Below are 72,089 nucleotides of genomic sequence, written 5' to 3'. Positions count from 1 at the left end.
CTTTGGGCAATAATCCACCTGTAAAACAATAGCAAAAACTTTCCGTTACGTGAGATAACTCCAGTCTACACTGAACCTCATGATCTCAAGCAGCACCCTATAAACTAAAAATTAAATCTTGACTGTCCCCAGAAATAGCTGTTTTGACTGCAAGGCAGCTAAGGCTGTATGGCTCTCAAATGGTGGAAATACCGCATTCCCACACCAAGGCTGTACCATTATCAGACAACTCTGCTGGCATAGACTTCGATTCTTGGTAAAGCAAATACCAGTTGTGAAAAACAACAGTTGGTAGTGACTCTTCAGTCTAAGACTACGGAGTTATCTTGGTACACATCTGTGCACCCATCGCTGTATGAAGTGGTGGGAATCATCAAGATCTGTATGTGATCCAGCTAAAAACACACCTTTTGAACTCATGAAGTGTTACATGTCATGCTGTCTACAACAACATGTTGCAGGAATCTTCTAGGATCAGGTAAACTGGGCATTTCTACATAAAACTACGGAGTCATGCTCACATTGGTCTTACTCTATTACTCCATTCCCATTGGTATTTGTCCAGACATCTGGAGTCACCAACCTTGGAGATACTCAGGATGTGGATTAGCAGAGTCCTGCTACCCTGATCCGATTTTGAAGTTGGTCAAGAATAGTGCCACTTAATTATTCTATGATTAACTGATTCTATCAAAGTAGGTGGAAAAACTCCATGAAGTGCCAATCCGTAACTGCATTGTGCAACATTAAATTTACCTTTTCTGTTTAGAATTCTAATTTTAGGGATCCTAATTTTAAAATACTCTAGGGCATTTGATAAATGAGGGCAAAAAATTAAACTCTGAACCTATCAGTTCCTTCAAGAAAATCAGAGACAATAATTAATTATGCTGTAATTCCATAACTATACCCATAATCTTCCAAACGTAACAAATGAAAGTCTTACCTAACAGTTATGTCAAGGTTGTTATGTTTCACAATTCCAGTGCCATTCTGGTGATATCTGAAGTTTGATTTGATGCAGCTTCTAATACCTCCCTTTCATTACAAATATCTCCTTTGTACAATACATTATGCATGGACTAGCATCAGAAAAGAACAACAACAAAAAAAATACTGGTTTCCTTTTAAAAAAACATTATTTTCAATGTTGTGAAACAATTAATATATTTGAAACAGTTGGGACTGGCAATACGATAGCACAGTAAATATATATATATATTCCACAGATGCTATTCATCAAACTACCACACATTTTTCTTGCAGAGATCATGTATTTACCAAGCTTAAAGTTTGAGCGTGCAACACCCCCTTTGAAGACAGAATCACTAATTTTTCTATCTTAAAATCATTGCAATTGAGGACTGGTACCTCAAATTATTCTTTTGTAAATTCTCACATGGAAATAAGATAGAGGTCAAGTGATCCAGAAACAATATACTAAAGAGGAATTACTTCCAATTCCTCTTCTATAGCCAGTGCCACATGCTCAAACCTATTATGAATTTCAATATGAAATGCAGGTTAGTACTGCAAAAACTAGTAGGTCCTCAGTACACAAGCAAGCGTTCACTGGCAGTTTGTTCATAGCCAAGTGCACAATGTGCAAGATCCATATAACAATATCATATATACATTAAATCTCTATTCCCTGTGCATATGACACAACATTGCACCACATACATACTGCAGATGTTTCACTGGAATTCCACGTTTGGTCCCCACAGCTCTCAGACATCCATAAATCCAACCAATTACTGTTTAAATATAAAAGGTAAATCCTCAGCTACAATACAAACCAACTAAAACAGTTGGTTTGCCTACAGAAGACACTGAAGTTCAATAAGCTACGTAACTAGGGAAAAAAAAATAACCTACAGTTTTAAAAAAAAAGAAACAAGATAATGTTTCTACAGTGCCTAGAAATCAGGTGGAAGTGACTGTTCCTTTGCCCTAATTGGCCAATTGAGGTCCCTGAGCATGAAGGGAGAGGATTCCTTCCACTTGTGAAAGGAGTTGGCTTAGCTTTCATGGGAGAAAATGTCAGCAAGCAAAAGCCCAATTTGTAAGAAAGCAATGAACACCTTCTAGAAGCCAAGCCCCCTTAATTCACAGCGACATTCAAATGCAACCATTTCATTCTACACCTGTAGACTCTGTCATGCCACAAACATACGGCAGTGCAGTAGGTCTATCTGAGATGAATCAGGTTTTTTTCAGCCTTAATTTGGAAAACTGGCTTACTTCTGAAGAAAAGATTTCAAGGAGGCATAAATTACAGAGAAAATATAAAACGATTTCATACTGTTATAAAGTGTCACAGAAACTTAATAACTAAGAGTATAGTATTACATGTTTTCCCCAAAAAAGTATCTGTATTTTTGAAAAATGATAAGCAAAGTAACACAAATGCAGACTTGGAGGGGATAGGAAACACAGAAGGTTCTAATTTCAGACCATAGGTACTACCACCTGTCACTCAACTTTGCATGGACTAATGAGAACCAGAATGAACTCTGAAATGCTAAGGCCCAGACTTGCTGCTCTGGTAGTATACCTCTTTGGTTTTGCCACCAATCTTGTGTTTATTATGTACTTCCCCAGCGACGAACTAGTCTTAGTTATGATTATGTTTGTCCAACTATAAATACAGTAGATAGAATAATCTAGCAATAGAAGGACTAGACAACTTAAGGAAATTTTGAATTTAGAAATCATGGAAAATTAGTCAAAAAGAAAGAAAATGCATTGCCATTCAGAAGTGTCTGTGATTACAGACATTTATATTATTTCAGTAATTTTCAGAGTTGCCAACATGAGTTGAATGCCCAGATTTGGTGAATCTCAATGTGATTTACTTGTCTAGATAACAGCCTAAAAAAGGACAGAGATTCTAAATAAAGACATCCCTGTAATTAACCATAATCTTCATCCAAACAATTTTACAAACTGCACTTCATGACACGTTTACTACAAAAACAAAGTTATATTTTCACAGCACCCAGGACAAGAAAACGGCCATATTGTGTTAAACTCTGAATAAATGAAGGAAAAAGATGAACCTTGATCAGACGACTTAACATAAGCATTTACACCTTGTATATCTAACACCAACAGCAGTGACAACTTTTGACTGTTCTGCTTGAAATTTGACATTAGTTTATCCACACAGAGGGAGAGCCCATTCTGCAGCAGCATTACATCAGAATGGTTTCACTAAGGTAAATATCTGAAATACAGTTTTTGCCCTTGCTGAACATCTAGCTCTAAACAGTTTCTTCTCTGCACGAAAAGAAAGGATATATGACTTTTTTTGTTGTTCTTAAATGCTCACACTATAATCAAAACTGATTGAAATGAAGTAAAAATCTGTATACAACTGGGAAGGGCAGAGGAAACGGCAGTGCAGAAACTGTTTCACCCAGTGGCAGCTTGCCGCTGAAACGATAGTAGGCAGTTATATAAAACAGACACTACATAAAACTTCATTGCCAGTTTTCTAGCTCTAAAGGGTTGGTGCTTGACTTTGTCAATGTTTGTGGACATTGTACTGCCCATAAAGCTACTGGATTAGAAAATATATCTGGAGAAAATACATCTCCTAGTGTAAATGCATGCTGTAGTTTGAAATCATTCATATTCATTTTGATGTGCCTCCATAAAGAAGTATGATACTTCAGCTGCACATGTTGGCAAGCCTGAGAATTTTAAAAAGGCTTTACTAAGAGAAGTGGCGTGTTCAAACAGTGGAAAACATTCCAGAGTTTGCTAGGGGCCCAAATGCTACTTAACAGGGAAAAAATGCCTAAAAACAGAACCATATTCTCATGCTGTTCAGTGGGTTTCCCAGTGGGTGAGACATGATAAAATAAGCTTTAAACTCTGCTTCTGGCTTAAACTGTCTGAATGTGATAAAGCATATCCACTGAATGGGAAAATATTTCATTAAGAAATCTAAAAAGATGCCAGTGTCACTATAAAATTACATTTTAACAAGGAAACATAGTAGAATTTTATCCGTGAAACTCAGTAGCATTGTAAGACCAATCCATTTCCGGCTGAAGAACACAGACCTCCCCAGAACTGAATGGGAGCAGAATTAAGCAAATCCTGTACTAGCAGAGATAATTTTTTCTACCATTTAATGACTTACATATGGAGAAAACTGAAATCAGTATCTGTTTCCAGGATGTCTACGGGAAATAATTATCACAGTCACTTTGGATTTTTATAAACTTTAGTATGACGACATATAGCAGACAAAACATAGAAAAAGTCTAATACAATTACTAAAAGAGAAAAAAAGAAAGAAAGAAACGAAGTATCATGTACCCTTTTACCTTAAGCCTTGAAAATGTTGCTGTTTGGGATTTTCTTCTGTAATGTTTTGGTGATATGATCACTGATATCTCTCTGAAAGGCCAGGGAAGACACAAAGATAGGGCCAAGGTGAGAGAACTGTTATTTACCAGTTTTTAAGTGGATTAGCAGAATCAGAAATTTAACAGTTTGTTTTGTCCTTACTGCTTATACCAAAACTACTATAGTATTTCTCTTCTCAGAAATGAGCTCTCAGTATCATATCAGTTGTGTGAAGTCAGGATCGAACAATATGAGTAATATTTAAAGGACTTGCTTTTAGTATGTAAGAACCCATGATGTTACTGACAGCAAGTGATAGCTTTTTGATAGTAAATACTTCTAAAGATAGACGCCTACATTCATAGCAATCCCTCCTTCGATCCCATGTCAATTTGATGGATCTCCATAAATTACACGACATATTGAAATAAAAAGTTAAGAAGACATTTCAAAGATGGCCAGCCTAAACAGACTAGATAGCAAATAGAGATCAAGGTAACAAAAGCGTCTATTAAAACTGACAGATAATTGACAACATTATTATCAGCTTTAAAACCAGTATTTGTATCATACAGCAGTGAGAACTTTCTTCCCATAAGTTTATTAAAGCAGAAGCCAACAGAGAGGAAGATTCCCTGACTGGCCAAGTCAAACCAAGAGTTTGTGCTTGATGTTTTGTGAGTTCTGGTCCTGTTGCCTCAGCTACACTTCTTTCCATAGATGAGCTTGTTGTTGGCTTGATTATAGCATTAAACAAACCTGATATACAGTATAACATAAAACATACTATACTGTTTTTCATGTATAGTCTAAGATTGGGTAGTGCCTGAAGCTTTCATCGAGTTTAACTGTGTATTTCAGAAATAGCTTTTAGTAAGTAGAGAACTCAGGTAGCACATGAGAAGATAAACTGTGTTTCATTTTGTTTCAACAATTTTGCTCTAGCATACAGTTCCCCAGTGCCCAATAGTACTGAAGCAACTGACTTCACAAGCAGATCTTCTCTATAAAGCTCAGCACTTCCTTGGCTTAAGTCTTTTTGTATAACCTTGACAGAGATTGACTTCCTCAGAGAAAATTGCCACTCCCTTCTTGTCTCAGAGAATGAAATATAAATTGGCTTTAACTTGATCCTATAATCAATACATAATGTTTCAAACATAGGAGATAGATGATGCTTTGGAAGGTGAACCATCAATGTACAATACTCTGGACACCCACATGCAGATAACACAAACTTTTTCTTTTACTGCCAAGTGTTATTCAAAGAAGTATTTTATGTTTAGAGCTTTGTACCTTACAGGTTGTGCTGCAAAGCCAACTCTACAGATCAATATCACAAATTCCAGCAAAAAAAACTTTGTATGGAAGAATAACATCTTCTAAAGACCTCTTTATTAAATAAGGTAAGAAAAATGTATGTATGAAGTACAATTAAAAAAAAAAAAAATTAAAAAATGGTGTTGCTGAAAAAGCTACATTAACCTGAAGACTGTATGGGCTGTAAAACTATTTTATAAGCCCTAACAGAAATCCCATGTTGTCTATTAAAACATTTATCAGCAACCCTACAAATTTATTTCTTCTACAGCATAAAGCAAAATTGAAAGGAATAAACGCAGAGGAGTTAGATTAATAGTGCACAGATACAGAGTAAACTTTAAAAACTGTGAAAAGGAAGATAATACATTTTAAATTACACAGCACAAGAGGAATTTACCCAAAAAGCAACAGTGAAAAAAGTGTTGCAAAAGAAATGATAATACTTAATAAACCAAGTTTTCACTTTCCAGATGTTTTTACAGATAAGTCTGCTTTTTACTGCATGTGCTCTACGTTTTCTAGATTGATTCTAAAATTAGGATAAGTTTGACTCACTGCTTCTTTCTTATAGAATGGGGGAAAAAATCTATTCTGATTTGATATATATATATGTAGATATATGTATATATATATTTTAAACGCATCAAGCAACTTTCCTCCTAAGGTTGAGCATTTTGTGAAGATGTTGTATGTTAATTATATGATGTAAAGCTACACAAAGAATTTTATTTTAAAGAGTGAATGCATTTGAAGCAGAGCATGAGGGTAGACACTGCATTCAACTGAACATACTAGTTGGCAATTAGACCACATACAAAATGTTGAAACTCTCCAAGGAAGGAGAACTGATGTTTGCAGATACAGTGTCATCTGGGAAATAAACTGTCTGGTTGGCTTAGACTGTTGTTGTGTAGGATATTTCACAGAACACACTACCATTGATTAAGGTGTCTTTTTAGCCTAAATACAAGAACAACTAAACTAAGGAATTTGTACATTTCTTTACTGCATAGTGATAATAAAAGGCAACCCTATCATACAGTTTCAGGTACAAAGGAAAATCTGAATTAATTTAAACATCGCTGTAAAACAACATCCAAACAACAACAACAACAACAAAAAAGTTTTGCTCCTGTAAGATTACAATATGTTCTTAAAATAGAAAAAGGGACATGAATCACTTCAGTTAAACAATTCCATACAAAGTAACCATACTACTAAGAGTCGGGCATAGACCTAAGGAGGGGTGTGGAGCCACGTACCACCTGTATTATACATCATCTATAAATCTTAGGAATGCATGGCATCAAATTTCTCAACACTGGAAGAAGGTTACCCTTTCTGAATGTTTTGTGGAGAAGCATGCTAAAAGATCCTAGTCAAGCATCATTTCTTATTAATGTCTTCTTTACTTCCAATTCATAGGAGACCAAGATCCCCACTGATCAAGTAATGAAGAGACCAATAATGACCTGTCTCACATGGACACCCTGCTGAGAGCTTGCAGAAAACTCTGTTACATGCAGCTGCCTTGGGACAACACACCCAGTTGAACACACCCAATTTGTACAGCACCTGAGTGAACAACACCACAGATGATTGTGTTTCAAGATGTGCTAGAGCTACTGGCTATGGTCAGAGGTTTTTTTGAACTTAAAATTGACCACAGATCTCTTTCTGGACATTTTTAACTGCAATGGTTCCTGTCTCACTGGGGTATGCAACTCAACTGATGAGAAGTGCTGAGCTCTACAAGTTAAAAGTCTATGAAAAAAATCACACCAGTAAAAATAGTTTACAACTGTCTAAAATATTTCTGAAATAGTTTGCTACAAAACATATTTCCATTACACAACATCCTGTAGCAGTGGGAAAAATAAAAGTTTTACAGGACCTTATTTAAAATAATTAACTAGTCATTCAAACTCATACTAATATACTTTTTATGCCATACCTCAGTCCCCTGTGTTCATATACAACACACTATAAAAGTCAAAGCCTTTTTCTTTTTACAACAGACCATGTCTGTGAAGAAAAGGGAAAACACTCACGTGAAGTGAGCTCTAAAACTTTGACAAGAGTAAATTCACTTTATTCAAATTAATACAAGTATTCTACAGAGTGGAAACCATACCCACTTCTCTAGACACCAGGCGTTTCGTAGTTACATGGAGAGTACTAAAATCTAATGACTCTTCTAAAAATTACATGTGTGGAAAATGGGCCAGATGCTATTGACCTTAAAGCACTTTGGACCAAACCCTAAGAAGATGGGAAAGCCTTAACGAAGACAGAAGACTTAGATGAAAATTATTAACTAAATTGGCATTTTAAAGGGGTAAGAACAACGAAAAAAAACACAGGAGTTTCTAGCAGTTTAGAAGACATCCTTATAGAATGAGAGCTACAGATAAAGAATAAGGTGCAGAGAAACACAAAGCTATTTCTAGTAGGAGGAAACATAATTTGGTAATTTATACTAGTCCTGATTAGAATTTTGGCATGACTTTTATCCTGAACTAAAAGGAGAAGGAATGTGAAGTATGAATTATCCATATGATCTGAATCAAAATTTCATGTTGAATTCCTGAGTGGTTGCTGGCTTGTCCTACTTATTTCAGAGTAATTTCAATGTGCTCTCATAAATTCATTTGATTTTAAAAATCTAAATTGTTTTTTACATATTCTATTTGCAATATCACACAAGCTATGTCTCACTGGCTCATCTCTTACAGTAAAGCGCAATAATTTGTTTTGTACAAAAAGATCAAAATCAAGCACACAGAAGGCTAAATTGCTGTTACCTGCAACAGCCTGTGTTTCAAACACGTCCCATTTAAAGGTAAATAAAGGCCCATTTAGCAACTCTGGCATTTGGTTAGCTATACAATTTACCTTGCTGCAGGTCATAGCTTTCCAGTTATCACAAAATGATAGCTTGCATGGACTGTTTACTTCTTAATACAGTATATTACACTGAACAAAGACAAAACTACTTCATCCTCAAAATGTCTAGCAACTGCAAAACATATCAATAACACATGGCACAACACTACTTTCAAGGCAGAACAGCCCCATGGATGTGCACCATACTTTTGCTGCTGCAGAGGCTGACAAAGCATCCAGTTGTCAAAAAATCATTGTGCTCAGATTTGTAACTGAACTAGATTAAATATAGCAATGTGGGGAAAGTCTGAATAGAACAGCTATTGACTCAAGCAGTGATCAGAAATTGTATAGTCTTGAATTTATTTCTTGCTTTTGCCACTGGTTGGTTTTGAAATTTTGAAGAAATCATTTTTGTATCCTCCATGCTGGGAGGAGTGTCTCTTCCAATGCTTGTCCAGTACCTGACAGAAGGACCGAGGGTAACAATTAATAATTTAGCCTTTGAGTAGCATGAGTTGGATCACAGTAGAGCAAACTCACGGGATGCAGACAGCTCCAAAGAGCTGTATTCCTTCCTCAGATACTATACGATTTCGTGAGAAATTTTTGTACGCAGCAGGTCAGCCATTAAGGTCATCAGCAGTAGCACCTGGTGGGGCACAGCTAGTTCTCCCTGATCCCACTGAGGGACAAAGGAAGTATGAGCCCTTGGTAACTGGGGCAAAGCACAAATGCACTTGCTACCAACTCGGCCCATTCTTCAGCTGTCAGGTGCTTTGTTTGGCTCCTGGTGGACGTGCTAACACACAGCTCGCTGCTGTCTAACAGCATAACATCATATGAAGAGTACTATAAATATGCAGTTTGTGCCTGCATCTCAGGGAGCTGAAGAAGTACTGAAGTTCTTAACTTCTCCAGTACATAGGCGATCAAGGTCCTCCAAGTGTCTCCCCACAACACACGTTTAGCTTTCACAGCACTTTTGGTGCACCGAATTAAACGAGATGCTTTTCTTTGAGAGCATCCCAGCATATGGCTGACTAGCACAAAGTCATTCACTGTGCACCATATACCTTTTCCCTTCAGAAATCTTCAAACCATATGTTCATGTGGTGACAATGGATCAAGGGGCAAAGTAATCAGAATAAGCCCTTGAATCACATATAATAAAGATACACAGTGTCAGCAATAACTGCTTCAATGTACATATCATATTGCAATCAAATACCTAATGTAAACAAAGCCACAATTTAACTAATTTCAAAATGTTCTACATGGCAAAATCTGTGTCTTTGTGTCAATTTAAAAATTAATAACCAGGGTGATAAATTTAAAAGTAATTGATAAGAGCACACATTTTTTCAAATTACTCTGATTATTTAAAAAGAGTACCAGAAAACAAAAGATGTTCAGAGATGAGTGTAAAATTCCCATTTGAGTTAAATGACGAGATCACGTTTTGATGGAACATATTTAAGATGGTGACATTTTTTACTCAGTAGAACCAGCTTCAGACTGAAGTAACAATGTTAACTTTTAGGTTTAAATCAAGTTATGGGTGAAAATCATCCCTCACGTGCCTTTCTGTTCTGAATATTTTTTCAATAGTTAATCTTTATTCCACAAAGGTAGTTTTTGTCTTTTATGCTCTGTCATGCTCTGCACTTTTCTTTGCAAAATTCTTCTTTCTGCTCAGAGACACAGTTTTCTTTACAACTTCCAAATAGTTGTCATTTGCCTTGCTGGGACATTCTAATTTTCTGCCTCTTCCTCAGACATGTAGGGTGTGAATCCGATTTAATTTTCACTGACTTCTATGACTGTAAACTACCTCCAATGAACTCAATCATCGTTTATACATTGTTACAAAAGGAAATCTGCACAACTGAATTGTCTCTGATTCAGCTGCCATTAACTCTTTGTGATTGCCTCCAACATGTTGGCTGGTTTCTCAGGACTGCACTCAGATGGACATCCTTCTACTGTCAATAGAAAAAAGCATTACCGAGTAGCTGCTGAATAACTGAAAGCCCAAGGAATGTTACTGACAGAAAAGCTTACAAATTGAATGGCTATGAAAAATGAAAGAATAATAGAAGCCTGTTGATGCAGATTAGAGGAAAACTCCTATAAGTAAATTTTATGGAAGATGAAAAATATTTCTAAAGTGATCATTTGAAACTTATGGGAAATTCCTCCTCCTTCAGAAAAAGGGGTCCGTTTCCTATCACACCCCTTTCTGATAATTTAGACTCAGACATCATGTTATTTCAGGTAGCCACATATATAAATATGGAAAGTAATTTTTATTTCATAAATCAGGACCTTTTAGAAGCAGTCTTACCCATGGGTCTGTATTATGAATAAGGAATATATAAGCTTGCATATTGCTCTTTTTTCATATGTATCCATTGAATCCCTGAGCAGTAAATTTCCAAGGGAATTTATCTATAACCTAAGATGTACCTTGGACAAGCAGTGAACAATCTGGAGGCATAAAAACTAGTCTGCATAAAGCAATCATTGAACAGCAAACACAGTCTCCAAAAGAGCAGCATTTTCACAGGCTAATCACAGTCAAGACAAAGGGCTGATTTTTAATCGGGAGAAAGAAAATTTGGCACCACAGCTTGTTCAAGCAGCTGTGGAATTAAGGGCCTGTGTGGAGATTCAGTTTTAACTATTTTACCAATAAATATAATACCTTCTGTACTGATGCAAGAGTTCCTGGGTGAACATCCCAGGTCCTTCCTTCTGCAGTGTCCCATGCTTGCAGTATAATGAAAGAAAGTACAAAATGAAAACCATTTCGCAGATGGACAGAATTGGCATATTATAAGAAAATGTGAATTACCTTCTTGTGCAGTTACGATCATATCAGCACTATTTCCAGTTTGTTTTCACAAAGTCATTGATAGTAATTCCACTGAAGATGCACAACTAGGGTACACTTCCAATAACTTTTCCCTGAATGAAGTTTGCACACATTTATGAAAATGTTATTTATACATTCTGTATATCATAGTCCATAATAAAACAGAAAGTAAATGATTAAATAACTTAACATTGCCAGAACCCACTATTTACTTTATAAATTTTCTAGTGTGTATGATAATGCAAGTCAACAGATGGCTGCTTTTCAATTGGACAAGATTACAGAAATGTTTCGTTCAAGAATAAAAATATTGCCATAGAACCACTATGCTTAGTGGCAAGAATGAGACAGAATGACTGGCTGTGTACTTTTTCTTAGGCATTTCCATGAATATGGAATTTTGAGGGGTATTAGGAAGTGATCACACAGTTTCATTCAAAGAAGAGTGAGGCCCCTACACTGCAGAGATTATCCCATTGCTCAGGGCATTTCTGGCGAACATAGATCCTACGGTGATGAGGCTGGAGGAATACTGGGATGCTTTCATGCCTATCCTAAACCAGATCAGTGACGCCATGTAGAATCCCATCCAGTATGTTATTCAGGAACACAGAGTACAACAGAAAAGCAGTTCCACCAGCTTTCCAATGAGAAAGAGTGTGTCCCGATTCCCAACTACATATGCCAATTAAATTGTGTAACAGGAAAATTCTAGCAATTCCCAGTGTTGATGTATTAGCATTGAAATGCTAATCTGGACATTAATGTTAAATTAGTTACAGTGGAATAAAATTACATCAACATAAAAATCAAAAGAGCAAAGCATAATTTGCCACTTAAGATAAAATTTTTTACATGGGAATTGTAACAAATGATTTTTTATGTCAAGTTAATTGATGCCAAATAACAGTGAAATTCCCTTGGAAGTGAGTATTACATTCACATTATTTCCAATTAAAAAAAAAATGCATTATATGCTGTTAACATAAGCATAAGATTCCCATAGTCTGTATGTTGAAACTCAAAATACTGCACCATACACTCAGGGTAAAGCAACACACCAACACCACCCCCATATAGAAAAAGAGTAAAATGCAAGTTTTAAAGGCTCTGCCTATATTTAATGGTATTTGTGAAAGTATCCATCATCCCCAATGGAGGCTTTCATCTCAGTGAACACTAAATATTGGCTTAAACCAGCTAGAAATATTCTTGGCAGTAAATACCTGAATTGATTTAACGAAACTACTCAGATGGATAGTAGGCCAAACTAATTTCTCACTGCTATGGCATTTTGTGTTCTTCAAGTGATGATTAGTAAAACCAGGTTCTAGTTAATATAACTTCTTCCTTGGAGTAGAAACAATTTGTCAGGTGTGGTTTGTTTGTTTGTTTGTTTTTTCCTTCTAATAACTTTTATGAATTCTAGGTAAGTTTTAGACAACTCTTAAGAATAAGAAAATATGCAATAAAGTTAGATAAACAGTTTGAAATAGACTATATCCTTAATGGCAGAAATATAAACTGCCATATAAGTAGTATCTATATCTTATACATAGTTTTAGTGCTGTTATACAAAGAATCCACAACAGAAATCCTTCAGTTATGCATATACTTGCATTAAAAAAAAAGCATCTTGAATACAAGCTATGTGTGTCTAAAAAAACTTACATTATTAGTATATGTGTAGCAATTATTCATGAAGCAAAGAATTAATCTGATCCAACTGTAGGCTAAAATAGTTATCTAAGATACACAGGATGATTCACCACCATTTTCAATTTACAATAGAGAAAGCCTAGTTGGAATTAGAGAAGTCAGGTATCACTTTGAATTTTCCAAGTAATAGTGAGGCCTCCAAGAATTTTCCAGACCCAGTTTTGTTAGAATACATAATTCCATAAGTTCTCTTTCAAAATTGTGACTTACAGTCCCATTGACTTAAATGAGCATGAGTGATTTATGAGTCCTAATGTTCAGGTGGAAAAATAGGATTACTTGGCAATGGGTCAATACGTTAATCATCAAAAAGATATTTTGATTGCTTGAAACTTTTAAGGTTGGTTGAATGGAACTTCACACACTTAAAAACATAACACACTGCCTGCAAAAAAATTCTCATCCACATTTATTTTGCCATTATACCCACAAGAATGAAGAGCTAATCTCCCAGAACCCATCAAGAAAATGTTACGGTTTAATGATTAAGTTTTCTGCTAATGATTAAGTCTTCTGCTAATCTATGACGTAAACATCATCAGAATATTCAACTATATTTCTCTGAATAAGTATTCTGAGTAAGACACTGACCTTCAATGCTGACTACTTGTCCCCTCTTGTTTTCATTCCACCTTGTAAATTATTCCTTTTTAGAATCTCCTCTTAATTGGCAAAATGAAAAACAAGAGCTAAAGACGGATTACAGAAGCTGTATTCTATGGAAAATTCTGTCATAATGAACCAAAAAAGCATTCTTTATTCAGATAAAGCAGCTTTATCACCCCAGCACATAACTATAATAGATAGGCATGTTTAGAATGAACCTCACTGGACTATGCTTTTAAGTCAGCTTAGACACTTTTCCCTCCCTCCTCTTATAAATCCAATTTGTTTTTGAAAAATAAACTAAATATTTTAGACACAGAAATATATACTTTCATTTAATAAACAGACTTCCTTTCTTCAGTCCATCCTTGTTATTGATATTCAATCATTTAAAGCAGAAAAGATTACAGGAACTAGCTATGGGTTACAGTTTTCAAAGGTTTATGACACTGAAATGAATCTCTGCATCTGTGTATAAAAGGAGAGTGGACTGTGCACCTGCTGAATAATTTCAAAGGAAAGTGCAAGCAGGGTCTTCTGTATAATTTTACCACGCAAGCATGTAAATTGCCACATAACTGCAAATTATTTTTAAATTTCTACATAATAATTTTCTTTAACAAAAAAACCTGAGGGACAGATTTTTTCCTTTACTCCCACTACATCACATCATTCTAGACCTGCAGAACAGCTATAAACTGAGATTAACAGGTTTGCTAGACAACTTTATAGTCGCTTTTTGTTTTTGTGATAGTAGATATCAAGGAAAATATAGTAAAATTTGAGCCTGAGGCTTTAAACATTATTGCAGATACAGAGCTAACCTTTCAAACGTGGAATGTATAGGATGTCTGCCTAAGGCTGCAGACAGCTTGAAACAGTCACGTGGCAAGGCAGATACGATTCCCTTCATCTCAATGCAATATTAACTCATAAATCTAATCTGGCTGGCTATTAACACAGTTAACTGCTTAAGTGCTGATAAATTTATTATATTCTGGTTTATCTACAAAAAAGTAATGAGGAATATTTTTGTCATTTCTAACTAATCTCAGCAGTTAATCAGAAGATTGAGTGCACATAGTCCTACACTTCAAGCTAAAGTGACAGTAAAACACGACCATTCCACAGATCTTTCAGAGTCAGAATAATTTGTTAAGCCTGTTGCAATACTCACAGGAACTAGATCTTTTGCACTCACTGAGAAGTATGCCCTAGTATCTAGTTTGTATAGATAAAAGGAAAAAAAAAGGCAATTTTTATGATTGGAATTTGAATTCATTTCTTTCTTATTAGCAGCAAGAACAGTTCAGGATGAGAGATACTTAGTGAACAAAATGCTAAGAGACATTCGTATCAGAATAACAAGTCTACACACGCAGCATTTCTAACTAACAAGCTGTATAAAATAGGATGTTTCTGATTTATATTGACATTAACCATAGTCTAGGGGAATAGATTGGGAGAAAAATCAGGAAAGAGCTCAGCGTGGATGTCCAGGTTTATGACTCACAGATGAGTAAAATACCCATCTGCCTCTTCAGACAGTGTAGTTATTCATCAAACACTAGTGTAGATCTAATGGATACAAGTAGGGATGACACTTGTTTGCACGCTGTCTTTGAAAAAACAAATCTATAAATGGTGACGGAAATCATCGTACTTGATTGGTATGTTCGCTAACTAGCAGAGCTGGCATACTAAAAAGACTGAAAAATAAAATTGGAGAGGACTAGAAGCAAATTCTCTCTCTTCACCTTCCCAAACAACATTCACCTATATCTCCTTAAGCTCCTTTCTTATCTTGGACTTAAACCGAATTAATCACAACACTCTTAAGATTTTTTAATAAATACTTGTTTTTATAAACTTCTTATGGATTGCTCATTTAGCATTCTTTGGTACCGAGCTAAGAGGCCTTAATGTCAATATATTAAAAAAATATTCTTTACAGTTTAGGCTGCTTAGTATTTCCTTGAATTTCTTGGTTAAAGCAGACAATGAGGTAGTTATTTGATTTAAAACCCACTGGAAGAAATGAGAGAGCTTACAAATATTTTAATGCACTTTTGCTCAGGTCCTAAGTGGACTAATCAAAATAAAGTCTCAAATAGCATACTTAAAGCATAACAGAAGTTAACCTGATACATACATCATACACATGCCAACTGAAATCTTCAAGCAGTAATAAAACAGAAATGCACTTGCTATTAGCTCCACAAAATTTTAAACAAAAATAAACGTGTATGTAACCAACTCTAATAACAGATTGTTTGTTCGTCTAAATGTATTTCTTACACAGAGCAGATACGCATTAAATATATCAATAGAAGGTAAAGTAAACCACCACTCTTCCTGTTCAAATTCTGGTTTACTAAGTAGAAACGTACTTCTAGTCATTCTGTGATAAAAAGTGGAACACAGATGAGGAAGTAATCAAGTTAAAATGTGTTAACAAACAATATTTAATATAACTATTTGTTTCCTGTGATCTCTGCATCTAGTCTGCACACTATAGGAGAGTATTTTTCTCTCTAGAATAGTGCACCTGACAGCTTTTGTTGGAAAAGAGTTTATTGAGAGGTTGTAATGAAGAACAGTGGCCTGACTTAATTTATATTTGTTAATGCACTTTTTTTTAGCTTAAATTTAAAATTAAAAGTGGTCTTCTAATTTAATGCTATACTTATGCTGGATTTCTTTTCTTTAAAGCAATAGTCGGTGAACTGGAAAATCGTTGTTGAAACTCTCTGCCATATTCTCTAGAGTGCACTACTGATGATATGTTCTACATGAATAAGCAGAACCAGTTTCCTTTCTTTTGAATCATATTTTGCCTGTTAGTTGGACATGGAAAATAATAATAGAGAAAGAAAAAAATCAAACAGCATTATGAGATCATGGTAAACAGGAGTCCTGCTGACTAGAAAAAAAGCAATTGTCACACTCATGGGCAAAATGGATTTGCAGGCAGAGTCACCCTAATGCCTCACTGCCTGGAGAGCTACCGAGCACATCTCAGAGGAAATCACTTTCAGATATATGAAGGACAAAATCACAAGCGGATACAATCAGCATGACTTACCAATGGCAAAGCATACATAACCAACCTAAATGCCTTCTTTGATGAGATGACTGGCTCTGTGGATGGGATGAGAGCAGTAAAGGTAGCTTAACTTTCAAACAGCACAATATCCTATAGTATCTTTGCAGAAAAGCCAGAGGTGTATATATAGTTATGAGATAGGGAGGTGAGAGGAAAATTGGGTGAGTCACTGGGTCCAAAAGGTTATGATCAATTACACAAAGTCCATGTGGCAGCTGACAACTAGAGACAGGATATTACCTGTCAAATGGATCTTGGGTAGCAATCAGTGTTTGCTGTGTATGAAATAATTAATATTTGCTATTTATCTATTTTCCTTTTTCAGTTTTGTGTTAAGCACTCATTAGAGAATACAGATGCTCATGCCACCTTAATATCAGACTGAGCTCAGAACTGCTGAGATAAAATAAAATAAAAATGCTTACTGATGAATGATGGTAATGCATTTTCCTAACAAGTGGAACTAAATTTAACTCAATAGAAAGTTATCTTTAATATGAGCGAAGATGGCATATTTTTTTTAATCAAAATTTCATTAAAAGATACCTAAAATAAGCTCAAGAATCATGCCACCACGAAGTTTTAGATCTTACTTCTAGTATTTTATTTCCTTTATCACCAAGAAATCAAGAAACTTAATTACCACTATGAGAGCATACGAAGATGTAAAGACAAATTTTATTTGCTCTCAATGCTCTTCCAAGACAGAGAATTAATAACTGTCCATGAATATATCAGGCAGGCCACTTTTATATGCACAACAACATTTTGAAGATACACATCTTCAGGAAGAAACCTTTGGAGGATAGATCAGATTCGTTCAAGATTTCCATCTATTATAAAAGATCCTGTAATTCTTGCATCTTCTATTCCACTTCTGTTGCTCAAACTAGGAAGTTCTGAAACACTTGAGTCAATGCATCCTGGCAAATTAGCACAGATACTCCTGTTTTATGCTTGAAAACACTGGTGTTACTCTATATTCATAGCATGATGTTCCAATTCCAAACACTTGTTTTTTGCAGGTGGCCTAAATATGTAGATGACAGTAATTATTCCTATTGTCAAGTCAAAACCTTTGATCTACAGAAATACATGCTTCACCTCTTGTAAGTACCATAAAAGAATGAGTTTCTTGTTTTTCTTCTGAAAATAGCAGAAAAGTTCAAGAATATCATTTTTACCATCACAGTGGACCCAAAGACTGCAATATGCACTATCATACTATTTCCTCTGTCTTGTTTAAAAGCAAAAGTAAATCATTTACAGTAACTAATCCTACAAATAAGACTGTTATGTACTGATGGATTATTTCAACTTATATTATTTTAGGACCATCTTTCTCAGTTATCTACATGTTAAAGTTGAAGCACTCTAAAATGGATTCGGAAAACCTGTGGACTGCCCTTTAAAAATCACCTCCAACATAACTCTGATACAGTATTTGCCAAGAAATTATTAGTTATTTTTTGAAGAGTGTATTCTGATCTCTTTCTTCCAATTCAAAGATTTTTCCAACAGAACACTTTTAAAGTTTTTTACATCTACCAAATACCTCTGAAGCGTAACGACATAAATTAGTAAAAAGCTAAAAGAAGGTCTTGGAAATGGAAAGTTGATGGCTGTGCATTTAACAAAATGCACTGATAGATCTTAAAAGGTGCAAAAGGTAGAAACTTATGGTGCAGATAGACATGAGGGTTGTGTTCTCCTAAAACCAACCCGTAAAGGAATCTAGGTCTACTAGGTAAGCATTGTTAAGTGATCCATGCTTGCAGAGCTCTTACCAGATTAAATGAGAAGATTCTCAAGCCATTCTGAGATTAATCTGTACTTTGCAGGATAAGGCTCTAAAAAGCATTTGATTGAACACTCATCCCCTACTGAGAAAAGGGTTTGGGCACTGCAGTAAGCCAGTCACGACTATATCTGGATTATGCATCACTGATTAAATTTAAACAAGTCTTTTATACACATGTCCATAATGCAAAGTTTTTGATATATTTCCAAAATAAAAATTGCTAAAACTTTTCAGTTTTATGTAGAATTATTTAAAATACAACAGCTCCGAAGGTTGTTGCCAAATTTCCAGCTACACTTTCAGGATAGAATTTGACTGGATAGAGAATAAAAATGGTCATGGGGCATCTGTGAGAAAGCATTAGTGCCTCTAAAAAATAATTATGGTTGTGCTTTAGCAAAGTACTTGGGATGAGATCCAAAAAAGTGGATCCTTAGATATACTAAATTGCATTTTAAGTAGATTTTAGATGTCCTAGATCTAAAAGTGAGCCACAAAACCTAAGGTTTAACTACTTCACATACCTAAATTTTGGCAGAGAGCCTAGTCAGGAATCCAAAGTTGAGTTCTCCCTTACATTCTGAGACACCTGTGTTTGGCCAAGCACGCACTACTTATCAGAAACCTACAATTTGCAAACGTGGGGTCTCACACACAGGTTTCTACGAGAGCCAGTCTAGTTAATATGACAGCCTCTATCTTCAGCATTCATTGAAAACTGATTTGGTTGTAACCTGAACCTCATCAGCAGGCTTATTCTTCTGAATCTTCGTTTAACAAGTGTTTGAAATGTCCTGGTTTACAACCACAATAAAAGTTCCCAAGTATGGAGTCCTGGCCATGCCAGACTTTGTAGGGTTGGTCTGCAACTCTACTTCGCTATAGTGAAATATATAAAAGGGAGAATGCACTCGGGAAATTCACAGGATCATTTTCCTTAATAAATTACTAGAATATCCTAATATATTATGTATTGAATTCAAGCTTTTATGTTCCATTGATTCACATAAGAATACACAATAAAAATACACTCTGGGGTGATTAAAATGAACTTCTAGGCACACCCTGTGAAAAACAGATGAACCTCTGCCATCTCATTCCCAGTAAACTATTGTCTACCCTAGTGGCACCTACAATACGTACATACTGAATTTTTAAAGACTTTAAATTTTAATATCCCTCCAGGTCTGAAAAATTCAATTTTGGAAATGCACAAGCTCAGTTCTAGGAGGTTTCATTCAGCATTTCAGTGCCCAGCTTATGCCTAAAGATGATAAAAGTTCAAATACTATGCTTTTTCAGTGTAACTGAATCACATCTACAGGATCAGACAAATGCAGCTTGATTTAAAATGTGGGAAAAAAAAAAAAAAAACAGCTTCAAACTTTATGTGCAATAGTCCACTCTTTGCTGTAAATTTTCATAAGGGAGGCCAAAGTGTTTACCTGCTTTTTGCCCAAGGTTGCTCTAATTCCTTTTTCCAAAGTGAGGACTCTGACCAAATATCTTGTAGCTAATTTAACACGTGAAGCAAAGAAAGGCCTTCTCTAGCCCTTATGCTGAAATTGTGCTAGCAATAAAATATTTCAGAAGATACTGAAATATATAAAAACTAAGTACAAGAAAGAAATGACTGGGTGATTTAAGGTTTACAGAATTGCACAACTTATTTTTAGATCTGTGTTACATTGAGCCACGATCATAATAGCTCTTTAAGGCCAAACTTAACAAGAGCTCAGCACTAAACTGATGAGCTGATTCTGAAATTCAGGGCATAAAACGTGCCACAGTAAACACTTCAGTCATGTCTCACTGTGTGGTCAGTACTAATGTGTGTTAGCAAAATGCTGAACACTCAGTACTCTGAAATCGTAATATGTAGTAATATGTAGCAAGGAAAAACAAAACTAAACAAAAAAAAACCACAAAAACAAAACACCGCACACACACCCATAACCAACCAACCAAAAACCACCTTACCAAAAAAAAAATGAACACTAGGCACAATGATAAGTAGCACATAAATCACAAAGGCACTAAGGCCACTCACATAAAACAATCACGAGCTCAAATTCCCAAAGAAATACCACCCAGAGCCATAATTAGGTGCACTATGAGGACAGCCTGAATCTTTTCCTCTGAAGTGCCCACTATTGCCTATTGATCAGAGACTGGATGTCAAAACAGGACCGACTTCTTTATGCAGCATTGTTCTTAGGAACTAGATATGGAATCCTCCAGAGATGATGTAGGAGGTACCCAGTAATATGTAGGCATCAAATAACCTATAGCACAGTTTAGTAAATATAATTTGCAAAACATTTTACATGATGTAAACAAAACTAAATTAAAATACAATATAGCAAGTAGAGAAAGCTCATTTGGTAAACAAGATCCTTCAACAGACAGTATTTGCAGTGCTCAGAAAAAGCATACCAATTTGAAGCAGATAAGTAAGGACTATTATCAAAGGGATAATAACCACCTCATACTTATGCATGCAGCATAATGAACAGAAAAGCACAATAAGGCAGATATGTTAGATTAGCATAATTTTATTCCATTATTCAAATGTGTAAGTTGAAAATGGGTTTTGTTTCAATTACTGCTTTTCTCCATGGGTTTTAAACATTTTATTCAAAATCCAGACTATCTTTTATTTTGGCTTTAGGCCATTATCTGCAATTACCATTTACCTTGCCTTTGTTTTACCAGCAGATACAGCTTTTCAACCTATCCCACAGTCTTAAGGCCACATTAAGTCACTACTTACATTGTCTAGAAAGGTCTTAATGATATTTCAGATATATTTTTGTTTAAAATTTTCTCCCATTTCTTTATTTGGTTACATGTTTAATTTCCTCCTTTAGGTAAATGTGTCCTCTGTCAGAAATACAATTTTTGGAGCCTCTAGAAACTTTTTCAGAATATTTTACTCCTGTTAGACATCTCTCCTTTAACAATTTACATCAATTGTACTAAGTAATTAAAACTGTATGAAGTAATTAAAAAGCCTGCCATTTTCTTTTAGACAACCTTACCTGGTGTTTTTCCCACCTCTTACTCTGCTGCTGGAAACGAACAAACAAACAAACAAACAAACAAACAACAACAACACAAAAAAAACACACAGAAAATATAGACTCTGCCCAACAGTTATGTCTTACCTAAGGCACTCTAACTAGCTAGAAAATTATTTCAGAGGGTATTTTTTTGGACTGCTCAACTTTTTTTAGTACATTTCCTGAAGCACACCAGACCTAGACATCTTGCTGCATTAAAAGCCTAACTAGTGTCAACTAGATAAAATTATCTCTACGGGCTCTTGCACTTATCATCTGTTTTCACATTTAATGCTGTAACTATCCCCCCTTTTTGCCATGACAGGGTTCTAAGATTTTACCTTTAGAATGTCAATTTTTTGTTGTGCTGGAGCCTCTTGCACACTTAATATTAGAACCGCAGAAAGCAGATTTTCATTTTTAGCTTGTTTTGAACCCAAACATGAGCACAATCTTTATAATTTTTCTAGCTAGTGGTTTAATAAAACCAGCATTATCATCACTAGCAGGAGACCGCAGCCTTTGTGCTTACTATACCTTATGCTAACTGCCCGAGGTCCCAGTCCTGGCACAACAGGCTTGTTATCAACTTGTCGTAATAACTTGTTGAGTGAGATCGAGTCTGGTACCACTAGTCTCTTGTCATGATGTACAGTTTAAGTGGGAGACAGCAGTAAAATATGTGCACATGTTGAAAATTCACAGAATTAAACAAAATTCACTGTTACTCAACCACTGAAATCAAGTCTATCTACAGATAAAATTTATTTTATATCAGAATAAAAACATTTTACTGACTGTATTTAATGGAGAGTTGATCCAGTGTGATGTGCATTTATTCAAACGAGGTACATTTTATTAGAGTACAAACAAAGCTTGTTTACTATAGAATTGTAATAAGGAGGCCAGGGAATAAGGAGTGCAGGATTATTGTAAGTATTTGTGTCTGATAAAACAGAGTGCTCTGGGAAACTAGCAGGACTAAAAGAAGAGAAAATAGCCCTCATATCCTTGGGACAGAAATCAGTGCAACTACTGTATGCATATCCTTACAGAACATATTGAAAGTTACCACAGTATATGGATAATAAATAAAGGTACAAAAAAAAAAAAAAGTTACTGTAACACATTAAACAACTCCCCATTACCTTTCAGCTGAAAGGCTGAGTAAGATGTTTAATCCAGCTAATATAATTACTTATTGAAATCACTTCCAATAAAACAAAATAACTAGTCAGCCAGGGAGTAATGCAATTATTAAGCTAATAAACTGAAAAGCAAATAAAACTACAATTATTATGATCATACACTAGCATATTTCCCCAGATTACAATGTTATACTTGCATCTAAAATAATGCCCTCAAAAGAGTTTCCTCATAGGTACCAAGAGGTAATCACATCTGCACTATTTCTCAAGGCAGTCGAGAAGATAATGGTAATAAAGGAAAGAAACAGTAATTTATTTGCCATGCTAAATAAGATTTCCTGAGCCTGAGTTTTCAACTTACACAACATGCAGTTGTAAGGCTTCTTGTCATGTTACTATTAGGGGGGATGTCTGGTTTGGCACAGCTTGCATTCTTTGCAACTTTCTATGAAAAAGAAAACATTCTTCATTGTATATATTTACTTCTGCTTCATTTCACAACTTGATATGCTGTCAGATGGCATTTGTTCCATACTGTAAATCAATTTTTTTTCTTTAGCACAAACACAGCCCTTCCCTAAAAGATCCGATCCAGAAGCACAATAATATGGAAATACAGAAAGCATACATCATTGCTCAATGTGGTATTGATTTGTTAATATTTTCTGACTTGTTTAAGGATCGTTTTTTGCTCAAAACCAAGGAAGTAGTTTTGCTCAAAACCAATCAATTTAAACTCAAAATATCAAAAAGCATCCTCTCTCTGTGTATTCCTATACACATAAAGGCATCTGTTCAGCACTGATTTCTAGACATCAAATAATCCACAAACAATATGGAAAACAGAGTGGTACTACCTAATCACAAGATTTTCAGATTTTACCAGGGTTAAAACAGATCCAAGGAAAAAAGTGTGTCTCTTTTTACCATCCGCCCTTTTGGTAGAGCAAGGCTGGATTCTGTACAACACTGAAAGCCCATCACACTCGAAGAGAAAAGTATATTGAATCCTAACATCAACAACGTATCCAGCTGATGAAAAAATACTTCCCTATTCATCTCTCAGATGTGCCTGCAGAATAAGAGAGAAAAGAGAGGAAAGCACAGTACCTTTCTATACTTACACTCTCATTTCACCAACATTTTTTTGCAGTTGATCACTTCAGAGATCTTAGCTGGGTCCCCGTACACAGCACATATGTGCTGTATCTGTAAATATATGCTGGTCACCCATTTATTTACTTCCCCATGCAGAGCTGCCAAGTAAAGGGTAAGGAAACAATGAATTTCATGATATATGGGAAAAAATCTTCAAAATATAATATTAAATACATATAAACACATTAAATATATATGGGCACACACAGGACAGTGCATAATTTAGTAACAGAATTTAATTTTTAATTAGAGCCACAATGAAGCATCCACTTACAGCCCTCTGAATAGAAACTCATGCAACAATTATGAAAATATTGTTGCAAACAACTCTGAAAAATGCCACTCCTGCTATAACTGTGACATTGTTATTTAAATGGTACAGCAACGTTCCTGGTGACACTGCCAATAATGTCTATTCTGTACTTACTTCTGTTTGAAGAGGGCCTGCAATGCAATACAATTCTGCAGCAAAATGCTAAAGCCACAGGAGACCACCTCTCCCCATCCCTCCTTTTTAATCAGTGCTTGGTTATATATAGTGAATTACTAGCCTCTGTCGTAACCACTAGTAATTCTCCTATTCATTTAACAATGTAGGATTTCGTTAATTACTACCCATCCTGCCCATAACCAATACTTTTACCTTCTGTACAAACCTTAAAGCCACAGGAATCTTACTGTTCAAGAACGTAAACCTACAACCTACTCCTGGAAATAAGGATTACTAATCTTACTACTTATACTGAAGTCAGTTGACTTCCACATGAATTTTAAAACATCGGCTTTCAGTTGGAATAGTTGTTATAAAAACGTGTTTTGGTGAAATAAATAAAAGTCTAGATCATCAGAGGATTTTTTTTTTTCTTGGGAGTGATCATTTCAATTTTTTAGAGTGGGGTTCAATAATCCATCTTTCTAGAAACTGAAGACTGACAACCTTTATCTACACTGACAAGTCACCCTTTGGGGATGAATGGCAGAATTTTGCCTTGGTGAGTATGAGAACTTCCACATCTGGATGTAAGATCTGATCTTACTGAAGACTTTGGAAAAAAATGACCTGTCCTTCAACTCTGAGACAACTCAAGTCAGTACCCCAATAGTGACATAATCATTTAACAAACTTTATAAACATATTTCAGGACTGGAAGTCAAAATATAGCCAGATACAGTACAATTACAGGTATTACAACTAAGTGCAATAGAGAAACAACCCTCCATCTAATACCATGTACTGACTCTATTATCCAGCACACATGCAGACTTATAAGAATATTTTTTTAAATTACCTTTGACAAAAAATACTTCCAAATACATTTCCAAAGGTATGTTTACTTATAGGGCTCTGAAATAGTAATCAGTAAGGACAACAATTGCACAAGATTAAAATGCTTTTGAAATTACTAAACTTACACTAACATACTGAACGCTGGTCTTTGAGACAATTAGAAACTGTGTACGTTTTACATGATGCATGAAAATAGATCATTCACAGCTTGCATGAAAAAACCTGTCATTTTGTAATAGTACGAATAGCTAGCTGTTTAATTGGAAGTGAACCCCAGATATTTTATTGATAAATATTAGTGTAGCTCTATTAAGATCAGCAGTTTCAAATTAGCTTGGAGGGAGATTATGACCTAGGGTATTTCATGGTATTTCTGAAGATCAGAAAAGTAAAACATAACAGAACCCTGCTTGAAAGCCAGAGTTACACTTTTTTTAGTGCTTTCTCTCTAATCTCAGGTCTAAATCTTTCCTGGTTTGCCAGCACATATAGAGCCATACGATCCCCTGACATTAATCCCTTAAATCAAGTGATACATCACAGTCTCTAAATTCTCCCTCTCAAAACTATACAAAAGACACTTTGTTGGTGTTGGTTCCCCTTCATGTTATCTTTGGGTGGACAGTAGCAGTCCTGCCATGGCACACATTCTGGCTTCATTATCATCTTTTCACAGCATAACTTGAAAGTTAAGTCACAATATGTTAAAAATTATGTTCACTGTAAATTCTTTGATGTTGGACATCTTTTTGTAAAATGTTTAGAGATGTTTGTGATTCTGCTGCTTTCATGATGCAAATTTACATGTTCACATAAAAATATCAGTTTCATGATAACAGGACAACATTTTGTTGTTGTTACTTTTGTTGCTCAAACCAACAGAAGTAGCCTCTAGCTTTTCAATTCATCATGGTAATCCCTGTAAGATATTCCCATTGACAAGTTTCTTAGTAAGGTGTCTAAATTAAGTTGCTTATTTTATTCCTTTGCTTTCACAAATACCTTAAATTCCGCAGTCACTAAAACTTTCTTGAATGTTTTTTCCCTCCACTACAACTATTTAACAATGTTCATCTTCTTTACAAACCTGGATAATCATTTGATGTTTAGGTTAACTGACAGTTTAGTTGCCACAGAGAGGACTCATGAAGTCTAGATCCACTGATAAATTGTTGAGATACATGGCACCTCTGTTATAGTTTCCAATATATTTTGCTCATATTAAACTAGAAACAACGCTCAGTAGGAGCATTCACCCTTTTTTTCAGCAGGATCTGTGGGAATCCATACAAGTCTCTGTTCAATTATGCATGCTTTCCTTGATTTTAAAGTCCTGATAATGACAATTACTTGTCTTGGTATATTGCAAGATATACTCACAAGTAAACAGCAAGAGAACCTTACCAATGGTTTCTTAACATTCGGGAAATGTATACCTTTTACTTCTACTGCTTTAGGAAGGCTGCGTCTTTTATACAAAAAAAAAAAACAGTTGTTTCAGCAGTCATCTAGGTAATAAAACAGTTCCGAAGTTTTAAAGTCCACAATCTGCTTCCATAACTAACAAACTATAAACTGTCTTGAGAGTGTCCAGTCCTTCTGTGAAGGCCAGACAGTGGAGTGATGAAAAGAAAACAGGTGAGAGGCTATGGGCACTTAAGGAACTGTGAACTTCAGTTCTTGACTTTGCCCTTCAGGTTATTCCTTAATTTATCAAACAGGTATTAGGATAAAATGTAGAACACGGCTCCGTAGTCTCTGTGAATAGATATACAATCACATCGATAGTTTCAGACTAAATGAAATGTTAGGGTAAAGAAAAATTACATGATTGAATCCCTACATTATGAAAGTATTCTGGATTCTATAAAATAAAGAATCTAATCTATTATTCATCACCATTCTCTGTTCAACAACTGACTCAAATATCTGTTTCCTGTTACTCACCTGCTTATGTATGATAACCAATTGAGGCCTGAACTATCACATTAACTGCCACATTTCTCATACAAATCTGTGCTTAGCAACCTGAAATACAGGAATGTCTTTCTTGCAGAAGCCAAAGTTGAAGTATGTTCTTGGTAACAGACAACATATAAGGATGTGGAATGGAATTGGGACATGAAATATCCATATAAGACATATCACATGAATAACAATCTGACTTAAACCGTATGTCAAACATCATTTACTCAAACCAAAAAAATTATTGGTTTGGGACCTTAGAAAAGAGTTTGGTTTAGCCACCATGAAAACAAATTCAGTAATTTCTTCATTTCGAATACAATTATTTTTACCAGATTACTCATAGATATTCATATTGCTTGTGAAAAATCAAGTCCTGAAAAAAAATGAATAATAAAAGATTCACTAAATACTATGCAGACACGTCATAAAAAAAAAAGTGAATGTTAAGTAGTGACCTGGATCACTAGCTAGAAATAACCTTTTCCTTTGAACAACAAAAATTCTCTAGGTATTATACTCTCCATTTGGTATTTTAAGTATCTTAAGATAGATGATGATGAGAGGTAAAAAAATGTATGTTAGTGTACTCGCATACACTCATTTTCTCTGTGGCTGGACTAGTCACCCAGCCATATCTTCCTGTTGTGCATATCAGTACCATGGAGGTACCTAATCATTACCAGAGGCAGTTGCAGTGAAGTATAAAAATGGATCTTGCCACAGAAATTATTATTGGAGATTTTAAGGAGCTGGAGAAAATATAAATGTCTGCACAAAGTCAGTGAAAAGCCAGTATTTCCTTCTGTAATACAAAGATTTTACTAATGTTTCCTAAATAATATCCCATGTCTTTAAAATGGTGCTTTCCTTCTGAGACACAGATTCTTTCAGACTTAAAATGTTCTCTTCCTTATCTACTTCTGATTAATTAATATTGAGAGCTTTGGCTTTGTAGTGTATTTGCCTTACATGCTGTTAAATTGGTCAAGTAATAAGATATGACAATGCAAGTCAGGTAGTTATGAGATAATAATTCTGCCTCTCCAAGAAAAGTGATGAGAATGAGATAAAGCAAGTGTCCTTCATGATAATGGATGTAATTACTTAACAGTAACTATTCTCTGTGGAATTTCACATTCTTTTAACAAAGCCCATGTTGCATGGAAGATATGTTGATAGGCATACAATCTGCCAAGGTGTACATGTGTACAGTATCCCTGTATGCATATTGAACTACCATGTTTTTCACTGCCTATCCACTTGCACGTATATTACACTATCTTTAGGAGTGACCTGAATATTGAACGGTAAGTAAACAGTTTTGGTTAAAGTACAGAAATGAGAAATTAAATATTAAGGTTACATTCTGAAAACTAAGTAGCTCAAAAATTTGTTGAACAATTCTCTTTTTTTTTTCCTCATTTCCCAATTCATGTTATCCCAAAAGCTAATGACTATTGACATACATATCTGCAGAACATGTGTGAGCTGATAAATTCTGCTGTAAATAACTAAATACAAAGTGGAAAAAACATGACTGAAAATATAATGAAGCTTGAGTGTCTTTAAGAAAAACAATGATTAAAATATAAAGGTTGCAGATTTAAATGAAGAAGGTCTCACTGATGGAGAACACAAATAACATTTTTAATGATTTGTTTACATGTAGACCTCAGAAACCACAGGGTTTAAAAATACATTAAAACAGTCATTTATTCAATCTTTGTTCAGAGTATTCCCTGGAGGGTCCTGAACAGTCCTCTGCAAAAGCTATTCACAAATTTGGTGAAAAGTTTGAGCTACTAGAAAAGGGGTTTAGGATTAGGCACAAAAATATTTGCAAACAGTTAAGAGGCCTGTGACACCTCCCACAAAATTCTTCCTGCCTTCCTCTAGCCTGGGGAGAAGAACTCATCACTCAGGGATCTGCCTTAATCACTCAGTTCTCTATTTTGAAATGGATGAACAATCTATGTAATTTTTTTGAGAGCATTAGTTTGATCAAAAATATGGCTTACCTGCTACTGGGATTGAATAACTTGCCCTTATACCCTTCTACTGAAATTCTCTCCCCTGTAAGATTCAATTCAACCATTCTCATAGAGCTTTTGGAATACATTAATTCTCAGAAATCAACATTAATGAACCTCTGATTTCCTGGGCAATGCCTCTCAGAATCACAACATGCAAAACCGAACATAAATTCTGCTCAGTTTTTAGGTGGGAGTTAAAAGAAGTAACTTAGGACCAAACTTTTGCCATAAACACTGTACTCAACATGAACTAAAGCAATAAAAACGTTATCAATTCCTTGCTTCATATTCAGAGTAAGAACCTGGTTTTATCATCTCGCTCAAGTTCAGCTTAAAATTAATAATCCATTAGAATCACCACCCTGTACTGCTCCATTGACTATACTAATTTTTGATGACTTCAGAGAATGGAGGTTCCAAAGGGACAAATACCTACAACTTGAAAACTTTAACACAGCAAGAATCCTAGCTCACGCTGAGCTTGTGTTCTAAATTACAATACATTGATAAATCAGTTTATTTTTCCTTTGGGGTAATATAGTGCTAGATTACTCTCTGTTACTTGACTAATGAAAATAATGTAGTTATGAGAAGTATATAAAGTCTACTCTCATAAAACATCACTTACTATTTATCTACAATTTATTCACTGCATCTATTTCTCTTCCTAAAAGGATCATTCAGTGTGACTAAAATAGCAATGTCATAGCACATTATGACTCCTGCAGTCTAACCTGTCAATCATACAGAAGGCAATACAAGCATTCAGAAATAGTTTTCCAAACCCAGCAAATCCTGTACTTTACCTCCCTCATCTCCTTTTCCTGAACATATTTTATTTTGGAGTAACAGAATTGTCTCAGGCAGTCAAGTGCAGCAATTTAACAGTTACTTCTATCTCTGCAGTCTTGAGCATTTCATCATCTGCATTTTACCTTGAGGTTGGTATTTAATATGTATAATCCCAATGTGGTGGCTCCTCTACTGCTGAATTCTAGGAATCCCATCTTTATGAATAGTAAATCCACTGCAGATATGTAAAGTACTCTATTCTGACTCTCATATTCACAGTATTCAGAATGTTAACCCATTTATTCCTTTCATTTAACTGAATCAGAAACGTGGTTTGTGTTGTATTGATTTGTTGGTTTTGGTGGGGTTTGTTGTTGTTTGGGGGGTTTTAGTGGTTTGTTGTTGTTCTTTGTTTTAATATAAGAAATCAAGGATTCCATATTTTGAACTCTGCAACAGCTAGTATTTAATACTCTAACTTATTTTAATTACGTGATCATGCTACTAAGTACATTTCTCTGTAAACATGTCTGTATTGTACCCAATAAATCTACATCAGTGATTTACATTAAACTAGTATTTACAAGCAGGAATCATGTACCACAAACCCTTTTTCCTTATACCATACCACTATCAGTGGAGAAAAGCTGTACAGTTTCTCTCACATATCTTAAAAACCAAACAAACAAACAAACTCAGCAGGGTAGTTCCCTGCATTTTGGCATAAGTTTAATATTTCATTTGAATAATCAAACAGTAGTAATAGACTTGGAAAGCAGTCTACATATTCCTTGATGGCTACAGCTCTACATAGTCAAATACAGCAGTCAAAATAGTTTAGCAGGCATTAAAGTGCAATAAGACACTGAAGACAGAGTAGCACTACGATGTCAGCACAGATATGACTTGGCTTAGGCTTGGACAAAGCAGGCAGTTGTCTATGACAGAGGATGAGCAAAGGAACATGTGAGGACCTGCCACTACCACCTTCCACACCCCTCTCAGAATCCATTCTGCCATCACAAAATTAATTTCTTCCCACCTTAGTCCAGGTAACTGAGACATCTCTGCTCTCCTCCCTTCTTAAGCTTATTTTAGATTACTACGTACAACTCCTCTGATGACTCAAGTCTCTTAGTTCTATCAGGTGTGAGTTTTCCATGTATAGTGTCTCTCTACTTCGGAGTTTATAGGAGGTTAAAGTATTGCAGTGGCATACAATTAACTGCAAATAACTCAGTCTCTTTGCCTTGCATAACAAAAGCTATACAAAGAAACTCCAAGCTCAGTAAGCCAGCAAAATCCTCAATTTGCTTTTGATTTATTTTCAGTGCTTATGCTGTGCTTAATAGATTGTTGGTGGAAAGTGAGACAGTAAAATGACCTTCTGGTAAACAATTTAGCTTAAGAATTAAAATTAGAGATAAATGATGATCCAATTTTATTGAGATGGAATGCAACTGAGAAGAATGCAAATTGAAGTATCTTGATGGCAAATAAGTTGTTTGATTATCTTTCATAAATTGCTTTGGGAGGATTCACTTTCGGCTAATGAGTATAAAACTAAAGACCAAGTTGCATTTTTTTTTTCTTTCCCAGGAGTTTAAGCCTTTGAGGCCAAAGGGAGTCTCTCAAAGTGAACTCTGACAGAGCTTAGTCTTGGCCTTTGATAGTTAATAGAAGCAACCACAGTTGTCACGCTAGCTTCGCTGAAAAGTATGTCAAAAAACATTGCAAAAATCAATCCACTTCTAGATCCATTTCATGATCATTTCAATTAATGTCCTTTCTCTCAAAGGTCTTCACAAAGCAAACACTATGAAGTCTATATTTCTAAAACCATATGCAAATACCGTATTACTTACAGTTTGAATGAAAAAATATTCAAAGAAAAATTGTACAAAAAAACCCCAGAGAATAATTCATGTTGAAAGAGACTTTTGAAGGTCATCTTGCCTAATATCCTGCTCATAGCATCACTTTTCAGAGAAAAAAATACAAACAGCAAATGGTCATATTGAAAGTATATCTTCTTCAGAAATGTATACAACAAGCAACTCCACAGAGTCAAATCATAAATATTATTGTAACAATTAGGACTGTATTGATGCTATTACTCTATTATCATGAACATTTGTCATTATTAACCAGGACAGGTATAGGAGTAGATAGTGATTTCTAGTCTAAGATTTTTATTGCACAACACACACACGCGGGTTATATTCACACCAAGAAAGGCTGCTGCCCCTTCCAGCCCAGTTTAAATCAGCATATCACTGACCCACATTAATGGAAACCAGACACTCCTGACTCACTGTGAATCTCTGGGTCCTGACTGCTGATCTTGCTTTGTATAGGTGATCCCCAAAATGTACTTTGGCCACCACATTCCATACAGAGACTTGGCTAAGCAGACTGGTTTGCAGAACAAGGACAACAGATTAAGAAAATAAAATACCATTTTATAACTTTGTGTATTAACTCACTGGGCCACTAAGTTTTATATCTTGTCTCCAAGCGCAGCCAGCACTGCCTCAGATCTTATAATGATAAATTAATAGTTTGCATATCTGACCTGCATAGTCTTCTCTGTAAATGAAAAGAAAAACTCCGGCTGTAATTCATGCAGTGCTCACTCTGCAACACACGACACAGTAACATTCTCACAAGGCTATGCATCACAGCAATTATTTGGGACCAGTTTAGAAGCACCCTGGACTTTGTTGCCTCCATGACACACTCACCTCTTGTTGCAGCAGATCCTAGCAGTCCATCCTACACTGTGCAAGGTGTAGGGTATTTTTCATTTATACTAAAGCAGTTTAAATAACAACAAAAACTCTAGCCCTAAACTGAATATTTCCATAACTAATTCTGCTTTTCAGCGTGCTGTAATATATTGATTCCAGTAGGAAAAGTACGCTTGCATCCAAAAGATATCGTAGCCTCAGGCATATGGGTTAAATCTTTAGAAGAAACAGAAAATTTGTCACTGTCATTATAGTTAAGCTGAATTACTACACCTGAAAACCCTAGTTCCAGGATTCAATATCAAGCCTTTCAAAACAATATGTTCCTATCATTACCAATTCCTGAATCCTCCTTCTAAACTTTTAAAATAGTTATAGAAAATGAGTTACAGACAAACAAATTAACTACCACAGATCAACCATTCTGCATGGACTTTTGTTGACTACATTATGAAATAATTAAATTTGGTTCAATACTATTTCACCAGCATTTTTCAAATCTGAAGAGCTAGAGAAGCAAGACAGTCTATTTATACAAAGTGTATAGCACATCTAGACAGCAATTAATCAAAAGCTATTCCAAATTATTTTCACTCATCCTTCAAATCAAGAAGAGAAATCAGTAACAGGAAATACTTACATTAAACTAATTATCTTCCTGATTTCTAAAGTTCTGACATTTTCAGAGCAGAGTTTGTCAGATTATATTGTGAGGTTCATTATCAATCAACTGAACTTCTGTTTTTAAAGATTTAACAAAACTTGTTCTAAATAATCATCAAGGTTTAAAGTTAATAGGTTTCATAAAGCTTTATAAAATGTAGGAGATATTACACTATGCTGCATACAAAAACCTGTCATTTTTTTTTTCTTGCATTGTTAATTCCTTTTTCAGCTGTGCCAAGTTCGGATTGAATAGAACACAGAAACTCCACAAACTCATCAAATTTAAAAACTGTTCCAATATAGATGTAGTTTTGAACAGCAGTATTAAGATTCAGACCTGCATTACTTGTCATTCTTCTCAGTTAAGACTTTTCCAAAAGCTTTGTCTTTTTGCAAATGCCAAAGGAAAATAATCAATCTTTAATACAGAAAGAAAAAAAAAAACACCACACCTTTCTATTGATTTTTGAAGTCTAATCTGACATCTAAATGTAAATTGTTCACTAGTAGTTTGGGGTTTTTTAAACCATTAATTAGAAGTGCAACATATAATAAGTTAGTTTTGTTTGTTACTGTTTTCGTATGTTCCTGTATCTGACATGCTGTAAAGAACTGGTAGAACTGTACAGTCTTAGGAGGCTACAGTCAGAGATTTTCTGTATTGATCAAAAAAAGCATTTAGTAGATCAATCCTAAAAAAATAAGGGTATGGCTCTAAGAAGACAAACAGGACCTCACATTAACAGGATTCTAGTCAGGGGGAGAAGCAGTTGAGTGAACGGGAGGAAATTCACATCAGTGAGAAGGAAACCAGCCAAGTATGTATTAAGGTTGTGTGTGCTTCATCTTTCCAGATCAACTGCCTACTTATGCAACTATACCAAAATGGGAACAAGAAATCAGACAACATTGATGGCGATGCTGAACAGATAACAGGGAAAATGGAGCATGGCATGACAAAGTGCAACCAGCAGTAGACTGCTGCATGTATAGGGGTGATGTGGACCAAAAGCTCTTATTTTATTCCCACGTCATTTATCCAGACGGGTTAAGGTTCTCTAGAATTTACAGCTATCTTTAAGTAAGCTTCAAGGATAAATCTGTGCAGAGAAAGCAAGGCATACAGCAGTGCTTTTGAAAAGGTCCTAGGAATTTCATATGTGGCTGCTTCTTCCACTATGAATTTTAAAGTCTTGGAATAGTCACTAAAAAAAGCAGCCTTTTAAGACTTCCATGAAAGTTGGTTTTAAGTAACATTTACAGACCAAATATGTCCAGCTAGAGAAGCATCCTAATTGGTTTCATGGAAGCCAAGCATTTCAACGAAGTAGCTCCCCTCACATATTTTGTTAGAATGATGCCCTGGATTTCTTTAGGGCTGTCTCCAATGCAGAATATAGCACTTTTTCCAAGAGTACAAGTGGTGCTTCCATCTTTGGTGACCAATATTGTAAACTGTGTCAGACCAAAGGGGTCATAGAGACATGTGCCAGGAAGCACTGGGGAATCCAGTTTAGTGTAGGAAAATTTCAGAGGCATTGGATCTAGACAGATGATTTACAGCAAGAAGCCCTCATTTAGAGCCAAGCAGTAAATCAAAGTTAATACTTTCATGGTCTTAGCAGAAAAAAACAAAACAAAACAAAACAGAGAACAGCAAGTTTCACCATAAACTTTGGAGTAAAAAGCAATTAAGTGAGCTCTAGTTCATTTATCTGGTGGACAAATCCCCAAATCAGAAAAAAAAAAAAAAACACCACCACCACCAACAACAACAAAAACAAAACCAAAAAACACTAAGCTTGTTAAACAGTAAATTTTGTTATTTAGCCAGAGCTTACTCAGTTTAGCAAGAATGACATGGTGTGAATTTACTTGCCCATAGAAGAATGTTTGGAAGTATAAGATTTATACAAGTATCCTGAATAATAAGAAAATTTCTCTTACTAATGAACATCTAATCTCAGTTTAAAATAACGATCTAGGACTGGCCTTTATACTGTCAAAGAATTATGGCAGTCATGAAGCCCAAACTGGTAGTTCAGCTCCACTATTGAAGAACCATTACTGCCTGGAAGTAACAACAGGCACAGGGTAAAATACAGTAGGGTCCTACTATGCAGTTCTTGAGTATGTGAGTTATCATATACATAGATAACATTTTTTAACTTGAGCTTCATACACAGTAGCTGAAGTCCAAGCTTGTATTCTAAAAATACATACTACCCATAGCAACACTACTAAAAAATCCCATTGCATTTGTTAAATAGCTTGATAATAGTGGTTATTACATGCATGTATTGTACTTCCCAAGTGTACATGGGGATGCCTTTTTGTAAATATCTGTCTGCAAAACAGATCAGAGGTGAAAATCTTAAGTACTGTTCATGGCACCATTTAGACTCATTTAGGGATAACACAAAAAAAAAGAAAAAACAAAAGTCAATTGAAGTTCTAATTTTCTAACTCTCATTTTAAAAAAAGAGCCCCACACTAAAACAGAACAATAAAGGGAAGTCACCTTAACTACACACCACTTTAAAGTAATTTTAAAGTTCACCTGAAAGTATGGTACATACTTGCTACACTGCTATAAACTCGATGTCAGCTCTCATGCAGTAAGCATGATAGCTATGGTAAGTTTCGTGTATTTCTAAAACATTAAAAAAATAATTGTTAAAAGATAAGGAAATGTCACTTTTAATTTACATGTACACAAATGCCCTCCCCTGTGGCACCTCCATACTCAAAACAATTGAAGAAATTAATTAAAATAACCATTTAGAATTCTGTTCTGCTGTGTTCCAGTCTCATCTGCTGGAAACCACTACATGTCAGGATTCATATTAGTCTACTATTCTGTCCTCTGGGAAAAAGTTAGCTTTGTGCAGAGAAGCTGCACAAGGGCTAGGCACAGTTTAAATTTTTTCCAAATGCTTTGGTAGGAAACGTGATCGCATTGTTTAATGGCAAAATTCCCACTAACTTAAAAGTGGCCAAGATTTTACAGCTCAAATTTTGCCTATGTTTTGTACTGATCCTGTGTGAACAGAAGATTTTAATACTAAAAGAACAAATTTGTCTTCAGGAAAAGAACTTATTAATATAAACAACTTTGTGAAGTTAGTCCTTTAAAAAAAAATGGGTGGAGAGTAAAGAGAACCAGGAGATACTTAAGTATAGTTTGAGCAAGATAAGAAGGAAAAAATACATTAGGCTATTCCTTCAAGAACATAGTTTTCTATTGTAGAACAGGACACATAGGAACTTTTTTTAATTGTAACACTGCAAGCATGAGGTTTGCTTTTACAACATTGCAAGGCTGCTGATTTTAAAGACTGCAGATAATACTTGCACACAGGAACAAAGTCAAGCCAGAAAACTGTCAAATAGATGTGCAAAAGAACATGCTGTGCAGTTTGGAAAGCTCTCATAATGAGTGTTTGAGCTATGCTTGGCTCAAACATATTTGGCACCAGCTACAGCACTGTGTTAGTTTTATGCTTGTGAAATATTCACAAGTGCTACAAGAAGGGGAGAAAGTCGTTTATTTCCAATTTACAAGCTTTCCTAAATGTAAATATCTATGAAAGCAATTTGTGCTTACTGAAATCCAGTTTTTAATTTTTCTAAGAATAAAAAGACTAGGATTCACAGGATAATACATACTGCTTTGTTCATTTATATGCATCAAATTAACAGTTTGTTCCATCCAAATAATCTTCAAAACCAAACAGTTTAATTAGCTTCATTAAGAAATCTGTATAGTGAGATCTCAAGAGCTGAAATGCAGGATCAGTAAATCACAGTAGCCGCATTTTTTTTTTTTTAATTTTTACATTTGTGGCATCCTCAAAAATCTCTCACTACAGAACAGGATGCAAACTAATCACCACATTTTAGAAAGGAATAGAGATGCAAATGAGGACTTCTATCCGGGTTATGTCTAAGCAGAGTCTGCAAATAGTTTTAAACAGCAGCCAGCTTTCAGCTTGCTGCTCAAGGACTAGACAAGGTTTGAGTATTAACGAGCTCAGAACTCAGTCCAGTCTAAAAATTTTTACTAGTAAGTCAGCTGGAGATTTCAGGTCTTCACTTTAATTATAATGAGCACTAGAAGTGATGGTGACAAATTTGTGATTTCAGATCACAGTTGCATATAGCAGCAACCATCTCCTTTCTTAACTTATTTAGCACCAACTACATTATCATGAGGTACAAACCACAGTCCTATAAATATACAGAAAGCCAAGTGCATCCTTCAGATCAGAGCCATTCTGGTAGTGTGCCAAAAACGGCTTTAGTATTTTTTTCCACTTAAAAAGTGAAAAAGTTCTCATTAGACTACATTTTTTTTTCTTAATTATTTTTTAATGCCCCCAAACTGGGTCATGACACTTCCAAAACAAAACTTGTGCTATAGTTCAGAATGTGTTCTTTCAATGCTTAATGCAAAAGTCATAAGCTCTTTTAAATGCCCTAAACCTACACAAAGACAGTAAAGACATAATCAGCTTTTCTGACTTACCATCTCTACATTTGTTATTAAATAGAATGGTGTCTAAACAATGAATAGATATCAGTTTTGACTTCTTCATTTTCGCCACAGCCACCTCCGATTCCCTGAACAGCTTCAGCAACTATTTATTCTCAGGTGTCAACAAAACAGATACAGATCTCTACAAAACACTAAACAAGGAAACTGACTACAAAAGAGGCCGACTGAAGCCAAGCATTTCACAGGCTTGAAGGTTGGATAGCTCTGTTAACTTCCATAACGGTCCTTTACCCCAGCTAGTATGAAAAAGGTAGGACATTTGGACTAGCCAGAGAACTAGAAGAGATTCTAAGTGGAAGATTCAGTTCCAGAAAAGTATGAAGAATTATTTATTACTAGGACCTATGAATTTAAAGACTTTATAGGAGTGTTCTTTAGCTACCATAGACTGCATGGGGATAGCACAGGCAACTGAAGGCTGTAATTCAATTGTGCCACGCATACAAATCAATAACAGATAAATTAGCTGCCAGGTGGTAAGATTTACAGCTTTTTATCTTATCTGTAGCATTGGTATTTTTTAATGAGCTTTTTCCATGTGAATGCTGGAAAATTAAAACCAAGTCATCACTGTTTCCTTAAGTGGTGTCACAAAGGAGTACACAATCTTTTCATATATATTCATCATGAGCTTCCTTGGTCCTGCACGCTTCTCCTCAAAACCCTTGATAAGGACTTTCTGCCCTCCCCTTCCGTCTCAATGTAAATAAACACTGTATACTTACTTGTGTATTGACAGTTTCTCAGCATCCTCTGAGCTCAGAAAAGCTTTCAAAATACAGTGTTTCCTGTGGGGCACTAAGATCCTTTTCAGATTGTCAAATGAAAGGTTATCTGCAGATATAAGTCTTTGGAAAAGAATGTTTTTCTTTCAAGAACATCCCCCATGACAGCTATTTTCCTCCACTTCCTTCAGTAAGCACAGTTTCACCTATGTGTTTCCTATTATTACACTATTGCAGTCAGCACTGCTGAAAATGTGCTGTCCTCATTTTGCAGCTACATTTAGAGCAGAGCTTTTGAAAATAATAATAATAATCATCATCATCGTCATCAAATTACATCCTACTTGGAGCAAAAAGTATATTATACAAACAAATTAAAGGTCTCAGCTCAATTAAAACTTTGAAACCCACTCCTCCTCAGACCAACAAGAGCTGCAAGTACCTGAAGATTCAAAGCTCCTGCCTTGAGGTTGTCTGTACGAGCTTGCTCAGAAGCTATTACAGTAACTTCACAGTGCAAACCTCAAAGACAGCACGAATAACAGTGACACTGAGGAAGAGGATCGTGGAAACACAGACTACCTAACAAACAGACTTTCAGGAAATCTGACTGAATTTTGCCATTTCCATTTAACTCCCTCATCATAATCTTCAAGCTTTTAAAAAAAAATTGTGACCCTATAGGGATGTAATTTTTCTCCCTGCCATTCCTTAACAGGTGTAGATTATAACTGATGCATTTGAAGTTTTGAAATTTTTCAACATGACTCACATGTAGGCTTCAGTCTTGGGAGGCTCTTGTTCCATGCTTTGCATCCAGCTTCTTGAATAAAATCTTTATTGCTTAAATCTGTGCCCAGCACACACTTTGAGTGAACAGTTGTTTTCCAGGGAGAGCATCTCCCAGACCTGTATTTCTCCATACCTATGAAAATAAACGCAGTTATTAAAGAAGGACCAAAACAAACACAAAAATCACACCAAAAAAAGAAAAAAAAAAAAGAAAAAAAACAACAAAACGAACAAACAAAACCACAAAAACATCTTGTTTCTTGTTCTTTTTATTTGTTTGGGATTATTTGGTTATCAAGGAGAAATCTGCATGAAAAGTCTATATCCCTTAAGCACAGGAAAATGGATATTACCTAAAGGGATGGCTTGATCGTATTAAAATTTGATCTTTAACTAATGCACATTATCATTCTTTCCAGGTTGTAGTTAAAACATATAAGCAGTGTAATAAGATAGAAGAAAAGAGCACTAGATTTTAGTCACTCTATTTATCAAAATATTTTGCCCTTCCGTGTCTTCAATCTTTTTCATTCAGTTTCTTGTTACCAACAGAGAGTTCAGTATTAAATAATAAACTGGCAGATTTTTAACAACTCATATTTCCATAGCCTGCATACAGATTAGCCACTACATCTTTCAGAAGGATTTTTGTAGCATTTGCCACATTGGAAGTATTTGAAATATCCCAATATTTTGAGACTAGAAATCTATCTTATATAGAATACTGTTTGAATAAAATTTATTAACGATGTCTTTTTTTTTAATAGCAACAAAAAGTCAAAAGAGTACACACATTCATTATGTTTTTACCTTCAAAAAATCAAGCAGTCAGATAGAAAAGAAGTGGAGAAAAATATTGGCAGAATGTCTGTCACATATATAATTATTCTGTGTATTAAGTTACAACACTTTTGCAGGGATGTGGCAGCAACATGAAATGGAATCATGCCTAAGGGCCTGTGTTGTTTCACAGAACTTATTACCTGCTAACAAAAATTTCTTTATATCAGTTCATAAATTAAGGATCTCTTTAAAGTCTCCAGGATACACAGCCATAGGTATAGCTTCCTGGAGGCTAGAAGAGCATCAGCTTATCAAGGAACTGAGAAATGATTGAACTGCACTGCCTTTACAGTTGTGTGTCCATGTACTCATAAGGTACACACATGAAATGTGTAGGGATCCCTCTTATTCTCCTCACCTATAGCATTCAAATCCAAACTCAAATTTTCCAAAGTTGATGAAAGAGCAGATATTTGAAAGACGCTACAAATCCAGCCACAGAGGAAACAGGAATAATCTAACATTTTTCTCTGTTCAGGAATTTGCTAGTCTTATATCTTATTTGTATGTAATTAAATTTAAACAAGCATAAGAAAAAATAATGCTTGATCTTCGTTCAGGATTAGAAAGCAGCCACTTCTGAAGGTCTCACTCATTTGAGCAATCCTATTGCAATTATTCTCATCAACTTTGAGCGACTGTGTAGAATACAAGTTTCTCATTAAACGTCTGGAAGAAATGTGTCACTAGATATTAACTGCATGGAAACTGAAGCTGAAGAAATGACAAAAAAAGGGGAAAAAAAAGGAGGAAAAAGTATGGAGGATTGCAAAACATATCCATATTATCTAAATACCCTGAATTGGATGTTTTTTAAAATGCTGAGCTTAGAACAGACAAAAATATCTATGAGAATTTGTCTTTATTCTAGAAATAAGGATTTTCCAAGTCAATACTCATGTTGAACAACACTAGAAGTTGTTGCTGCCATTAGGTAATTAATGAATTTTGAGTCTTAAAAGCATTTTAAAATTTGCATTTTTATAGAAAAGGAAAACCAATGAATATAAAATCCCGTTGTTTGGGAGAATAGAGGGTTTTGGTTTAGGTGAGGAAAAGGTCGTCAAAGTAGTCCAACTGCTCTTCTTGCCCTTTTTAAAAAAAAAAAAAATCAAACCACCAACAATATGGACCCCTACGTATACTGAAGAAAAAAAAATCCTTGCAAATCCCACTGCATTCACATTAAAAATATTGCATTAAAATTCACAATACTCCATGAACACCACAAGAACACAATAAACAATAATTCCAAAATACGTCATTTTAGAAATCTACTAAATTGTGGATCTGTACCTCCAATTTTAAACTTCTCTAAAAGGCTTGAATCTCCCTTTGAAAATGTTGCCTACTTGCTGTCATTACCAATAGCAAATTACACGATTTCCTATGAAGTCCTTAAAAATACAGCAAGTTTAGAGAGTTTTGGTTTGTTGTTTTTGTTTGTTTGTTTAATTGCTCAGAACTTCTTAAAAAGATAACACTTTTAAATGCAGGAAGGCTACGTGTATGCCCTTTTGCATCTTCTCACTGGAAGTTTATCTCTGGATTGTCTCCAACAGTGTATTAAAACACTTATGCTGGGCTTAAACCTTTAAAACAGATTAAATTTTAGTGGCTGTGGATTTTGTCGGTGAGAAACAAATCTGCTTAGCTTGAGAACACATTTATGTTTCTCAGATATTTTTTCAGATGATGGAAAAATAAATTAGAGGAAAAAGGAGACTGAAAGCTTGATAAGCCAGCAATAAGACATTCAGGCATACCACCCCTGAGCTGTAGTTACTTTCCTGATCACTTCAGAGTTTATAAAATTTGATACATTAGCTAGACTGTAGGGAATGGTAGTTTAAACATTTTTACCTTCATTATAAGGTTCAATAAGAAAGGATGAATGACTGGAACTGAGAGGCCAAGTGTAATTCAGAACACTTCTGGCCTTGATTCTGAAACATATTTGTATATATTTCATGTGGCTGTAGAGTCCAACAAAATTCATTAAAAAGTCTCCAATAATCAGAGTAAGAACAGCTGATTATTAGCTTAAATGCAAGAAAGCGTAGTCCTCTATTGCACAAAAATTGCTAGCACACAATGAATAACAGCAATGTCTATCAGTCCATTGTCATCCATCTCTGTAGCAGACATCCATCTCTGTAGCAGACATCCATCCCATACTTGAACAGCGATTCATGCATTTTAAAATGGTTAACAAATTCCCTATAGCTCAGATTTCAGCATAGCTACAAGGTATCTTCATAACAGAAACATACACTGAAATAGAAAAGAGGGTTACATTCACAGCAGGCCAACAAAATTATTCTCTCTGCTTTTCCTGAATCTCAGCTAGGAATGCTCCTGCTAATTTGATTTTATTATTCCCAGAACTTTTCTTCCTGGAATAAAACATGGACCAACACTGGAGACAAGTATATCCAACCTTCCCATAGTTTCTTCCTGCAAACACTGCTGCTGAGAATAGCACTGTTTAGAGCAGCCAACACTTGAACAATAACACCACAGAAACAGGTGTACACACCCAACAGACATATTTTCTTAGCTACAGAGTCACTCAGAAACACAGAAGTACTTTTTTTTTTTAATCAGATCATGTTGAAAGCCTTTACAAGCATCTGGACATTTGCTAAACAGTTTGCTTCTAACATATATTTTTCTAATTCATATAAAAGCCAAGCAAGGTTTGTTGCTCAACGCCCTGCAAAAAACAGAGATCGTGGATATATTTTGACTTAGTTGATTTATTTCACGTAATCATTGGGCGATTTTCTTTCTATCTCTCAGTTCCTTTTATGTTGCCTCAAAAATAAGAAGAAAGATTAGAAAAAAACATTTATTAGTTGCCCTTGCACCCTGTTGGAAAGGTATGGTGGACTCATGATGGACTGCTGAGAATGATAATCATGAAATGCTTCCTTATTTTTCCAAATCATGTTTCTACGTCTCATTAACTGTAAAACCATTTTCCCCTGCAAATTAATGCATGAAAGAAGCAGCCTCAGAGAAGCCCAAGAATCAGCCACGGTAGTTGCCAGAAATTTACTATAATGCACAAGCACTTCTCCATGTTTAAGGTTTCTGATATAAGAACAAATGCTTGCTCTGCCATTAACTCCCATGAGCAACACTGGATCATAATCTGCCAGCTAATACACACACATTTATGCACAGCAGCATCGCTAACAAAGTTCTTGAGCTGCTACTTCAGAGCATTGACACTTTTCAAAACAATCATTTTAAATACGATCATTATTGCCTTGAGGATAGGTGTTAAAATACATTGATCTTGGCTCAAGCAGCAAAACTTGTTTTCTTGCTCAGTTCCCTAAAAATATTCTAAGCCCATAACACCAGTTGATGATAAACTGCATTGAAAAGGGGATTTTGATAACAAAACTAATTCAGAGCACTGTGCTTCTGCTACAATATTATTTTTTCCCTGTGAAAACAACTTTGAGGAGACTGAGCTCACAGTACTGACCACAGCAACACATGGAACCAAAGTACCAGTCTGTGAAATAGTGCTGAGTTTTTGGCTAGCAATCCATCAACATCCATACTACAAGGGAGGCTCTATTCCTTTAAAATACACAACACTCTTGTCCATTTCTGGCTTGTCTTGTTCTCCTGCTCCTACTTTGCTTGGAGCTCAATTTTAACACCATGGGATCAGAAAAGTTGCAACTACCATAGTAACCACTAGCATTAATTTCCCACTACTTCATTTCCACAGAACAAGAAGCATCTTAGGTTATCCTTTTCCTTTTGAACAGAAGGGAATACACATGCTAAGTCTGATGGTATTAGGCTAATTTGGAAGAATGTGTCTAGGGAATTTACTTGATACAGCCTGCAGTTGGGAGCCTAGGAGTGTCTTCTGACAGTGTTGAAGTTCCTGAATTTATTAACTGCAGTAGATCTGTGAAGAAGATATGATTGAACAGTTCCCCAATCGAAAAAGCTTAGATCAATATCTTTGATACAAATGAACTTCTCATATATGTGCCAAGTCATCCATTTAAGTTTTAGCTCGCGTCAGCTTGACAGACTACTCTAAATGCGAAACATGTCAATCAGCACAAGTCAAGATGAGTAGCCACGGTCAATATTGTCATGAGATACCTCAGCCACAACTGTGTTTATGCCTGAGTAACCAACCGTAGTAAGTTTCCACCCTCTCTGTAATGGCAAAGAAATCTTTACTTACCCCAGAAGGGGAAAAGTACTTGAATTAGTTTATTCTTATCTTGCATTCAGCACTATTTTCACAGACAATACATATTTTGTAATTCTATTATGTTTCATTTACATGCAGCTGGAGATTTATCCCAAACTCAGGATACTTAATATACAGTCTCATAAGGCTTCTGAGGAGAAGCATTCACCAGTGATTTCAATGCCATTATTATAAGGAGACCTTCCTTTTCTGTTTGTTTTGGGGTTTTTTTTGGTTGTTTTGGGGGTTTTTTGTTTGTTTTTTTGTGTGTGTGTGTGTAGCTACTGTAGCGCAGGCCTCAGCATTTTACATCAGCCTGAAGTGCTCTGTGAAGAACAAATCTGCCGTATTTCATAGTCAGAACACAGCAAAAAGGTTAGAAAGAAATAAGCTTGACAAAATGCTCTTAACCAAACTGATCTGGACTGCACTTAAAGGGTCACAGTACCACAACACTTTCCGTTCATTCCTCTGTCAGCAAGAAAAATCATTTTCAGGTACAATTAAAGTTGAAATACATAAAATTTAGAAAATACATAATTTGGTCCTGTGTCAAAAAAGCCATATGGCTCGAACTATTTACTAGGAAGATCATGAAAATACTATGGCTGAAGTAAAACAAGTTTAAATGTATTTATAGAAGAAAAACTCATATAATTAATAATGTTTTAGATCATTTAAAAACGAAATATTTTTAAACAAATATTATCCTCCATAGGACATAACATTCAGTTACCTTTAACATAGCTCTGTGCAGGTGACAGGATTATCCAAATTCCATTGTATTCTTGCCTCAGTGTTCGATTCTGGGGTATTTCTTTTACTTTATTGTTTCTATGCCTTCTGGTCTGTATACACCTTTGCACAATGCTTCCTACAGACTTTGGACTGTCTATACACTACTTTAAAACTAAAGCATGTTATATGTAAAAGTAGTTGCAGAACCAGAAAACATGCCATCCACAAAAACTATACTCAGCCTTCCCAAATTCCTCCTGGAAACTGGCTCCGCTCAGTTTAACAGAGGCTTTTCTCAGGCAGATGTTATTTTTTTTTTTGGAAATGCTAAAAAAATATAGTCATCGAGAATGAAAGAGAATCTATAAAGGACAATGATACAATGTAAATTAAGTACTACAGGAGACTGTGAGTAGGTGTCCTTACACTGAACAGTAAGAAAGAAGGCTGGTATCTTTACATACCTACACAGATATCTGTGTGGTTGTATTCAAAGATAATGGAGCAATTCTTCTCTACATGCACATTTAGCATACTCTGATTCATAACTTCCTGTTAAGAAACACAGCTCTATTACTCTGATTCAATTCTAGACAAAAATAATTTCCTTGAAATAACAGATATGGGAGAGTAGCAAGTTTTCTTCCTTTCTTCTAGAAATTAATAAATTTGCATTCTGTTTACAGTTCTACTCTGTTCACATCTATTTGTTCTTTGCATTTAAATCTCTTACTACATTAATTGTCATTTTCTAATTACTTCCTTCACATACTCCAGGTATCTATACCGTATATTTCTATTTTCACATTAAAAAATATAAACTCCTCAGGCAGGGATTAAATCCTCATTACATGTTTTTATGCTACCTGGCACAGATGAGTTCCAAAATTGTATCTTAGCAGAACAAATGGTCCCCCACTTACTGAAAATGCATGTCCTAACTTCTGATGGCTATTTATATTGGACTGTACTGCCTCTGCTCATCACGTCTCTGTTCTCTTGTTCCCTGCAAAATTTCCTACCTGTTGAAAGGCTGAACAGTCTCATGGATCAAAGTCTGTTCAGAGCTTCATGTTTCTGCAGTAACCTTTAGGAGAGCTAGTTGCTGTGACTCAGAACAGCTGAGGAACTCAATTGCAACTGCAGCTCCTTTAACGATATCCAGCAGTATCTTGTTCTGGCATCCTTCCATCTGCAGGCCCCTGATTGTCACAAAATTTACAGAAACTTTAATTTCTGACACCTTGATTGCCCTTTGAAATTGCTCATGAGCTTCAAAATTTGTTTTGATCAACCCAGATGGACAACATTTATGTATTATAAAAACTCAAAAGAATATTCTACTTGTATTAGTGATAAGAAAAAAAAATCTTTATATATAACATACAACTATTGTCCACACTACATAGCTATATGAATACTGGTTATTACCTATACTCAAATATTCAGTGAGTCTATTAATTTTCATTATTGACTATGCTTAATGCTATTCAAGCCACTATCTCATAAGTTTTCAATTAAGTAAAAGGCCATAGCATATTACTTAAGTAACCAATTTCATACTGTAAAATAATGAATAGCAAGCAAAAAATCAAACAGCTCATGATCAAATGAACAGGTTAAAGGCCACTTATCCAAACATTATGCAAATATATAACAGTATGAAAACATCTGCAAAAGCTGAAATCACTTCACAGGTTCACGAGCAGAAAATTTCATGTGAATAATAATGAATTCTCAAGATTTACATCTGTGAAATCCATTTCCATAGTTATAATATTCAAATCACATGCACACTACATGGATCTCATATAATAGTATTTTTACAGATTTCCACTTCTCATTTTCACAATTCAGACGTCAGTGATGCATCAACACACCCTAAGCCTCACACCCTCTGACTTCCCCATTCCCCCATCCTGCCTACTGTATATTCCCTCTTAACCTCCATGGAATAGCACTTTGCACTCCATCTTCTTTGAATTCACATGGCTTGATCTTGAGCAACCAGAGACAGGAACAGTATCCCAAGACAAATTCTCACCAATCCCTTGTACAATTGTACTCTTTTCTTTGCGAAATACCCTGCTGAAGAGATAATAAATTTGTCTCTCTCAATCATCCTATGATCTGTTAATACACTTTCTTGTTCCTCTCTCATTTCCAGTGAAAAAATTCTAGCCATCAGTAGGAATCTTCTTACTAGTTTCAAAGTACAAACTTTTATTTGGGGATGGAAGAGTATTTTGACTGTAATACATCTCAAAGACATGCAACTTAAAGAAAAGAGAAAAAAAAAACAACAACACTGAGCCTCCTCCTGTTTGACAGCATCATTCAGTTCCTGAAGAGAGCTATCCAGAAAAGGCACAAATGATCCCAGGCTTTAGACTGTTTTATTATTATGCAAGTTTAACTATGTAATGTGGAACAGGGAAACAAAGCAAGATGAAGAACGGAAGCCTTCTGAAAACGGAAAAAGGTCACATCATGCTACCCAATATAAACACCAATTATAAAAAAACATCACTTAAAAACAGAGTTGCTTTTAATAAAATCACTAGCAACATAAATATCATACACAAGAATAAAAAAAAAGAAAAAAAAAATCAGGATTTTGGGTGCTTGGGTAGCACACAGACATACCAGTGACTTTCTTGCTGTCAAATTTATTCTACCTGGGTCTGAGGCAGAGGACTCTTCGACAATTACATCAAGACATTAGAATAATCCCATTTCTTAATTCAAGCAGCCTATTTGTAATCAGTTCAATGAAGAGGATCACTTTTAGCCAACTTCTTTTCCTTACCATTTTCTTAGCTATAATTTCTATGCCTTAAATTTTTCCTGCATATTCCACATTTTCAATTTCCTTTAAATATTTCATACTTCTGACATAAAAAGGTCTTGCTGGAAGAAGCACCTACTTTTCAGGAAAAACTATCCCTCAACAATCCCTGAAACACATATAATTTTCACTACTGAAACAACAGAAATAATGTAATTGCATAGTGATCCACAGGTAAATAGGGAAAGCTTTCTGTGCACCTTTCCCTCCACTACCCCCACCAAATATTCACATACTTAAAATATCTGTTCCTAAACCAAAGCTTTACTCACACACACATTTTATCCTTCAAGATAAACTCTAAGTCCTCTGGTATACATATTTTTATTTTTGTTTCTAATGTTTACCAGGATGCAGCATCAGTTTAAAGATAAAAAGGACTTATTCAAATTGGTTTTGTTATAGAAGTCTTACTAGGTTAAGATCCCAAGAGACACACACACGCAAAAACCACCACCACCACCACCACCAACAACAAAAACACCAAACAAAACAACAACAACGACCAACCAACCAACACAAAAAAAAACCACCACCACACACACCACCATCCCCTGTCTCTCAACCAGGTGCTTATATGATTTTTTTTCAATCCCTGCATTGCAGTGTTTAATCATTTAATAATGTGTCTGGTCAGAAAGACTAATGAAATGTTTAGACTTATGAACAGAAAATTTGAGAATATCAAAGAAAATAAAAGTAGCACCTTAATATTTATTACTAGATTTCAGAAAAAGAACCAGTTAAAAGCCTGGAACCGGCTTTATTAGAAAGGCTTTTTTTTTTTTTTTTAAATCACAAGAGCCTCTGAAAGGTCACACTGTATGTGTACATTCCCAGAAAGAAGATTAAAAGATTATTTGATCACAGCGAACCTAGATGAGAAACAAACTTGGATTAAGGGCACTTGTGCTTTCATAATCTATAATTCCGAAGAACGGAAAAGTGCTGGTCCCAGGGTAAGCTAGGAAGAGTTGGATGAACATTGAAGTCTCAAGTAGTTCACCAAAATTGTATGTATGAAAAGGTGTGGATGACAGGTTGCATTCAACACTGGATAAGCAACCTTCAACTTCTTAGAAATTGCAACAAAACCCTGGTTTACATAGAGATAACCTTATTAGTGAATAATGGGTCTGTTATTTTCAAAAACATTCAAAACATTCAAAAAAACACTACACTGCATTTTTATGCACTTGAAAATTATATTAAATGCAAATAATGAGACAGAGCATGAACTCAGAAGGCCATCACAGCTTCCACCACTGCTTAAACTGTTTGGGTGGCGACTATTGCCAAGATATCTGAGCTTGTTTTAAACTTTCTAACAGTCAGTGCCCATTCAACATCCAGCATAAACATGTTGGTAAAGTACATCTGTGGAACATATTGTCTCATTGCAGCCAAACTACTCTTTTCATTTGATAAACGGCAACACTGAATTCTATCACGTCCACAGCTGGTAGCAGAATTAATTCTCATCCTCCACTGATGATTTTTTTTCAATGAACCAGACTAAAGTTTTTTCATGAAAGAGGAGACAGTGAGTAAACAGATCAGAACAGAAAGAAGAAATCCAAGTCTTTGTACCTGTGTGTTTATGAATGTTATATATGTACGTATGTATGCATATGAAAACACACGTTATGTACATTTTTTGCTGATTAGTCAAGTTTTCAAAACATGTAACACAGCAAAGCAACATACTACAACCTTCCTGAAAAATCCTGCAGGATTTTTGGTTTTATTTATGCCAATCTTATACTATCAAGTTCAATCTACTTGAGTTGTGACCGTTTTTCTAGAGTTTCAGTTTCACATGGAGGCACGTTGCTCTGTACTGGCAATGAAGTTACAGTCACAGGAGCTGTCCTCCATCTCTGTTTTCCACAGAAAAACTCCTCTCTTGATGTTTGTCCAAAGTCCTGTCACTCTTCAGATCTTTGACACAAATGACATTGCTCTTTAACAGGCTGCAAGTGTATCTGAAAAAGCTTTTTTTCTTTTTTTTCTCTTTTTCCTTAAATCAGTTCGTAAGTAATTTATTTATACATCGTACATGCCAATTATCAAAGCAACATGCAATCTTGACAGCTTCCCATAAACAACTCTAATTACACTAGAGCAGCTAGAGCCACTGTATTTACTGTCAATCAAAACTTTACATAGGGTTCTCCTGTCTGTCCTTCGTGTTAGGGAGATTTTCACTGTCCTCACTGAAAATCATTTTTCAGCTTTCCTTGGTGAAACATTTTCTTGCACAATCTCCCCTCCCACCTCCAGCTCTCTAGCTGAGGTTGCTGCTGTGCTGTGGTCACTGTCCTCCAGGCCAACAACACCTACCTCATTTTTTCCTCCAGACAGGCCTCTGCAACCCCTGGTTATCTCTCCTGCAATGATCAGCCAAAAGGCTAAAAATAAGTTTACCATGCCTTTTGAGGTTACCAGAAAACACTAAATAGCACCCTTCTTTTAAGTGATTACATTTCATTACAATTACTGTGACAAACTCTTAAATTCCAACTACAAATATTATTAGATGTAATATTATTGCAGTCTTATTTGCTTTCTACAGTGCAATAGGCATGAGAAGCTCCTTGACTTATACTGGGTGAAGGACACATGCATGATATCAAGTGAACACAGTTGTTTTGCTTGACCTTCAATTTCCAATAATAGCTCCTAACACACAGGACTTCCTGAGAACAGCTGTTGCTGACACGCTTCCTCACCTCTTCAGGTTTAATGGATTTTTGAGAGAATCATTTGAAGTAAAGCCTTATTTTTAAAAATGCTCCCTCATTAAACAAAAGTTTCTTACCAAGTTATTAATGGTTCTAGTCTATATGTATGGCAATTTTTTGCTACTAAAACTTCCTCGCTCATGTGAAGAATAGCACTAGTAAAGCCAGCTGCCTGCTTTGTTGATGAATCCCAACAAAGCCAGGAATTGTTACAGTAAAAAATATTGTAGTAAGCAAGCAGCAGTGTTTCATATATGTTCAACAAGCAAATGTCTTGACCACAGACAGAAACTGTGAGCACTAAGTTTTCCTGCATGAGCAATTTCTTTAAACAAAAGGAAAACCTGAATCAAACTCCAAAACACCAGGAGCCATTATTCACCTTAGACTTCAAATGAAAGCCTGAAACCCTGTGTCTGTGGAAAACACTTTTTTTTCAGAATTCAGAGGTTCGGAGCATTTTCCGCTTCGTGTTTTTGAAAGGTTTTAACTTCAGCTGTGAAAAAAATCTTTCCTATTCACTCTACCAGTTGCAGCTTCGGTGGGTATGTTACCGACTTTTTTTTTCTTTCTTTCTTACAAGCTTTTAATACGCGGTATCTGTTATGCTCAGAGAAAACGCCGTTTTATAAACATATATAATGTGTGATAAATATTTAAACAGCATACTTGATAGACTGAATCATAAAGTGTAGAATTGAAGATAAAAGCATTTTACGCATTAGCACAAGTATTTCTTATTTTTTGGTCCAGTCTAAAAATTCCAATTATATCCAGATGCATTAAAGAATGCCTTGAGCTATTCAAGACAAAAAAAAAAAAAAAGGCAAGCAGGAAACTACTTTCTATGTAGTTCAAATGAAAACAATTGCAGAGTTGTGGTCCAAAGCATCCCTGAATAGTCACAACAAAATACAGATGTCCTACAATGTTCTTGCATCCAAGGTGAAAGATTAAATCTAAAAGAGCTCATTTCACAATTCTGTTCAATTCCTGGACTGCATTAGCATTCTTCCAGGAAATGCACAATAAAATCCTGTCTCTTTTTCTACTTACAAATCCAGTCTGATGATGCCCATTTTCAGGTATATAATACATACGTAAAGTTTTATTTAGATTTCTGTGATCTACCGCAGATAAAACCAAGTTGTAAAAAATTTATAAACAGTATCTTTTAAAACCCCCATCATCTCCCTTCTCGTGTACATAATTTTGTTCAAGCTTTGCAGGATATTTACTCTAGTTTTTGCAAATTAGTACTGCACATGACAATGTTTTATTGCCAGCAATTTCTACTAAACCGAACTGAATTTTAGTAAATTTCTTTCTTGTTTCACTAGGGCAGACAGCATTCCCTCAACCCTCAGCATCTTGCAGTCAAGCTGAGAGCTATTCAAGCTTGTTTCCCAGCTCTTTTGTCTTTAGTACTGATAATAGAAAATAAGGCCTCCATTCATCAACTGTTTGTTCCATGTTTTGTTTCCGCATTATCATTTCTTGTACCCTTCCCTCCCGTCTTTTTGTTTTTCATCCCAACTGAACCATTCATTTAGATTTTCCGCAAAATAGGCACTGCTTTTATATTAGTAATGAAGTTATGTGAGCATACTCTATTAAAAGCTCTGATTAGCTCTATGAACCACCACTGAACAAATACATAGCTCCAATGTGAGATATACTTAGCCATGACATAATTTTTGTAACTCGTTAAGAGCTATGTACATATTTTGCCATATTTGTGAATATACAGTTATTTCAGAAAGAAGCCATAAAATTAGAATGAATCATTAAACTAAAATGCAGGATTTAAACAGGCTGCCTGAAATGTAGAAGATTGTTAGAATGAGATCATACATAGTAAAAACTAATCTACAATTAACATAAAGCATCCATGGTTACAATACCACTCAACAGTGCTCAGAGCACAGGGGATACCCTTTGCTTTGCATCACTCAGATTTCATTCCTGAGCTACAAAAACCTGTCAAGAGGAGTTTCTATAGGTCTTCCCTGATTTTCAGTCTGGCACTATTCAGTATTTACAAAAGCAATCTATATAATGAAACAAAGCTACAAGTGAATTGTTGCTTGCAAAACATGGGTTGTGGTGGAAGTTAGGATTTCTGGGAGAGGATTTTCATGGTAAATTAGAGAAATAGCATTAAAACAATAAGAAGCAGTTTGACTAAGGGAAAAATGCTATGCATAACAAATAAATAGGTTTGGTAACAGTACTGCAAAATAAAAATCTGTGGAATTATTTTAAGTTATCAATTGAAAACACAAAATCAACAAATTGATGCTCTTGGGGGATGAGGGAGGTGGCAGGAACACAACACACACATGCACACAATGGAGGATTTGCTGTTATACAGGACACATTGGTAGCAATAGCCCATGAAGTCCAGGGCACTCATCACTGGGGTGATTTCCTCTGGATGAATGGGCATCATACTTTAGAGAAAGATGCAAAGAAATTGCAGGTTGCATTTTCTAATAAAGGATCAGAACAGACAGATGAGAAACCACTTTAAAAGACTAAGTCCTAACACAAGTCTGCTGCATAAAGAACTCACATTCGTTCACTTAATTTATAGTGAATGTAAAAGCAAAAACTAAACAACTTCATTCGCAGCAAAAGAAATTTACATTTACTGTAAGAAATGCCTTAAATTAAAATTTTAGGTGGGCACTGGAGCATGATATTTATGTAGGCTATTAATACCCTTGGTTGGTGGTTTTCAAAAACAGGTGGACTAATACTGGTTAGGGTTATGTTCCTGCTCCATGATGGAACAAACTAGATGACATCACAAGTTTATTCCACCCAGATATCTTTATGTTTCTATGTCTCTGTAACGAAACACAGGATGTAAAGTTTGTGCTGTTGCTGCAGGAATAGCATATAAAGAAAAGACCACTGATGGTGCGCTCACATCAAAGATGAATCTTGCATCACTGGAGTAGAGAAATACAGTTACACTAAATACTTGCAATAGTTGATACTAGAATGACAGGGACATAGCTCCAGAGCCATCTCTGTTTGAGAAAATTAAAGATTTTCCTCTCAGTATAGTACTTCACAGAAATGGCCTACTTCTGTAGATAGGTGCTTCGTCTGCAACAACCACACTGCAAATACATCCAGTTCATATCTGCATAGCCTCAGATGATGTTACTCATTTGCTGCTTTCCAGGTATTTCATGAAAAGCTACATGGGTTTTATTCTGAAAGAGACAGGAAAAGAATAAAGAGAAGAAACTGGCTTCAAAGCTGTGTAAGCAAGTGCCAACACCTTATGCAAAAAAGAACACACCTACTGTGCGATTTGAAAGGAAAATATAATGAGCCAAGTCTGCTCCTCCTCCTGCAGGTTCAAATGCATGCAAAGAGAATCAAATCAGTGCATCTGAATATGGATAGGAGAGAACAAGAAATGCAAGATGGAAGAAACCAGAATAGCTAGACAGTGTCTGCCAAAAGAAGCTACCACTAAGGGAAATGTGTCAGACAGGGACAATCACAATTTCCATCTGGAATAACCATCACCTCTTTCAGCAAAGGCACTAATTAAAATAACGAAGCTACAGCAATTGCTGCAGCACATCTCCATCACCACTCAGTGGCAGGATGTGTCTGCTTTCCTCGCCCTCATCCCCCTCACGCAGCGGACTCAGCATTGCTATCAGTACCACTGCGCTTCTGAGTCAGAGTGCCCAAACCAGTACAAAGCATAACCTGAACCTGCAATGCCAGAAGTTTTAAAATAAACTCTACTCATGGTGTTTCTATAACAGAACCATCAACTATTTCACACAATTAACTGTCAGTGAAACCACATGTAAAATTCAAAGTGATCAAACTTGTCAAATATCCAAGCTGACCCACTTCTAGCAAGTTCTGTTCATTTATTTTGTATGCATCTAGACAAAACCCAAACTGATCAGCTCATGTGTTGATAAATTAGGATACAAGAATGACAGAATCTACTCTTAATCAGTGAACCTTGCTAGTTTAACTGAAGCAGATTCCTCTTCTAAGAAACTAATAACTGTTTTAGCCCACAACTACTGCCACAAACATCCTTCATCTTCAAGAATGGACAGCTCTATCAAGCTGTTCTTCTAGAAGAACAGATGCTGCTCATTAACTCCACTCACATTTATTAATCACATAATATTAGAGTGCTTTTCAGTTACTCTATATATCCCTCCCCCAAAAAAAAAGTGAGAACAGCTTTATCACTGACTGCAGCAACAAGATACAAAATCTTTTCTTCAAATTTTTGAAGAAAAATCGAATTATTTTGTTATGTGATAAAGACCATAACAAATATCCATGCCTGACATTATATGGACTGTTCATCACTTTAGTAACTGCAGAACAGACCTCTGTTTCTTTCAGTACACGCTGGGTAAACTCTAGCTGGCACAGAATGCCTACAGCAAGATTAATTACCAACACAGAGAAAAGCTGCTGCCATGCTGCCCCTTCTTTAGTCTCCATATTGATTTCTCAAAGTTTCAGGCTTATTTGAAAGCGTTTATTCTCACATGAAAAATTCTCCAAAGCAATGACTGTCTGTATTTATCTGAGGAAACATCAGCCTTCTTATATTTTCCATTAGACAATTTATGTTCTCTATAGCTTAGTCTATTAATTATCCCTAAATAGAAATAGGAGTTGACAGATATCAGAATTTCTGTCAATTTCAGCTCATTGGGACTGCTGACTTGGATATCAAGCAGCCTGTTCTGTATCTGAGTTTGAGATAAAATAAAATGGTTTGGGGGATTTTCTGCAAGCTTTCAAGTGCATCCAAAAATATTCTTCTGCCCTGCCTACACTAAACTTGTTACACATCATTATCAAAAACTTTTGGCAAGAGATTTGTTGTACTTTGATATGCAGGAAAGACTGCAGAAAGTATCATTCCACTTCATACTTTGAGTGACTAGACTCCAAAGAATGATACTATTTAAAGGCAGAAAAGCCAACAGCGAATGCTAATAAACTCATCATAATGAGGACAGTATATAGGCCAAAAAAATTCTAGCAATGATGTATTTGAAAATTCTAGACATATTAGTTCAATATTGGGTCTTTAGACTAACTCAATAATAATTAGCATGAAATCAAACCAAGAAAAAAAACCACCTCTCTTGGTTGCATCTTCTCAAATGAAAACATTAATGGTAACAAAGCGCACACCAGCATTTCTAATTGCAGTGTTGTACTGACCAACTCTCCAGTCAACACTTTTAAGAAAAAAAAGTGTATTTTTCTCTGTTCCTTTCACTCGTGCTCTTTGTCCTATAGTGCATCATTGCTTCAACTGCTCCTACACTGCTTCCTCCTTTCCACTCTGTTCTTCTGTCAGTCTCTTAGCTCTTTTCCAAGATCCAATAACAACATCTCCAGGACAGACTCTTTTCAAACAAACTGAAAAAACAACATATAGCAGTAAGGTTGTTTGTTGGTTTTGTTTCGGTTTTTGTTTTTCCATTAGTTATTTGGAATGTTTTTTCTAAGTACAAGCCTTTTTTATAACTATGATGATGAAAAACTGCTGACCAAAACCAATAGTTGCCTCAAAGGAACAATTCTGCTAAGTTACCCAGGAACAGCCAGTGCTCATCTCCTAGAAATTCACATAACTAGATTACAGCTCCCTCCACATATCTACCACTTAGATATAAAAAGTACTGCAAAAATCTGGGACAACCACTATTTATTCAATCTGAGAAGTTCAGGATTAAAAGTGTCGAAGAAATTTATAACATCCATATAAAAGCATCACACAACTTTAATGTTTAAACATAAAACTAATGGAGAAAAGCAGTTACAAAGTTCTTAAAGCTTACAAGGGTATAACAAAGACAAAAGGTCAGATGCAGCACAAGACAGAACAGACAAAACTGAATGCACTAGCTAAGAGCCAGATGGTTAAAAAATAAAGATTGCAGGCAATACTGGAATTTCAGTAGCTTTTTCTTCAAGTCTCCAACAAACAAACTCTACATCATCCTCAAACCTAGCTAGATACTCCAATAATACATTCAGGGGGTCTTCCAGCCTGAAGATCCTTACTGATTCAGTTGATCTTAAGATGTCAGCCAGACAAATTCTGAATCATGAGCTTTCTACCACACAATCCCAGGATTTTATTTATTATCAGAACTAACCAGCAAGCACAGGTAAAAGAACAAAATGCATCCACTTAATGTCTAACTACATGCTAATGACAGCTTTCATAACTTGTGACTTAGATCCCTTTTGAAAGATAATTAACATCAGCCCAAGAATCTCTTCAATACGAAAAACACCTTTCAACATTTACTTAATCTTATTCAGGTATATAAAAGCAAATAAATATGCTTATAAGCCAAGGATGTTTCCAAAAAGTTCACTTAAATTAAAAAAAAAAAAAAAAAAAAGGTCAGGTAAAATACAATACACACGTCTCACAGGACACCAGCTTCCCTGCAGTTTCTGAATACCAACTATTGCATGTGATCATATCTGTGAAAGTGAAAAGGACAGTTTTACTCTCAATTTTCACACCCTTAATCTCACCTCTAATCAGTTTGAGAAATATGATAACCCGCAGACTTATTCAACATCTTTACTTACTATGCTTCAGATAATATTAGTTCTGACTATTGACAGGAAATAGTCATGGATCAGGAAACCCCTCATCCCTCAGTACTGCCCATCTTCCAAGGACCCAAGGCCTCAGTCTGATATGTTGGCCAAGCCATGTATGGTTCTGTTGTGCTGTAAGAAAGCTGTGAGAGATGCTGCGGAGCAGAGCCACAGAAGACAAAGGTAAAATTAGCTTCACAGGTAGAGTTGTTACAATGGGGATTGTTAGCTGTTCTGGTATTCAACAGGAAAAAAACACCAGCAGGGTAAGGTATAAAGTCCTAACAGGCAACTGATAGAAGATGGGAAGTCAACAACAACATCACAAACCTATTTCGGAAAGCAGTACAGGTCAAGCCTTTCTCTCCTGACAGCTGCCACCAAAGGCTCTATGGGTATCTTATCCCAGGCAGCGAGCCTACAAACCCTCTGTTGAGTAGACCATTAAATCCTAGATAACTTTTGCATGTGCTAGCCAATAAATAAGAGCATTATACTCTCAAATTGTTCATCTTCTGCTCACAGATTCTAGTTTTTCAGATGGGTTCAGCTGTGTACATAACGACCCCAAAAGAAAGCATAATAAGGACAAAATTCCTAAGAATTAAGGAAACTAAACCATTCAAATGTTTAAAATACTTTTAAATTCTAATCAAACTAGTAACTGTTAAAAAATTAGATTAGTTCTTAAAATCTACCAGTTTCCTACTACACTTCTTACTTGGAAAATTTGTTTCTAAGCTCACTGTTGTTCAGAAACCAACAGTAAGACCACTACAGGAATCTAAAAAGAAATACATGGCTGGATCTACTCAGGATTAAGGTCTCAAGAATTATCTTACTGAATCTTGCAGACACTGAGAATTTATCTTCTATCACTGGTTTCAGTGGGAGAAATCAAAATATGCAAGTTAAATACAGGGATGTTAGGAGGTCTAAGATCTAAAGTAACTATGAACATGGATTCCCTTTCCTGAGAGAAGGAAAAGTACTTTTTTAAGAGTACATAGAGTTAGCTGAGTTGGAGGAATTTGGCCATATATGAATGAGAACAATATTACAACTAGTAGCAAATTTTTCTAGAACTTTTACATTTCACTCTTCAATTACAGTCAACTATAACATGATATCTTCTGGTGACTCTACTCGCAGTGTTCAAATGAAAGTTTTAGATGAGGGCTGAAACACTGAGGTGAGTTTTTACTCCTTTAGTCTAAAACTCTCCACTGTGCATTAACTTAGGACTGGACACCTACTAGATCATTCAGGACTCTCGGTCTTTTTTCCTGGATGTTTTAATTGTTTGAACCTGCAAGAACTTATAAATAGAATCATCTATAATTGCCAAATATCTAGAAAGGTCCCTGCCTTGAAGAGCATTAGGATTAAGTAAAATTAAATATTTGAAGAACTTCCAACCCTTATGTTCTTCTAAAGATCTCTCTCATATTCATTTCTCAAGAGAGTCAGTGTTTTCTGAAAGCATGAATATATAAGGTCAGTCCTATACAGGTTCTTTTAAATCTGTTTTACCACAGGTTTATGCTTTATCATACTTTGGCAAAGTAACAGTGTATTCTGCAAACCTGTCCTATGCACTTTTTTTTTCTTTATAGTTTTTGTTTGGTTGTGCTTTTTTTAACTACAGTCACTGATGTATAGGATTTCCTCACCAACAAGCTGAAACAAATCAACCGTTGTAATACTGCTGCCATACAGCAAATCAATGTGCAGCAAGACTTTATGAATATTACGTACTCTCTGGTTTACATGACAGGGTTTGTGGTCATGAAGTGGCCTGAGTACTGACTGGAACCAAGGTCAGGGGACATGTCCAAGGTAGGTTATTTCCACACTAGAAGCAAGTGCCCAGTAAAAAAATATATAGAACTATTACTAAAGCACCTTGCAGCAAAGTCATAACCAGAAATGTAAGATCACAACCCTGGCATTAAAACCAATTTCATTACTGCATCAACTTTTAAAAGACGTATTGAATTACTGGTAACTCCAACCCTATTGCATTGTATACTGATACCGGTCTCTCTCTAAATATTTTCCAATATCATCAGCAACAATTCTTTCATTTTGTCAGGAGAAAGCAGCCCACTATCAAGAATGTCGGAAACAGCAGGTCCCTGAAGGACAGTTGAGTATTGTGTGACAAACATGGAAAAATGAGACAATGTTCTCTGCCTCATCTGCAATCCACACTTCATTTTACTATTCTGTTTAGCCTGGATAATTTCCAGCTTTTACTGTGACAAGTTTTAACATACTGTCAATTAGCCTGGAGTTTTTCTTGAGGATCTTGAAGCACTAGTGTGACCTCACTGCAAATGGTTTAGAAGTACAGGTAACAGTTACTTCAGTACTTATTTTCTTAACATATTCAAAGGCACACCATTAGAATAGCTGAGTAGTAGAGATTCTGTTTTTCAGAAAAAAAACTGTTCTTGCTTTTAGGCAGTTAGTTCCATATTACATTTCTTTTCCACTTTTGAATTGTTTTGAGTTATTTTTCATGACATAAATTCATTTCTCAATAAATGTTTACACTGTCAGGCATTTTCTAAATCCTGGCTTGAGTAGCAGCTACAAGACAATATTGTGTAGCATCCTTGGCAGGAAGGAAAAGGGCAGGCAAAGAACATAAAACTTCAGACTGTTCTATTCATTATACATGAAGCACTCCGTCTTGCTCAATGTGCTAAGTCTGAAGTCTTTGAGTTACATATATCTTTTGCATTTTTTGTAATTTACTTTCTCCTTTGCATTTAAAAACATGGAAAGGCAAAAAAAAAAAAACATTCTAATGGCAAAAGAAGTGAAGCTAGAAACCACTTCCCTACCTAGCAAGCAGTAACATCCATTGCTACACAAAGGAATACCACAGTATATTGTGCCAAGGACAGAAATGCCTCCTAGAATCCCAAACCAGTATTTTCTGCTCTAGAAGAGCAAAAACACCTCACTGCCTGCAAAGCCAACTACTATTCTTTACTTACAGCAGCAATCCAGTTACAGTAGTATCTTTTTATGTGCATTTTACTTCAGTTTTTCATTTCAGATGTAACTCTAACACAAGAGATGGTTACCCAGCTTTGGATTCTGATGCTTATTTATTGTGAGTAATCTTTCCTCTGATATTTTCAGAGCTCAGAGTGCAGAATGTGAGCTTAGCTGATAAGTAGAAATACTTGCTACATTTGTATCAGTAGCAAAACAAATTATGTTTTTGCAGGTATATGTTCTTTCACGAACAGTTTATCAAGAAAAAGGGACTTGAAAACGTAGTCTTGTATCTCCTAAGAACATGGATAGAAAAGGAAATGTTTCTAATCACCTGAAAATTAAAAAGCATTCATCCACACCTACCGTAGTAGTAGAGCAGATGATGCAAACATTTACACAAAGATGTATCTTTTATTGTCTAAAATGCTTAGTCTGTTGAAAATTTGACTGTGTTTTTCTTGAGGGATAATCAGAACAATAAAATTTGTCAAAAAAAAATTTCTAACAGCTGTCTCTATCAAAGATGCAAAGTCTGCCATGAGTAATGACAAATACACAAGGACCATGATACCTGCTATCCATAGAGGACAGAATAGTTAACTGGAGGTTATTTAGTGTGATTTATCACATATAAGAAATTATTGAAGTATGTTGTGGCTAACGTGGAGTAAGCTCAACACAGCAGAGAATGCATGTTCCTGTCCTTTCCCCAGCAGCATGTGGTGACTTCAGAGTTTATATCAGTGAAAACTCTAGAAAAAATACTACAAGCTTGAAAAGTATTGCTATTTGTTTGTAATACTTTGCATAAGAATACATCAACTGTGGTATGTTTCATCTGCTAATGATATTGAATTTTTCATTTTCATCAGATAAATACATTTTGGATCCAAGTGTTTGTTTGTTTGTTTTTTTTCTAGATCAAACAAAAAGCATCATAAGTTTTAACCTAGCAAGAAGGAAGATACTTGGAGTTACAGAATGATTTAAAGAACAGTGTGATAGGTGTGGATTTAATATTTGCAACGTGTGTTGTGATTTTCAGACCCTTAACTGCTCTAGAGGCTCAGGTGGTTCTGAGGGCCAAAGCCACTTCCGGTTTTTGAGTGTTTGGACATTTTCAGCTGTGCTTCCAAGAAACTCAACCATTTAACTAGGCCTTTGTAATATTTGTATTGAATAGCTGTATTTTGAACTATGTTCAAAGATAATATGCAAGTCTGCCTAGTAGCAAAACAAGAATTCTTGAATATTTTAACAAATGTGGTGGAATCGATGGACCCATAGGATTAAATCTGTGAATATTGACCTCTCACTAAGTTCTCAGTTCAAAAGATTCACACTCTGAGATATCAGACTTTGACTGCCTACCTGTTGTGTGAAAATAGTAGATGTACTTTTTAATGTTTTTAAAGGTGGGGTTTATAAATTTAAAAATGAGTTATAATAATAAGAGAAAATGTCCAAGCATCTGAAACGTGGAACATTTCTTAAAGTTTACATTTTCGCTTTATTCCTTACATCATTTCTGGTTACCTGTACAGCATTTTGGGACTCATTTAAGCAGTTTTAAAGTTGGGCGTAACTGTATTCTCATGATTCAGAAGTGAGTCAAGAAAGGCTACTACTGTTATTATTATTAAATCACAACTTTCCTTTTAAGAAAACTCTAGTTTAAAAACATGCAAAGGATGTATCAAAGAGGAGATATCTATTTCTGATATTGACTGTTATTTGCTGGCAGCTAGGAAGCAGGCGTGGAGCATGTTTTTATCAACAGTTCCACGAGTGACAAGCATGTATAGTGATCAATGCTTTTTGAAGCATCAATTTCCATCAGAGGTGTTGGACAGGATTCCATGTTAGCTGCTGAATACAGATTTTCTTTAGGCAAAAGACAAAAAGAAGAGGGAAAACAAGGAGGAGGAAAACTAATGAATGGGAAGGCAAGCACATAAAGAAGTTTCCAGAACACCCATTAGCTGGTCTAAGGTAGGTACAGTCAAGTTGCTGGGTTTTTTTCAGTTGTTTAAGTCTTTTAATTTTTGCTGACTTTAATAAATAATTTTATTTAACCAGACTATTACTGCCCATGGCAATGTCCACAACAGGCTTGTATGCGAATTGTTTATTGTGTTGGTAGCTGCTGAGAACAGGACATTTCCTTTTCAATATTGCTGATGTCATTTCTTGGGACATTTCTGTTCTTTAACTGCTCAGTAGGGCAAATATGCACTGTTCATCATGATAAAGAGGTATGAGTTCTTGGTATTCCTGGCCATCTCTGTAATACAATAATATCAAAATAAAGAGCCAGCAGACAATTGAGGACATACGTTATCCTCTAATGATTGCCATCTCAACTTATAGTCTGTCATTTTGGAATGACAGATTTTTCATTTACCAGCACACAGTTCCACTGAAACAAAGTCCTCAGTTCCATCAAATGTGAAATGTGGGGTTTTTGTTTGTTTGTTGTTTTTGTTTGTCTGTTTGTTTTTCTTACAGGGTATGTTTCAAAAGCAAACAAATTGTGGTTGTTGTTTGTTTTTGGTTTTTTTTTTTCTTTCTTTCATATTTATAATCCACTGAGATTTCTCTATATATTTTGTAAAATTCCTAAATAAGGTGGGACTTAATCTGGCTTTGTGCTTCAGCAATATGCTTGTTAAGGGTTCTTTTTAAATGAGCAATAGAGATTAAGATCTGGAAAAAAGAGTTAATTTAAAGAACAGAAAATTGTAGTACAATATTTAGAAGTTTTTAGACTTTTTTGTTTGTTTAAGAATTTTAGAATATTTTCTCTATGTTTTTTACAAGCTGTTTCTCTAAGTTTTAGTACTTGCTACCTGCCATTCTCCCACTGTTCTCCCTGAAAGTCCACACCAAGCCAAGTATTTGTAAGCTAAAATAATGTATCAGATCGATTTCCCAGTAGTCTGTTTGGTTTTGATTGTTGCAGTGTGTGTGTTTGTTTGTTTGTTTTAAATGTATGCATTTTTATCAGTCTTCACCCATTGTGATAGGATCAAGCCTCTATTGCAAATAAGAAGATAAACACTTCTGACATAGTAATGGAACCCATCAAAATATGAGGTTATAGGCTGTATGTCAGATATTGATTTCCAAATAAATAATTTAGTGAAAAATAACAGATTAGAAACAATTGAAATTTTATTCATAGATATTCCATGTATAATATCAATGCTCCTGTATTTCCTGGTTTTGCTGACTAAATTATAGGAATAGAGACCTGATCTCTCAAACTGGTTCTTTTTATCGTGATTGCTATGTTATTCCAAATTTTCATTCCTTCACAAACACTGCAGAGAATGCAGTGCCAATAATTGCTAGGCTTCAAAATTAGCTGGGTGTTCTGTTTTTAGATAAAGTATCCAGGCTCCCACATTGTGTAGGTGTTGTTGGAAAAAATCAGGTCAATTACATGAGCATTTAAATGTAAATTTAGGCACACATCATTAGATAATTATTTGGAAAATGTTGTTTCTCCCCATAAATAATTCCCAAATATATTTTGGACAAAGACTCAAAATGTGGATAGATCATGTAAGAGGGTAGAACAGAAAATCACCAGAGATACACTACTAAAATTACACTTGTGAAGTGGAAATTTAATTAACTAAAAGAAGAGGATTCATAGTACACCTTCTGACTAAAATATTTTACCGTAAAACTAAAGAGCAAGGTAGGAACAGCACATAATGCAGTGAAGTTGGAAATAGTTACTAATGGAGTGTGGACGAAAATTGTCCACAAACCTTTCAAGCAAAACTCATACTTCTTACAGCATTTACACCATTTATGTTTGTGGGCTTGGGGCGGGGGATATGGTTCAGTTGGGGCATGAGAGACCTCAGAAGATGTAATGAGGTGTTTTGCCAAAAATGGGGCCATAAAGGTACAGAGTAACTGACGTAGAGAAGTGTGTGTGTCAGGAGTGCATTTAGGATTACAGCAACAAGTGTGAGGGACATTTAGGAGCAGGCAAACAAGTGTAATAATGGATGTCAAGGAAAACGAGCAATCTCTGAGGGCAGGTTTTAGTGGACTTTATCAAAGTCTGAATCAAAATTGGAGTTCTGTGAAGAGTTACCCTGAAAAAGGAGAAAAGAAAAACTGCAGTCATTGTGTCCCAGCTTATGTTAAAGACAAGGCTGGTAGACATAATCTTACTCTTTGTTTACATTAGCTCATTTCCCTACATTAGTCACTTGTAACAGAAACACACAGTCAAATATAGCAGGAGATTTTTGCAAATGTGTTCCTGCTTGTTAAACTTGAGAATTGTTTTTCCCTTGGATACATAATGACTTTCCCAAAGGCGAAAGTACAAATACGAATTGGATGCACTCTGTAAACTCATCATGAAATTTTGGCAAGAGGCCACCTGGGAGTTGTCCGTAGTTGCTGGAGTTTCTACATTTCAGATTCCACATTAATGCTTTCTGGGTATATCTCATCTTTGGAAGCCTGCCCTGCATAAGAAAACACATAAATTTAACAGAAATGCATTTTGCTTTTGCTCTCAAGGAGTAATTTGCAGACTTTCCCTGTCCCTTGTGTGGCATTTCATAATATTGTGATGATTTTCTTTGAATGCTTTTTCTGGCTATGTACTATGAAACAAGTTTAATTAAGAAAACGTGTCAAGCAGAAAATATTGACATCTACTTAATATTCTTGCTGTTATGTATGATAATTTGTCTATTTTTTAAGATGAAACCATTTTAATTTCATAACTTGAGTACAATCCAATAATGTAATATAGCTGTAGAATGGTTTGCTAGAAAGTATTCATATATAGTGACTATTACTTTTAATTAATTTTATGTATTTTATTTATTTTCTTGAGCTCATAGTATTGTACTTTGTTTATTCTTTGTTTAAGTAGAATCTGATATCTGACTGCTGTAGGCCATTAAGAGGTTTAACTTGCAGTTAATTTATTCATTTATTCTTTGGAATGTGCTATAAATCCAAATGCAGGCCTATAAAACAATAAACAAATGAGTACAATGTTCAGAAGAGATTCTCTGTATTATTAATAGTTGTTGATATTTGTTGTACACCCAATTTTAAGGAAAATAATAGAGAGTTTGTTATTAATTTAGACAAGCAAATGAATCAAAAGAGAAATAGCAGTTTACAGGGAATGATACTAGATGCTTCAGATTTTTTGTGGATAAACACTTTATTAAAAATTGCTACACCTGGCAAACAAAAAGAATGTCACAAATCAAACCAGCTTCAGCTTTGGTAGCCTGAATACACCATAGCTGAAAGATCTGAGGTGCTTGTTTTTCTGAAATGGTTACACAACAGCAGGAATCAGTGTCCAAGGCAAACAAAGGTGCTCTGTTCTGCTCTGCTCTAGCAGCTAAGGATAAACATCATGCCAAAAGAATCCTGTAGTGCTAAAAACAGTTTCAAGTGAAGAACATATTTCTTACTCAAGGCACCATTCCCCCTGTGCAGGTCGTGCTGGTTCCTGGCCCATACGTGCACCTTTCCGGTTCCTGGCTAGGAACAAACCACTTTTCCTTTATCGGCCTCATCGTCTGCTGATTCAGCAAAATAAACTTGCTTGACGAGACAATGAGTGAGTCTCAGAAGGAGCTGAAGGAAAAGAGATTTGGTCCATTATTTTGGAGAGCCACGCTTGCCTGTGTGTGCTGGTGGTTACTGTGTGTTTTTTTCCCTGTCAGGTAAGGTGGGAACATTCAGATTCCATCTGTGCCTGTTTAAGACCCAATATTTTGACCTGGCTTACCACCTATCACAAGGCTGTTGGCTGCTCTGTGGTGTGTTTTCTCTTGCTTATTTTCATTTAGAAAATATATAGTCATCTTTTCTCCCATGAAAATCTTTACACAAAAAAATCCAGAACCTGTATATTCTGAGGGGGAATAGGGGAAAGGCCCAGGTGTAAAATTCTCAGATTTGCTGTTGGTTAGATTGCCATTCATTTTTTGGCTAAATAACTATGGAAAAGGGAAATAGTTACCTACGAAGTTATTTTCCTAGCCTATGCACGTTGCTTGCTTACATAACATACCTTGCAAAAGGGGAAAAGGTGGATGTATCTGCTCAGAATGTTGTGCAATGTTCAATGCAGCAGCTCCTGTCATCATTTTTTTTACCTTGCATTTATGGGACTCCCTATAAATACCACATGAAATATAAGAAACACTTCTGTGTTTAGTGGCTTATCTCTTGCCTTTTAGAAAATTCTAGTTTATTAACCTGCACATTCCCTGATGAGTTGTATTACAAGTGGAAAGCTCTATTGATGGGAACACTGTAACACACTGTGTTTTTGCAAAAGTCACTATACCCATGATAAATGCAGCTCTTCTTTTTAACAACAACATTTGAGAAATATCATAAATCCTTGTGTGAGTGTGCATACACAATGGTAGTATTATGTTATTTTTAGAAAATATGTCTGTTGATTAATCTGAAGATGAGGAAAAACTTAAGAGTGACAGAACACTGGAACAGGCTGCCCAGAGAGGTTGTGGAGTCTCCTTCTCTGGAGACATTCAAGACCTGTCAGATCTGCCCTGGGTAAACCTGCTTTAGCAAGTGGGTTGGACTGGATGTTCTCCAGAGGTCCCTTCCAACCCCAACTATTCTATGATTCTGTGATTAAGCTGTGCTCTGTAATTCTATCTGAAGACTTTGCATCTCTCGTATAACAATAGTCTCAGGTTATGAGATAAGAGATTGGGCTTGGAAAAGAGAGGTTGGACAGTCATCCTATTTTTTATTGATAAAAGTAATGTAGTTAACACTGGGTAAATGGTTAATGTTTGTGTGCATAGGCAATAATTGCATCTGACAAATAGAAGTACAATTTCAGATCTCATACACATATAACCTACAGTAAACATTTATCATACAGAACATTTAAAGGTTTGCTGTACTGGTAGCAGAGATTTGTAATGCTTTTCATTATTTTCCTAAAAAAAATCTTGAGAATTATAGTTGGTTTGGTTTTTATTGCAATACGAACTGAAAAAGGTCTTGTTTCCTCTGGAGACTGTGAGCAGTTACATATCATTGCAGAAGGGAATTATTTTCACAAACCAGTCTCTTAGTTATGATATATAATACACCTTTCTACCTAAATCCAGGAGTTGCTAATACTTCTTCTATCACAACAACTAAGAATCATCTGTCAGCAGTTTATAGCTGCATCTGTGAATCACTGGACCACAGCTGTAGCTTGCAATATCACTTTTCAGTGATTAACAGGTCTTATAGCAAGTTTTTTCATTGGTGCTTACAAAATCTGTGGGTTGCTGTAGAAATTATTGCACATTGAGACAGTACATATATTTGTGCATTACAGAAAGTGTGAAGAATGTCAGCTACTCGACGTTTACTTTATTTTCAGTATTCTGAAAATGAACCTCACTCCTTCATCAGTGTACTATGTCAAGGCATCCTATTACATTAAGTTTGATAAATAAACAGCATTAAAGATTGCACCGGCTGTGTAACAGGCCTGTTTGACAGTGAAAGATTTTAAAATGCCTATTTCACACAGAAAAAAAATAATATAGGCCCATTTTATGTGCCAAATGACAAACTATAATGATTAATAGACCTATTTAAATGAGTAATTGTCCTATGTACTATACCAGCTAACGTAGAATAGCTGTATTTGCAGCAGCTGGTAAGCCTCTTTCTGTGGAGATGCAAAAGATGAGATTTGGTAAAGATAACAAATAACAGCTGAGTCAAGCCAAGCCAAGAGTAAGTCTACACTGCATTTCCAGTGACCGCAGCGGAGTTCAGAGAACTTAATTGGCTTGTCCAGGTTTTATAAACTGCCCCCCCGCACCCGCTTTGTTTCCAAGTCTTCCATCGATCAGTCTACTGTAGATTATCATGTTTTAAAGATCTAAATTAATTCCAGTGAAACAAATCTATAGCCAAATTTTCTTTGTTCTGTTTGAGCTCTTAAGTGATCTGATTCTATTGTTGCTTAATAAAGAAGGAGTAAATGTGACTGGCATAGTTTTAGCAGATACACACTTTCATTTCTATTTTACTTTTCATTTCTCTAGCACTGTGATAGGAATTGCCCACTTATTGCATAGCAACTGTCACAGAGCAGGTGGGATCATCAATTAGCAGTGACATAGCAAACAGATCTGTGTTCATCCGGGTTGGATTGGACTTAACTCTCTCATAGCCACATGCAGGCAGGTGTTTGTGAGTCTCTTCACTTCTGTATTGTAGGTCTCTACATCCTCAGTTACAACATGTGTTCTACTTAATGGATTTTGTGGCATGGCTATGCATCTTCTAAAGGGTTCTTTAGTTTTTTTGTTGGCTTTTCATTTATTTTGTTGTTTAATCTGACAAAAAACTGTTGAATCCTTGATTACTGCTTATTTGCTCACTTGGCAAAAGTAGAAGCGTTTTAATTACTATTAATATTTGTGGATGAATGACTCAGAAACATATTGCTTTTTATCTGTATAGTTATAAGGTTAAAAATAATTTTCCAACAAAAAATTGCAATGAAAAATTGCAGTTCACATTGGTGTTGATTTCCATTTTCGTAAGAACATTATACATATATACTACAGTATTGGTCTCAGAATATTGAATGATAAAATAGTAATTTGGCCAAATTCTTCAAGTAGACTCCTATGGGGATGCACAGAGAACAAACACATTTTCATTATATTAACATTATGCAAGCATAAACAAGAGCATTTTGTAACTTATTTTCTGCAGTCACTTTAATTGTTTACAATGAACTATGGTGGCTTGAGGAGGAAGCTAAATTGTTGAATTAGCATTTCAAGCTCGCTTTAAACTCAGCTCTGGTCTTTTGCTACTTTAAATGTGATAATATTTTAATAACAAAGCTTACACAGCTCAGGCCTTTTCTGAAGGGATGTTTGTAATTGACCAAGTTGTGAAGAAGCATTTTTTTCTACTCAGCTGCCCACTGAGACTAGAATCAAGCAAGTCTGCAGTCAGTATAACCATTGTGTTCTTCCTTTACCTGGCCTACAGGCAGAGCACCAAAATACCTTCCCCTTTCACCTGACTCGCGCAGATGTGGCCCTTGTCAGTGAGCAGGTACTCCTCTGACTTTATGCAGCTTTTCTGGGAGATATAGCCAAGGCACTGAGAAAACACTGATTAATGATTTTTGGCAAACGATTTGTTTTGTGACTTTAGGATTTGTGGCAGTGCCCTCTTGAGCCATTCTCCCTGTTACTAGTGAGGATCTGGATTGTATGATGTGGTGTGTTTATCTTTCGCATGATTTACTGTCTTGCTGGGTTTTTCTCTGAGAAGTTTTATATATGTGAAAAAAATTATTTGGGACTTTTAAAAATGTTGTTTCACCTTTTAGCTTTTGTAACCTCTGACGGAGTTCAGACAAGCTCAGCAGACTGTGATGCCTTGTTCTTGTGAGACTGTCTCTCGTTTAGCTTGAAGTGAACGTGTTTTAGTGACTCTGCATTAGATTATATTATAAAACCTTGTCCATAACCCAGTCAGGTCATTGGAACTGTTAAAATAATGTTCACCCTCTCCATTTGAAACTGTATGTGAAGATTTAAACTTTTATTTTTGATATATTTTCAATCACTTTTTTTTCAATATATCTGTTTTCCTTTTAAAATGACATTCTTTGAGGATAAGCTACTGAGGATATTTGTCCCTATTTGGAAGAATCATTTAGACTTTTTTGTTTTCCTTACTAATTTGCAAGCAGAGGTTCACACTTCCAAATCAAAATTTAAGTGAATCGAGATTCTATGACATTCTTGAATCTATACGTGTGTATGCAGAGCTGAAATCAAATATTATACAGTCTTTCTTAACCTCATGCATTAACCCAAATTTAGCTTGTGCAACATCAGTTTCCCACAACATGGGGCCAGCATGTTAAGAGAAGACTAAAACCTTCTGAGGTGTTTCTCTACCAGCACTGGGAGATGTGCTGGGTCAGCCTGGGTTAACAGCCAGGCAGAAAGTATCACCCCTCCCCCCCAATCCCTTTCAAGGGATGAGGGTAGAAAACAGGATTAGAAAGCTCATGGGTCAAGATACAGACAGGGAGATGGCTTGCCAGTTACTGGTGCTGGGCAAACCAGACTTGACTTGGGGAAAACGAATGCATTGCAATTTAAAATAGATTTGAGTAGAGAGAATGAGAAAGACAAATACTGAAACATCTTTCCTTCCCACTCTTTTCTTCACTCCTTCATTGCGGTCTTCTCTACCCCCACCTCAAGACTAGAGTTTATTTACTCACAGATAAGCTTCTTTACATAAAAAATAGCCTTTTTTTTTTTTTTTTTTGTGAGTACAGCACTTTTTACCAAAGTGACTTCAATGGAATTTGAAGCACCTGAAGATTATCACAGAGAGATGTCATTAGACAAAGTTTCTAGCCCTGCCTCAATCACTGTGAAATTGCTACTATTTCACTTTGCATATTGCATGCTAACGGACTGTTTTAATAATTAATTGCTTTGTACATTATTTGAGTTAGAGAGCGAGAATGAGTTTATAGCCTTATAGCACTCTCCTTGGAATCCATGCCAAAGTTAATATTTTTGCTATTATAGAACAGCAGAAGCAGGTAGTAGAATCTGAGACTCTGAACTGTGGAAAAGGAACTGGTAAATCTTTTGAAATGTATGTCTGTTATTAACTCACTCATAAAAACAGTGTTTTCTTAGGGTTTAATTCAAAGTCCATTGAAATTGATGTAAGAATTTCCAGGTTTAGGTTAAGGTCACAACCATACAGTTGTGATAAGTGACCTCCAAATAACTCTTTTCTTCTTGCCTTCACTTGTATAAAATAAAACTATCATAAGTACATTCAATATCTCTAAAAATACTTTCAAATACAACTTCCTGAGAAGGACTGTAAAACCTAATGCAAAGAGAAAAAGAATAACAGTAAATGGTCAGTGAGCCTGTGATGCCCTTACAGAATATCTCTGCTATCGTTCAAAAGCACCTTTTCATTCTTTGAAGCCTTTTGGCAACAACAACAACAAAGACAACTAGAAAATAATCTTCAGATAGCATGTCCCTGAGGCAATACAGAGTGCTGTCAGCAGAAAGAAATGAAATAACTTTCTTAAAATGTTTTGTTTCAAAAATCTACTCATAATTTTGTGGACCAGCACGTAATATATTGCAAACAGCACAGACTCTTTCATTCTTCTTGATGCTCTTGCCCTTTCAGGTGTCCAAGGATTGATGAGAGAGGGATATCATAGTCTGTAGAAGATTTTTTCTTTAGGTTTGTGAATATGCTGAAAACACACAATTTTATTCAGAGACAAAGCTGAACTTCCTTCTGTTTCTTTTCTGCAGCCTAAGAT

Source organism: Patagioenas fasciata, chromosome 6 (genome assembly GCF_037038585.1).
Source record: "Patagioenas fasciata isolate bPatFas1 chromosome 6, bPatFas1.hap1, whole genome shotgun sequence".
Lineage (NCBI taxonomy): Eukaryota > Metazoa > Chordata > Aves > Columbiformes > Columbidae > Patagioenas > Patagioenas fasciata.
The sequence above is the reverse complement of the archived record's forward strand: the minus strand, read 5'-3'. Positions refer to the sequence as shown.